This window comes from Conger conger, chromosome 3 (assembly GCF_963514075.1).
Source record: "Conger conger chromosome 3, fConCon1.1, whole genome shotgun sequence".
Classification (NCBI taxonomy): Eukaryota; Metazoa; Chordata; class Actinopteri; order Anguilliformes; family Congridae; genus Conger; species Conger conger.
Window position 1 is genome coordinate 62,270,820 of NC_083762.1, and position 72,089 is coordinate 62,342,908.

A 72,089-nucleotide genomic window follows, 5' to 3' on the forward strand; every position below is an offset into this window, starting at 1 on the left:
TCTTGCAATTTATCTTCAGTGAAACGAGCCCCAGGATCACTGCACAGACAGAACAATAAGCCAGCAATGTATTCACGTTTAATGAAGCAACAGAAAAGCTCAATGAATATTATGACCCCTATCAATGAAAAATAAAGCACAGTTGTCAACCAGCTCACAAATTTCTGAAAGCTGACAATTTTATTTTATTTTTTTAATACCCTAAACATGTCCAGCGTCATCTCACTTGATTCTCTTCTGGGTTTGATCAGTCCTGTCACTCTGCTCTTGTCAAACAGCAAGTCAAGGAAACGCTCAAATGTCTTTGGATCAGTTTTGGTATCCAGCTGAAATATTTCCCAGTCAACCAAACTTGATGTCAGCATTCTGCCAATGAGACAGGAAGGTGTCTTCGTATGAGCAGTTATTCACATGGCATCAATCCATGAAAGATGAAACAATATATCAGAAGACAATGGTTACCATTAATGCGTGGCATGCACAACAGCCCCTTTTCTTATGCATGCGGCCCTCTTGCAAACAGAGCATTTTATTTCTCCACCTGATAATGTCTTTTTTACTTTGTAAAGTAGTTTTGAAGGTACTGTCATTCTTCTCCTGATCCTGATTAATATCATCTCACTTCATTGACCAATTAATCTGTCAATGAACTGATTGACTGTTTGATATGGCTACATTTGAGTCTCTGGTGATAAAGAATGATAATTTTGTCACGTCTGTGCTCTCTTTCCGTTATTTTTTTCCTTTTCTTTCTCTGTATGCTCACTTCTTACTTCTTACCAGTCTTATCATGTTTCTGTTTCTTGCCCTGTGTTTGTGCCTTATGTCCCAGTTCACTTTCGTTATCTGTTCCCCAGCTCCCACACTTGTTGGTTGTTTAGTTCTATTTGTTGAGTATATTTATACCTGCCTGTTTATTCTTTCCTTTGCTAGTTCGTCTGCTCTGTTACCCGCTTTATGACCGTGATCTGTTTTTGTTCTAGCCTCCGTTTCCCCGCTCCGCTTCCTGACCGTTTCTGTTCTGTATGTTTCTTAGATTACCTGATATCGACCTCTGCCTGGCTTTTTTGTATTCTTATTCTTGCATTGTCGTTTTTGTTCTGTTGCCCTGATTCTGGACCGACTACCCGTTCTGGCTTGCGACTATGAACCTGCTCGTCTCTGTTCTATTGTTTGCTGGATTACAACCACTGCCTGTCTTGATCTGCCTGCTGTCTTCACTTCACATTACATTACATTATTGGCATTTGGCAGACGCTCTTATCCAGAGCGACTTACAACAAAGTTTATCCCTGAGTCTGTGCTTGGTCCTTCTGTCCCTGAGAATTTATGTATTTATTTTATTTATTTTCTTACTTCTTTGCCAGTGGCAGCCAGATTTGACCACAAGGCTGCTGATATGTACAGCTTTGGGAAACTTATTTTGGGCTCTTCAGGGCCATTTATGATCCATGATAATAGGATGAATGTGTTCTGTCGTCTATGATACCTAAAGCTCCTGAAGAAAAGAAAATGCAGTGAACCGTAGAGTGGCATGCAGATGACAGCAATTATTTGGAAAGAACAAGGAGTGTCCCATTTCTGTATATGTGCCCTCATTTTCCAGCTGTTTTTAACATAATTGCCACCACTTTCATGCCTGAAGCTACCTACGACATCATCAGTCATATAGGAGCACTAATCTTCCCTTTCATCTAGTAAATGAACACACACGAGACAGAGATGAGTACAACAGAGAATCCAATTTCTCAGATTGCACATATTCATAGCAATGAGTAGACCCTCACCCTAGCCCAGCCCTGCATTCCATAACCTGTAACTCCTGGCCAGGGTCGCGGAGGGCTGGAGCCTATCCCAGAATGCATTGTGAGAGAGGCAGGAATACATTGCAGGTCACCCACACACCGCTCACTCACAGGCTCATACCTACAGGAATTTAGGCTATGTCCGAAACAGGCTACTAACTACTGTATCCTCAATATATGTACTGTCTACTAAAAATACATGCATACTTATATTAGTCCATGATGTGCTCCCAAATGCAGACCATGAATATACTGGATGAGAACATATTGTCTTGAGGTAAGAATAACTACTGGTTTAACCCTTGTATGCTCATTGTGTATACTCCCCTTGTCCTCATGGTAAAAAATTATCCGCCTTCACTAAACCCCTAAAATAAAGCATGCAATTTTGCATGAAGAAACAAACTGTCGCTCATCACAGACTTTTTCATCAAATCTCAAGTTGAAAAAAGATCATTTAGGGGGGTTTTCTCTGCTGTTAAACATAGTGGCGGGTCATTTTTGACCCTTAAGGCAACACGAAGGTTAAGATCAAGGTAGTGGTCTGCAGGCTCTACTGTAGCCTGTCCCATACACTTCCACATCCAAAACTTACAGTACGTTCATCTGTATGCATCCTGTGATTTTGGTTTTTCTGCTGTTTTGTGTCACATTGTGCATGTCTTTGAGCTTGTGACCTCCCGGTCAGGCACACTGAGTTCTCCCCAAAGAATATAACAGTTGCAGCGCACCACTCTGTTCCCTCACTCGCACCACTGTAATGAAAATGGTAGCCCTTGTCACCTGTCTGACATTTCTGCTCTACCTACAGACAGTAGATCAGGGGAGAAACGCGGTTTATGTGGAACCACTGAAGCAGCAACATGTGTCTAATCAGAAAGGCATCAATGCTTACCTTGTCAAGCCTGGAAAAATGTCCTGTCCTTCAGAACTGGACTTTTGGTGCGGCACGCATTGCAAAACGAACAGTTACAGTCTTGCTTTTTTCTTTTTTTGTGCAGAACTCAGAGTTCCCCTTGATGACAGTGTTGATGTGTATGTTTATTCAGCAAGAAATTACGGCCAGTTAGCCGCTATTTTCATTTTATATTTTTACTTTACATAATAAATTAAAAGCAGGTTGTTCGGTAACCTTTTTCTGTTCCGCCAAAAGTTTTGGTGTCCCGGTCCACACCTACAGGTTGCCTATTAAATGGTAAATGGTAAATACCTGTATTTATATAGCGCCTTTATCCAAAGTGCTGCACAATTAATTCATCTCATTCACCCATCCACACTCACACTCACACACCAACGGCGATTGGCTGTCATCCAAGGCACCGACCAGCTCATCAGGAGCAATTGTGGGTTAGGTGTCTTGCTCAGGGACACTTCAACACACCCAGGGTGGGATTGAACTGCCAGATAACTGTGCTTACCTCCTGTGCCAATGTCGCCCCATTTATAAATTAAATCATGACCCTTGAAGTGAGAGATTAATCTTTCACTTTTAATATCGTTTTTAATGGTCCCATATTCACCTTGCCAGTGTTCTATTTTAAGATATCCAAAAGCAGACATTTGTGTGGTTTTAAGTACCAAGAAGAATCTCTATCCAGTTTCAGAAGTCTCCAGTGCCTCTCGTGAGCTTTTACCAAGAACAGGCTGCTTTAGTGACGGTGACTTTAAGGCTCATTGCATCGGCATCGATTTCTCCCAGCTACAAGGTGGGCTGCGCTGAAGACAGACATACAACTGAGCGTATCGTTGTGACCCTGCCTGTCTGCTTTGAAGACATGAGGGCTTCCCAACCCTTCTGTTGAAAAATTCTGGGCTGAACCCTGAGGCAGTTAATGTGGATTCTGTTTTCCTGAGGATGAGGACGCTATCGCTCTGGTAAATGCTATGGCTGTCTTAAGGGTGGGTAACCAGTGCAAGCAAATAACGCGTCCATGTTCTTCCAAGGCTGAATGTAGCACACATTCTCAAAGTCCCAGTACAAGCACATCAGGCAAAGCCCAAAGCCATTTAAAGCCATTTGTATTATTCTCATCGTTCACAACATGTACACACTTGAGACCTTGCAGCACAGTTTGTTGAGCGGCTGACTGTCAATCATCGACACAGTGCCCCAACCCCCCGCCCTCCTAATTCCTACCACAACACTTCATGTAATTTTCTCTATTTTTCCCTGTCTGAATAAAGAAAAAATACAAAAGATGGCAGGCTTTTTGTGTAAATCATAGAAGTAAAATATGAACGCATGCAGCTTGTCTGGTTTCGAAGAAAATATTTCAATGACTGAACGTGACTGGTGCAATGTTACGGCGATTCAGTTTATGTGGGTGGTTTAGATCTTTTTCAGTGCTGGCAGGTCTGACATATGCATTTAATATACCTTGTTACGATGGCCTTGTAAGCTGTTCTGGATGAGTGAAGCCATTCTTCCGTGGTTCCATGCCAATAAGATTACGTAAATCATGTATTCATGTTGGCCTGTAACATGCTCTGAAGCTTCTATTGATCATTTCCTTATGCTAGCTTACTTCTGTGAATGATAACCTAAGGGAAAAGACTGATGGATACCATATAGATATATATACTTTTACAAAAAAGTTACAAGTTAAAGATTCTATGTTAAAAACATTAAGCGGTACAGTATGAAAATAAAACATGATATGCACAGCTGCAAGTAATGTAGACTATGCGAAAATCCCAAATATAATTTATGATGAAGTAGGATTATGAAAAACAGGTACAAATGAGTCATGGCAATATAGGTTGACAGAATCATTTCACATTAATTTCTGAATATAGACTCACTACTTAGAAGTAATGAATAAGAAATTTAGATTTCATTCCAATGGACTATAACACAATTTAAGCGTAAGACACACAGAGAGACACCAGCGAATCAGACCTTTTCAGAGACTACTCAGCTTGCACGGTCAGCACACTTAGAGCCAAAATGGATGAACTATCCCCGAACAGAAAATGCCACCGACCTCCCCCACCGCCCATAGCCCTTACTGTGATTTCTTACTGTGTCAGTAACAGTAGTGCTTACACGTGCCGTGCTATTTACGTAGTGATGTGTGCACATCATATATCTTTTACTGCGCATTATTATGTCACTTGTATGGACGTGTGCATTTTTATTTTTATTTTATGTTTTGTAATTCGGTAGCGTTTACATCTTCAACAAATTTCCCCTGGGAGAAGGAATGTTTATCTCCTCTCGCTGCTGAGCTCAGCACACACGCTGCGTGGCTTCAGCTAGGATGCAGCGGTGACTGGTGACTCCGCTGTCCTAATTCTGAATGAAATTAAACTTTAAAGAAATCAGGGCTCAGCAGCAGGACATTATTAAACATTCTAATGATGTCATAACTAATAACATTTAATTAAACGTTTATCTTTTAAGGCTATTTAAAATGAGAACAATAAAATATGAGGGTGGAAGAAGTATGAAAGTACGTAGATATTGCTTATTACATCATAAAATGTGCAAGTGATTTCAAGTTCTACGTAATTTCATCAGAGAACACTGAAACCTTAGGGAACCAATTTCATCCAATATGTAGGATTATAATTTTAATTTTCATTGTGTACATACACTCAGTGAGCACTTTATTAGGGAGACCTATACACCAGCTTGTTATTGCAAATATTTAATCAGCCAAGCATGTTGCAGTATATTAAAGCAAAGCATGCAGACGTGGTCAAGAGGTTCAGCTGTTGTTCAGACTAAATGTTAGAATGTGGAAGATGGGAACTTTGACTGTGGAATGCTTGTTGGTGCCAAACAGGGCGGTTTGTACATCTCAGTAACTGCTTATCTCCTATGATTTTCATGCACACTCTCTAGAGTTTGCAAAGAGTGGTGCAAAAAACAAAAAACATCCAGTGAGTACCATTTCTGCAGGCAAAAACATGTTGTTAATGAGAGAGGTCAGAGGAGAATGGCCAGACTGGTCGAAGCCGACAGGAAGGTGACAGTAACACAAATTAACATTCATTACAACAGTGGTATGCAGAAGAGCATCTCTGAACACACCACACATCAAACCTCTAAGTGGATAGGCTACAGCAGCAGATGACCAATAATAAAAAATAGGTCTATAAGTACCTAATAAAGTGCACACTAAGTATATACTGTCATTGTAGTGCTTATCTGATTCTGTTCTGTTCATAGAGCAAATGACCATTGCTTTATTTTCCATGTAATGCTTTGAATATCTTCTGAATATCATCATTCAATTTCAGGAAGAGAAAGCTTCTGAATACATCACATTAGCTGTGTATTTCCAAATGTGCTATTTTGGTCCCTACATATGAGCATCTCTGAAAGCTATGGGCTAAGCTCATCAGTGCATAAAATGCCCCCTAGAAATTAATTAATTGTATAGAGATAAAAAATAAAGTCTGAATGCCATGTTGGTTGATATGATGCAGTCCAAGCCCACCTATCACATTTATACATTTATGCAATGACTGAGGAGCTCTGGGTGACCAGGTGATGAACCAGATCATTTGGGTACAGATGGGTCACACAGCAGATGCCAGATCACTGGTTTATGGGAGAATCCAGATGCCGAGGCAGTGGCATCTGGAAGGGCACAGCCACTGAAGGTCACACACACACACACAGGTACTGCTGGGGAGAAGTTCACCTCTGCAACACACACACACAGGTACTACTGGAGAGAAGCTCACCTCTGCAACACACACACACACACACACACACAGGTACTGCTGGGGAGACGCTCACCTCTCCAACACACACACACACACAGGTACTGCTAGGGAGACGCTCACCTCTGCAACACACACACACACACACACAGGTACTGCTGGGGAGAAGCTCACCTCTGCAACGGAGCCAAACAGCTCATCCAAATCGACACTGTGAGGACGTTAAGTCGCCAGATCTCTTCTCTGATGCCGTCGTCTCCGAAGGCCTGAAGGTGAAAGCAGCCAGTACCTGCGCCGGCTCTGTCACAAGGTGACCTCCGGATTTATCACTCAAAGGAGAGAGATGCTGTGGCGCATGACAGGGAATAAATGGTTGCCCCAACTCCGCAAATTAAGTGCGTCTGTAATGAACAACTTAGAACGGAGGCTCACCTCGATTCGATACAAGAAAAGTAAGCCACTGTGCTGCTGTGACAAATAACTTCAGAGTGACACGAAAGGATTAATGACACTGCTTGACAACACACAGCAATAACACACGGAACCTATTACCGAAATAGAAATGTGTAAAAATAGATGCTATGTACACAAGAGATTGGCCGTCATTTGGCAAGATTCAGACAGAATTGCTATGTGTGGTGATAAGACTAAACAAGATATAGTGTAGGGCTTTCATCTGTATACGGGAGTAGCATGAAATGCATTTAATTTACACTTCTCGCATGTCTCAGCAGAATGGAGAGGCAATTCGGGTGTTATAAGGACTCGATATCACAAGCGGCTGACTAAATTCTTGGTATTGTGGAAAAGAGGACATTTTTGCATTAAAATTCATTAAGAGCTTCCTCTTATTTTGGATGCAATTGGACGCATTTACCTCAGGGGTTTCCCCAAGGGGGAGCAATAAACAAAGGCAACAGATTCAATCGTGGCACATCATGTGTTCATGCAGTAAGGTCCCCCTTTTTAATTGTTTCTCTTTTTTGTAGTGTCTCGCCTCAGAGCCTTCCCTCAGAATGAACATATGCCAGATAAAATTAGAGAGACAGTTCATCACTCTTGTAATCTCTAATGACCCCGGGAGAGAGTGCAGAGGGGGGGCATCTGAAAAGGCTTTGGGCCCTCTCAGCTTCATCAAACATGACACCCTCGCCACTGACCCGGGACAGCGTAGGGGTGGACCATTTGTCAAACTGAAAAAGCAGAAAGTGTAGGGGGAAAAAACATCTGCAGCACCGATGACGTTGAAATCAGGAAGGGGAGCAGCTCTGAAATTGTTCAATCAGTTCAGCACTTTGCTTGTTGATGCAGCTAGATACATAGTGACCTAACTAAAAAACTAAAGTTTGTGTGTCTTAGTCTTTACTAAGTCACTAGTTACCACTAGCTAGTTTCAAACTATCGCTTTAGTGAATGTGGTTGCACCACCGATACGTAAGTTATATCTTAGCTAGCGTGAACTCTTCGTTCAGCCTCCACAGGCCGCTTGGCTCTTCGTTCAGCCTCGACAGGCCGCTTGCACCTCCCCCTCTCCGAACTCCCCGTTTTGGTCAGAACTGTAGAATCTCTTCCCACCTTCAAGCGCAAACTGAAGACGGACCTCTTCAAGCAGCACCTCTCCCCGTCCCTCCCTACCTCCCTGTGAACCTTAATTGTTGTCTTTCTATGATTTACTTTTTTGTATATCGGTATTTTTAGTTTGGCTAGGTAAGCAGTGTTTGGCTAGTTAAGTTTGGTCATTTTTGCTTTGTTGTTTGTTTGTTTAAGGCCCTGGTCCTTATCTTTGTTGTACAGGTAGCAGTTGAAATTGTACTTCCCTCTAGGGTCTTTCAACACACTTATCCCTGGTTATGGGTATGCACTTTGTTGTACGTCGCTCTGGATAAGAGCGTCTGCCAAATGCCATTAATGTAATGTAATGTAATGTGAACTAAGTAATGCAGAGTTGAAACATTGTGTCTTTATCATGATGATGAGGAATTCATCACCAATCAATCAACAAGCTACAATGTAAACACGGAAGTCAACTTCCAAATTTTGCATAGACTGAAGCAATATTGAACCAAATATCAGTGTGTGCCTGATTTTTTTTAAATACATTGGAAAATAGCCTTATTTCACATTTTGAACCAATGGACACTGATATTGACATTGCATGCTCACGTAACAGTACACATAGCTAGATGCATTGAGAAAGAAATAGTTTCACTAATGTATTCAGTCGGTAACAACTTGCTCCTACATTGCAGGTGCAACCTAATGTCAAAGAAACTGGATAGAGCTCGCTCAAAAAAATCAACTTAGCTGCATATTATAATACTTACAAACTTGTGGCATGAAGTTACATTGAAAAATACAATACATAGCCACTATAGCTAGTAACCTACAAAATACACTGCTTGGAGGTTTCTCTTTCTCTGGGGGCAAGGCCAAGTGGTACAGTATTATGATATTCAAAATGTTTTCACAACATTATTGAGTTAGTTGCCTACTGCAGCTTTAATAACCCAATTCATTGACATTGTAATTCAGACATGAGATTTTGCCATCTGTTTGTCTAGGGACCCCACGTCTACATAAGAAACTTTTTTGAAAGATTTTGACATCTTCAGATTGATAAAGGGAGTTTCAGACCAGAGATGTGACAGGGAAGTTATTGTCCCCTGGTGTCACAACATGATTAATTATGCGGCTGGCTCTGCGCAAGCTGTAGTCCTTAGATTAATGGACCCAAACACACCCACCTACAGATTCGCCGTTCTTGTGGACCTTCTGAAAGTGCACCTCCATATTTTTGGTTTGTGATAAATTCTGTTCTGAGACGGCTGGCTGTCAAAAGTACTTTCTGGCAAAATAGTATCCCTATAGGACATTAATAAATATTGGGTTGATATTATGGGCTCCGTCTCAGGACCTTGTACCATGCTGACATATGCTGAGGTCAAACTGTTCATGTATTTTCATATGTATACAGTGAGCTCCAAAATGTTTGGGATAAAGTACATTCTTCTTGATTTGGCTCTGTATTCCACAATTTCAGATTTAAAATGAAACAATTCACATCTGGATAAAGTGCACATTCACGTGTTCAATACGCTTTGGTTTCACCATTATACACAGCCTTATTTCAGGGCACCATGGTGTTTGGGACATATTAATATTGCATAAATGAAGTGCATGTTCATTGGATACAGACCAGGTGATTGGCCAGTCAAGTATATTCCAGCATTTGGCTTTGAAAAACTCCTTATTTGAGCTTTAGCAGTATGTTTAGGATAATTGTCTGGCTGTAGGATGAAGCTCTGTCCAATGAGTTTGGAGGCATTTGGCTGAACTTGAGCAGGGTTCCAAATATGGCCTCCATATTTTACTCTTGCTAGCACTCTGATACAAGTGAGTCTTAGTCTGTTACATCATCAATGAAGATGTGATGGTAGCCATAGAGTACATTCCCAAACCACACCACCCCTACAACCATGTTTCATAGATGAAGGTGCTTTGGATCTTTTGCAGGGTTGTGTTACTAGACCATGTGCCCCCTTAATATTTTTCTGTGCCATAGTAAAATGTTCATGAAAAAATGGTTACCACCATTACTGTCAAGCGGTAAGTCATAGCTATAACTTAATGGGGGGAAAGAAATGTCAGCTGTCAGCCACATGCATTGTAAGGCCTGGGCTTTCACAAATTGAGCACTGAATGTGTTGAGGCTAGCTCCACATATTTTGTCCAGCCTAGTAAAAATGTATTTGTTTACCACTCAAAGTCTGATATCACAATGCATTGCTCACACAGATCAGCCCACACCTCTCACCCAGTATGCAGTATGTGTGTGACAACTGTGTGACTGATAAGACCGGCAATTGTTCGCTAATTGCTGATGTTCATAATCAATACTATTATTAATAGGCTACAAATGATAAATCATTTGCTTAGTTTCTTTAGTTTACAAGAAAATGTGGATATATACTGGGTTTATGCTGGAGAAAGCTACAAAGAAGAAAAGCCAGCAAAGTGAGACTCAGACAAGGGAAGATTTACCTCAGAGTGAGAATTGCAGAAGCAGCAGAGCTGGCTGCAGAATTCAGTCAATGCTGAGGGCCTGTTGTGTCCACTAGAGCTTTAAATCTAGCAATGCCCCTGAGAAGTTCCTTTTGGCCTCTAGATTTTGCTCTTGCCATAACTCTGATACTAGTGAATCTTGGCCTCATCTGTACAGCAGACCTTTGAATCAAATCTTCATTATGGTCAGAATTCTTCGGTCATCAACTTTCTTTCTTGGCCTACCAAGCTCTTGGCAATTACTGAGCTCACCAGTGGTCTTTTTCTTCTTAATGATGTTCCAGTTGATTTTGGTAAGCCTTTAATAAAAACTGAGAATTTGATTGATTCTGTTTGATTAACTGATTAGAAATGTAAACTTGTGGAGTACAGAGACAGTGAATTTTATTCAATTTTGACTGGCTGGAATTTGACTGAAAGAAGAGGCACATTGCAGGCACCTTTCACAACTTTTCTTAAAAATGTCACATATACTTTTTCTTATTTTATAATTTCAAATTCTTTAATACTTTCTACAAATTAATATCTAAAATATACCAAGAACAGTTGGGTAAAATTGTATAAGTGAACCTCTTATCCCTTACCCCCTCCCCTTCTGCCTGTGGCATGCAAATTACGAACATTGACACTGTTTTTAGGTAACAACTGCTTTGTCACATTAAGAGGACAAGTATTGAATTAGCAAGCCATTAGTAGAACAATAGACAATTATACACTTTTCATTCATTTCTTTGAGGACTTGCAAAACTCAAAAACATATGCTCAATTTAAAAGTTCTCTGAGGGAAGTTTTCATTTGTTTTTCCCAGAAAATTCTACATTCTGAAAATGATCCATTTGGGGAAAGGCTGTGCGTGCCCAGCTTGCTGGCAGGTCACAGAGCACCAAGTATCATTGGTCTTTTTGTGGAGCCTGTGCTGTCTTATTTCCTGCCCCAATTTACACCTCTAATTGGACATTTGCAAAACAAGAGGAACCGGTGTGGCACAGGGTGGATGAGATCTCCAAATTAAGATAATTTCACTTCTTTAGAGCAAACATTTGAAAACATTTTTGTTATGAGTTCCTATGAGTTCTTATATGACAAATAAACAAGGAATAGGCGCTGACAGGGGACACACAAATCACTTGCAATTTATCTAGAATAAATGTAAAATTAGAAACTATATTTTATCGTTTACTAATTGAAGACATATTTGCTAAATTAAACTAACATTGATGACAGTGCTCAACATCTATCTGACTGTTATTTTCGATGTTTCAAAGTCGGGCCACAACATTCAAAAAATAACCTTGTATAAATGTCAATTTGACTCAAATAGACATCAAAATGCTATGGGAAAAAATAATATCCTGACTTTAAAGCCTGTCACTATAATGTACTGTATTTTCCTTTCTTTTTTCCTGTTGAAATCAAAGCAGCAGTCATTTGTCCACGAGCCACTGTTCAAGGTAGTTTGCAAGTTCAATGGTCAAAGTGTTAATGCACAAGTAGTTCAGGTGATGTTTCAGCATAGGAATCAATCATTCAATTGAATGACTGGGCTACAATAAATGTTGATAATAAATGTTAAGATGATGCCATACGTGGCTATGTAACTGCATAGGCCCAATTACATTATCACTGAGTTTACTAAGTAGTATGGTGCTTATATGTACAATATTTAATCACATTTTCCATTTAAAAATATAATTGGTTTCCACCTTCATTTTTTCATCCTGCTCCCCCAACAGCATAACTCCACGCCTCTAAGTCCAACTCCATCTATGCTTAAGAGGTGTGGTACAGGTTCACCCAGTGCCACTACCCCCTCTTCCACCCTGCCTTTAAAGATTGTGGGAGTATATGTGTCTTTACCTATTATTCACAGTGGCTCCCATTTCTGTAGAGCTACCAAAAACGGCTTTGTTGTCTTTATGAACTTATCGCACTGATGCTTCAAAAGTCACAATTAGCCACAGTGGCCAACCAGTTTAGTCCTAGAGGCAGAAATAAGTTGCTTAATATTCCATGGGCAAATGTTTAATTACCTGAGAGATAATTACTCTGAAAAATATGCATGACAGAAAGTTCATCTCAAACAGTAAATTAGCTCTACTGTAAGCATGTTAACCCCTTAAGTAGCGCCTCCTTTTTTAACACAAGCATGGAAATGACATACCCAAAATACTATTCTTGAACCCTTTTGACTACAGGCATAATTCTGAAAGGTAACCCTTCTGGGTTTATATTTCAAGTAGTGCTGTCAATCGATTAAAAAAATTAATCGAATTAATTACAGGCTTTGTAATTAATTAATCTAATTAATCGAAATTAATCGCACATAATGATATTTGCCGTGAGAAGCAAAAAAATGTTGTAAAAATGTTTGAATGCAAATGGATTGTAGTAGATGAGTGAATAAATGAACATAATAGACATTATTTACTTTAAAAGATCAACATATTTTATTTCACATCTTTTATTTCACAAACGGCCATAATATTGAAACTAAGATATGACCTAATGCCTATGCAATAGACCGTTCCCCTTATCGCAATGCATCCTGGGTCCTGTATCCAGGAAGCAAGAAAACCCATTGGGTTATATGGGAGTTTGACGACAAATTATGGAAAATCAAATTACATCTAGTTTTGAAGTGTTGCAGAGGCAAGAAATCGCTGCAGAAGTTGCAGATAAATGCACGCATCCCCGCCGGCGGCAGGCGGGGCCGGGGGAGGACGCCCTTACCCATGCAGCCGGTCTTATGGGGCTCCACCGGAGCTCGCTACAAGAGGGTCGGCGGCAGAGGAGGACCCCGCGCGTTCCTCCTCTGTGCCGACCCTCTCGTAGCGAGCTCCGATGGAGCTACAAGACCCAGTGCCCGGGGAAGAGCATCCTCCCTTGGCCCCGCCAAATTCAACTTCTGCAGCGATTTCTTACCTCTGCAACACTTCAAAGACGTAAAGATTTTTGCAAGATGTAACTTGATTTTCCATAATTTGTTGTCAAAACTCCCGTTTTTCCACCGGGCTCACTGCTATGTGTTTTGCGTTGAGGTGATATTTTAGGCTCGAGTTACTCCGATGGTACGCGAATTCCTTGCTGCACAAATTGCACAGAACCGTACTCCTGTCAACAGTTCCATCCGGCCGTTTTTTGAATGTATATTTCCCATTCAATACGCCAAGCAACGTGTTCTCATCAGCCTCCATCTTGTTTGCAAAGCTACTGGCCAGTGACGTACGGGGTCAAGGGCATCACAGCGCATAATTAATTGCGTTAATTTTTTTAACGCGTTATTTACTCTATAATTAATTAATCGAAATTAACGCGTTATTTTGACAGCCCTAATTTCAAGAGTCATAATTATTCTAAATATTACTAAAAAGTTACAGAAGCTCAAACAGTGGAAGTGGAAGATTTTTTTCTCACTGAAAATATTTTGAGTGGATACAGATTATTGTGGCTTTTTAGAATTAAAAACTATAATTGTGTTGATTCGTGTTGTGTGCTGATTTCCAAAATGCAGAGAAGGTGAGGTCCCCCCATGCTTGTTTTGCCACCCACATGTTACAAAATAAGGGACTGTTGCCATTAAAGCAATGGCATAGAGATAGAACCACAAGTTTCTCCCCTTTTCTGAAATGGTATATCCTGCTACCATAGTGATTGAAAATTTCACCATGAAAAAAGGAATGAAGGCAGAAACACTTCAGACTTAAGGGGTTAACAAAAAAAGAAAAAATGTAATTTAATTATAAATAACATTTGTTTAAATGAATTAGCCAAGTAAAAACAATTACATGTTACAAAGATCCCTTACATATGTGGAAAAGAGCAGTGTTGAAAGGTGGAATTAATAAACAATTTTCACCCAGCCTGAACACCACAATGAATGGGAATGTCTGCAAATCACCTTCTGTTAGCCTGTGATGTTGAAATATGTGTGGCTGAAAACATTTGCCTTGCTAATTACTCTGAACATGCTGTTTTTGGGTGCGTGACTAAACAATGTGACACCTTAAATATACATTCCCCACCAGTAGCTGTGTTCAGACTCTTTGCATTTCATAAAAAATTTCCAAAATTAAAACAACTTGTTTAAAGCTATCAATAGAATACACATAAATTGGTTTACTATTCTGTATAAATAGGTAATAGGCTACTAAAACACCACATACACTACACTGGGGTAGTAATACAAAAATGACTTTTAATCAAGAAAAAATTTGATATGAATACCTTGAATATCAAATGAGGATATTAATTAATTAAGCATGCATCAAATTCCATAGAAAATTAATGCGGGTCCATTTGGAGCCCTGTTGTGCGTTCTAGGGCTATTCAGTATGTTGTGCAAGCTATGGTTAATGTAATGTAATGTAACCATATTATAAAGTGTGATCACATCTAAACTTTATGTTCTTCTCTATTGAAAAAATAAATTTTGGGCCCAACATGGGACTCAGCATGGTCAATTCCTACCCCAATTTGGAATGGCCAAACTTGTGCAACCACAGCCGGATTCATACGCAAACCCGATTGCCAATTCACGAGAGTGTAGACATCCACAGTTCTCCAACTCACGTGGTGTCACCAGCTGCTTCCTTTCACACCATAGAGCCAAACTCACGTAGGGTACAGCCATAGGAAGACCTTTCACATGCAGCTTTAGCATGCAGTGCAAAGGCACCCGATTGGTTAGCGGGGGTCACTCGGTAGCAATGAGCGCAGGCCCATAACCAACTGAGCTCTCCCTTACCCAGGGTAATGCAATCGAGCAATGCAGCTACTGCCCACAGCTGCTATTGGTCTGGTCTGGATTCCATCCCAGGACATGGGGCTCATTCGTGCTCCACAGCGTGGTGCTTTTACCGAATGAGCCAACCAGCAGCCCCAAAAGCCAGTTTGTTATAATACATACATGACATGTAGTTATTCTTATCAGTATACAAATCATACCATATACTGTAAATGACTAACTTGCAAATATGCTTGGTAATATGAGTGCATATTATGAAGATTAGTTGCAAAATCAAAAATTTACATTCATTCAAGTGCAGTCATTGCTTTCAAGCGGTGTGCGTTGTGCATGTGACTTCTTAATTTATGAGTATTTCACATCTTAAAGCAGTATTTTGTGAATTATTACAATCATCGCAATATTACTTTTCACAAGTCAACCGCATACATAAATCTTGCTAACTCATCTCACAACTAAAGTGTAGAAATTTAGAAGTGGTTGATGAGCCCTGAGAGATTTTTCCATGTCCATAAAAGCTTAAATTGTGTCAGCTCAGCTGTGTCAAATTTCCTGTGTGTGTGTGTGTGTGTGTAACAAAATGACATAGCTGACGCAGGGTATATACAGTAGTCAAACAATGCTGACAAATTGTTGCTGTCGCATTTTATTTGTAATATTTCTTAATGTTTTATACAGCCTATAAAACTTACTGTGTTAACATGTTCCTTGCCATTATTTTTTGTGGTTTATTCTGTTCAAAAATGTATGAGGAAAAGCTGATTGTCATGGTGGAGAAACTATAAAAAGCTATATGACCCACAGAATCTGCTGTATGAAGACAACATTACAAAATATGCTATTTGGAGTGTCATCGCCGTTGCTGAAGTTTAGCCGAACATCTTGCTGCTATTTCATTGTTAGTAGCTATGCTTTTATGTTGTGTTGAGTGGTATCGCTCCAGAGTCTGCTTTTACCTCTTGGCCAATTCATTTCTGACACAGGCAAATACTGTGTGGCTGTGTGTTAGAGGAGAACATTGTGAGTAACCTTCCACTTTGCCTTCAGTCTGTAAGTCTCTATTTGAAGAATGAGCTGTAAAAGACAAAAGGAGCTAGCAAAAACTGTCAGGGGTGGGGTGGGTGGGGGGAGTGCTAACTTCTTCTCACAGTTCTTTTGTGCCACCACTCCATCAGTCATAAAATATTGAGGGAAAGAGAGAGTGAGAGAGAAAGGGAGCGAGAGGGAGAGGACAGAGAGATGGGGGGGGGGGGGGGTGGCAGAGAGTATTCCCCAAACAATTGCACCACTTTGTAGCTTGCTTTCATTTTAAAAGAAAATTAAAGAAGAAAAGATAATATTTTTTGTGAGCCATGGCTGGCCCTCAGTTACACCATAGCCCTTTCTGGGCTGGCACTCGCATTTTCATTTGGGTATAGAATCCCAGTGAGGGTCTTCTCTCATTACATTACATTACATTATTGGCATTCGGCAGACGCTCTTATCCAGAGCGACATACAGTTGATTAGACTAAGCAGGAGACAATCCTCCTCTGGAGCAATGCAGGGTTAAGGGCCTTGCTCAAGTGCCCAACGGCTGTGCAGATCTTATTGTGGCTACACCGGGATTAGAACCACCAACCTTGCATGTCCCAGTCATTTACCTTAACCACTACACTACAGGCCGCCATCTCTCCTTCTTATTTTCCTGAGGACTGCAAGGGTCTCTCTGAAATGCTACACTCTAAAACATAATCTTGATTTAGTCTCCCCACATAGTCTCTACTTCGAAAACTCAATATCAGGGATCAGGGTGTACATGCCAGCAGGGAAGCTTAGCTGGAAATAATCTATATTAATCAAATAATATCAATAATAATGAATAATTCATAATAAGTATTTTCAAATTCTGATAAATGTACAGCATAATCTCATGTATTGCCCAATCATAATGTTTACCACATGTAAGCTAATGCACATGCACACACACACACACACACACACACACACACACACAAAACACACACGCATGCACCACTAACAATGCGTAACTTATAATAAAATAAATGACAGACAGATATTTTGACTCTGCATGTTGGCATACTCTCCTGCATGCGCATTTTACTGAATTCCGTTTCATATGGTTCCATCATCATCCGTATGGGTGAATATGTTGTTGGTTTATGCACCCCATGAATATGAACACGGTTAAACTTGAACAACAAATTATACTGTGCAATATCCTGCCGCATCAGGTGTATCAGATGAAATTACAATGTTCTGTGTATCTGTTGTGCTACTTGCTGAAACAAAACTCATATCAGCAGTGATAAGCCATTAATAAGCTACAGTTTACCAAGGTAGTTTAGAATCTCATTTACATGGGGAAGTGTGTCACTCTCTTCGTTATTACTTTTTCTTTCTGATATGCCCCAGTCATCTTCTATGCTCAAAACAAGTTCCTTCTTTTGTTCAAAGGTTGCTGAAACTGAAATATAATGCCTCCATTCATTAATTTATCAAATAAATTATTCTGTGTTTATCTTGAATATATTCTCTTTCATCTAATAGTTAGCGATAAAGGGTTTGCACATATAATCTGCATGCCTGTGGCATGTTTGTTTAGGGCTACACTCAGATATGTGACTTGAGAAGCTTTGCCGTAGGCAGCAAATAATTGTTAAATATCTCCTCATTATTTTATCTTTGATTTCATATTTTTACTCCAGAATGAGATTTCTGCATAAATAAGAATTTGAATTCTCTCAGACAGTGGCCTTTTGAAATATTCAAGCATCTTTTATTCAAGTGTTGTACGTGAATATTTTGCCTTTAAAAATGTCCTTAATTTGTGAGCACTGCCGTGCATAATAATGTTTGAAAATAGGCTGATGAGATTTCTCAACCGAAATGCGATGAGCAGGATTAGGCTGGGGAAATGAAACCCTGACGAAAACAGACATAAAACACCTTCGGCAGAGACAGAGTTCATTGATTGCCATGTTGATTTTGCCAGAGAGAGGTCAACAAAGGGTGCTTCGCTATTCTTTGTGTACATACCTTATAAAGCGCCTCACAAAAAATCAATTCCAGCATTCCTCTCACTCTTGTTCAATGCATCTCAGGTTGAATGACATTAAGGGCTCTTATCTGACAAATCATCCCCTTTACTAGCATTTAACAGGTCAAGCTGATTGAAGCTCAAATGTCATTTGATATTTCCAGTGAACAACTGACAGATCGATAAGGGATTTGAAGTGCAGTCAGTGTTTTACAAAACACTGACAGAGTGGCTGTTTCAGTTCTTCTTAATCAACTTTTCCTTTGTCCAACCATACACTTTCCATGGGTTTTATCTATTGTATTTCTGTATTATTCATGGTGTATTTTTGGTTCAAATTCAGTTTGTTTAAATGGTAAATGGTTGGCATTTATATAGCGCCTTTATCCAAAGCGCTGTACAATTGATGCTTCTCATTCACCCATTCAGACACACACTCACACACCAACAGCGATTGGCTGCCATGCAAGGCGCCGACCAGCTCATCAGGAGCATTTGGGGGTTAGGTGTCTTGCTCAGGGACACTTCGACACAACCGAGGCAGGGGATCGAACCGGAAACCCCCCGACTACCAGACGACTGCTCTTACTGCCTGAGCCATGTCGCCCCCACATCCATAAGCAGAAATACATTTGATTTACAGAAACGAGCATACATACCGTTTACCATTAATTGACACAAACAGTCATGCATCAGCATTTCTCAAGATATAAACCTTAAAATTATTCCACTTTCAGACAGAACATTTTGATATGTCGAGCTATAAAATTTTCACATCCCAAGTCGATAAAATTTTTTTGATGATGATATTACAATGTAATGTAATGTAATAATGTAATGTTATTTTTGACATGGACAAAGAGCATTCTCTGGATAATTACCCTAAAAGATTTCAGTGTGTTCGTGTTGAATTCCTGAGATCAAATTCACACAACTGATCATCCCTTCCCAGAATGCATTGGTGATTAGCCCTTATTTAATTCATTCATTCATTCATTATCCTAACCTGCTTATCTTGAACAGGGTCGCTGGGGGGCTAGAGTCTATTCCAGCATACATTGGGCGAAAGGCAGGAATAGACCCTGGACAGGTCGCCAGTCCATCGCAGGGCACACACACCATTCACTCACACACTCATACCTATGGGCAATTTTGACTCTCCAATCAGCCTAGCCTGCATGTCTTTGGACTGTGGGAGGAAACCGGAGTACCCAGAGGAAACCCACGCAAACACGGGGAGAACATACAAACTCAGCACAGAGAGGCCCCGGCCGACGGGGATTCGAACCCAGGACCTCCTTGCTGTGAGGCAGCAGTGCTAATCACTGCACCATCCGTGCTGCCTACTTATTTAATTTCCATCTGAAAATAAAAAATTTTCCCCAAGAAGGTGTGAAAGTCATCCATGACTAATCAACAGTAGGACTGAATTCAGTTGTGAAAAATAGATACCCTCCAGAGCTACTGTATACAGAGCTATAAAAGCTAGCACAGACAAAGAGACCCTGCAGGTACACAGCTTGGAAACTGTTCGGAAAACGTCAGGAAAGAATAGGGAAGTTTAGCGCCTTTCATAGTGGTATCCGAGTAGGTTTGTTCCAGTCAGCAGGTAATTGAGCCCAGCCGCAGAGGGACAACATGGGGTTGTCTGTCTTGAATAGACTCCTCTTAAAAGTTTGTGTGCTTTGTTGCACTGCCTTGAAGATGCTGTTCCGCTGGGAGATCGGGGGAGATCAGACTGCTGATGTCCCAGAGACATTGTTCATCCAAACCTGCAGGGTAACACGCATGGCTGAGCGGAGAAGTTATTTGCTCCTCTTTTGAATAGCTGTTACGAAACCCGTTTTTACCCCAGTGAGAAAATGGAAACATACAGTGCCAGGATAAAAGTGGTTCTATATTCCTTATTTCCCCTATTATTGCATAATTATTATGCTGAATGGTTTCAGATCTTTAGACAAAACATAATGTAGACAAAGGGAAACACAAAGCAAATTTTTTATTATTTTTTTATTATTATTTCATTTATTTCATGCAGGGGAGCATGAAACTCCGGTCCTGGAGGGCAGGTCTGTGAGTTGGTTTTTGTTCCAACCAATTACCTTAATTTATTTTTCTGACAGCTCTATAAATTATGTTGGTTCACTCCTGTAGTTGAGCACAGCAAAATCTTTTGGATAAACTTGCAGTCTGCAACTTTAGCTGGTGCAAATACAAATGTTTGATCAAGATATTATTTAGCTAATTAAATAATTAAGAGCAGAAGTTAGCACAAAACCCTGAAGTGGATCGGCCCTTGCTGTGCACCCCTGATTTAATGTAAACACCAATATCATCCATGTGAAAAAGTGATTGCCCTGTCAGTTACTCAATCAACCAATTAACCACATTTAATGGATAATTAGATTCAGCCGATTGAACACGGACAGGCTTGATTGGAGCCAGCCCTGTTGAACCTAAATCTCACTCATATTGAACCTTACCATCAGAGTAAAGTTGCCATCACAAAGGTTTCTACAAGCACACTATGCCAAGATCAGAGGACATTCTGGAAGAAATGAGAAAAAAAGACCACAGTCTGGAAAGGGTTAGAAAGCCTCTGGGACTGCCATTATCTCCAAAAGAAGGAGCAGTGGTGAATCTTCCCAGGAGTGGCTGGCCTGCCAAAATGTATCCAAGGGACAAGTCCATGAAGTCACAAAGATCCCATTAGAACATCCAAAGAACTTCACTCTAGCCTCAGCAAAGGTTGGTGTTCCTGACTCCACAATAAGAAAGAAACTGGGCAAAAATGGGATTAATTTTTGCTAACCAAGAGAAATGTAAATTCTCACCTGCAATGAAGAGTGGGCTAAAATTCCTCCACAGCGACTGATGTCTAATTATAGGAATGGTTTGGTTGCAGTTATTGCTGCTAAAGGATTTGCTGCAATCAATTATTAACATTGCCTGTGACTGTTGCCACTCCCAAGAATTTGGAATAGTCGTACAGTTGTAGAACAATGATCTTTGTATTCATTGAGCCTTACATCAGGGTTTATATGAATTGAAATAGCCTATGGATTAAATTAATGGATATTCTACCTCAGATAATTCTTTATTTATTTAGAATTATAATAAATATTTAGTAGGCTTATTTCCCCAGTAAGCACATATAAATTGCCTCAAAGTTTGCACAATTTAATCAAATTCATAGGGACTACATTGTACATTGTAGAATTACAAGAAGTATTTAGGAGGCTTATTACAATTTCCCATTAAGCACATATACACCCCAAAGTCACATATACAATTGAATAAAATTAATTGTGACTATTTTGTAGTTAGAATGTTTGCTCACTGGTGCAAGGTTGCCGAGACATGACTGTGGAATGCATTGAATACCGACGCCCCAGCGACATAAAGCTAGCGATTAGCCGCAATGAAACAGCACAGCGATGTAGCGCCAGTGTGCGAGCAATGTCAATACTATGTATTCCGCATGAATTTGAATACGTTGTGCAGATGCCGCAGTGACAAAGTGTGGTACTGGGTTAGTACCAAAATATCACTTTAGTGTCAAAGGTTCACTTAGATGGCAATACATCTAACATAATTAGGCCTGTTAATGGTTTATTGTTGCTAATTGCTAATAAACAGCTATATATGTGTATGTGGATTGCAGGCTATAGGCCAACGCATTTTAACAATAGCTAATTGCAAAATGCCAGGAGGCAATGTAAGTGCGATAATACAGATTCTGGAAAGTGCTGTGATCAAGATTCTCGTCCTTGTAAGTTGTCAGTTGCAATTTGAACCTGTTCTATTTCTAACAACATGGTGTTAAATTAAAGGTAAACAAGCATGCTCTTTCTATCCATGATGAAACTAATTAAGCGATTAGTGCACAAATATATTTCATTCGTGGCTGTTCCTATAGCAGCTGGCAACTTCCTGTTGATTTTATTTATTCACATTTGACCATTATTTAACCAGGAAAACCCCTTTGAGATTTTTTGCAAGGGGGACCTCAAAACTGATTTATTTTTGACTTCCTGAACTGTTGCTACCGCAGTGCATGTTATTTCAATCATTACATTACATGACATTAATGGCATTTGGCAGAAACTCTTATGTAGAGCGATGTACAGTTGATTAGACTAAGCAGGAGACAATCCTCCCCTGGAGCAATGCAGGTTTAAGGGCCTTGCTCAAGGGCCCAACGGCTGTGCGGATCTTATTGTGGCTACACCGGGGATCAAACCACTGACCTTGCGGGTCCCAGTCATGTACCTTAACCACTACACTACAGGCCAGCCACCCGTCAGTCCCACAAACATCCAGCATTACTGATCAGTAATCATTTGTATCCCCAGACCCTGGGGATTTCCGTTCTCAGCCTCCATTGAACCCCCCCTAATATTCCAAATAAAGTTTCTCCCTTGATTGCATGTTATTATTAGTGTTTAATTCAAAGTTGAAGGTACAATAGGTAATTCCGGACAGTAGGTAAAGTCGCATCAATGTTGACCCTTGTCTTGCACTGAGATTTGTGGCTATGCACATGACACATCTCTCATTTTCTTTGGTTTAACCACAGGAGATGCACGATCTAAGGATCGCTTGCTGGTCCACCATTTTGGATGTTGCTGCTGCAAGGTGTATGCTTGTGCATGTTTCAGAATAAGCCCCTCCCCCACGCACCATTGGCTGTGGCAATTAGAAACAATTTTCGACCAATGAGCTTGAATTATTGTACAGCTGTACAATGTTATGAGTGTCGGTGCATCAACTGTATATTTTGAAACCCGAATTTAAGGACTGTAAACACAGGCAGATGTTGAGTGAACATGTCAGTCAGCCTTTCAATGGTAGGAAGGGTTTTACAATGGTCTTGTAACAATGTTTTAACACAAAAACCTTACCTATCATAGCTTTAATACGGGAGGGGCCTTGTGTCTCGACCTTGCAGGGAAAGCCCGCAGACTTGTGCTACACCACTGATCTGCAGACTGGTGTATTTCAGGATGGAACGGGAGCAGAGCATCTTCAGAAAATGTCCGCCCTTTCCTCCTCCCCTCCTTGATGCATTATTTATTTGCACCATCTGTATACCTCGTACACAAATATACACACCAACATTCCCAGTGTTTAATCAACAAACAGAATTAACTTTTTTCCACAATAGAGACTGCCAGTACACTATTAGAAAAACACAGTTAAAAGTATTCACACAACATATGCTTTGTAAAACAAAGCGTTACAGTAGTCTGAAGCACCTTTCTGTGGTTTCTTTGTTGGCAGTCTTCAAGGAATATGCTGCATACCCGATAATCCCTAACAACCTGCATATCAAGCAGATAGTGGCAGCAAACATTATTTTCTCTGCTCAAAACTTTTTAATGAGATGTGTAACCGTAAGTGCATATCGATCACCCCCATCATTCTTCGCCCACTTTGTATAACATTTTTTATCATCCAGTTTCCCTGTTGCCTGTCATTCATTATGGAAAGTTATTTTTTTACTTTAAGGATTTGCGGATTGCAACTCATCAATATAAAAAACATAAGAGTGCAAGCATCAAAAAAGGGACCCTTGCAAATCTAGCGGTAAACAGTTTTCGTGTTACAATATTTATTTTTATTCTGCTGTATTGTGTTTTTCTTATACATCTGGCAGTGAAAAATCTCCTTTTTTCATCCCTAGGGAACAAATGTTGGTAATGTATGTTTTTTTCTCTTCAGATGGTCTTGTTTGCCTTCAACCCTTCCACAATAAAGGCCTGATTTAGAAATAAAAGGCTTTGATTTGCCATGTTATATCTGCCTATGAAACCACATGAGTTTTATCCATGAGAACCGTCGTGACAAAATGTCTCTCTTAGAGCCACCTGTTTTACTTTGATGTCTCAGCTATAGTGCAGGAACTGCGTAACAGAAGTAAACGTGTGATAAAGCTCCACTTCATTGCCATGCAAAGGATATGTCAGAGATGCAGTTTGAAGAGCTAAAGAAACACACCTGGAATTAAAATGACTTCGCCACCTGTCCTCTGATTCAAAAAGGTGAGATAAAAGGTGCTTGGGTGAAGTCTCACCCATCTCCGGCTTCTGGGAAAAGACGCAATGAAATGGAATGATAAAAAATAAAAGGCATCCTTCTTAACAGAACAACATACTGGGCCTCTCTGCCCCAAACATACTGATAATACTTCAGACTGGACTGCTACACTGGGTCCATTTTATGTCTATTTGTCTATTGTCAAGCACAGTACCTCCTCCTCCTCATCAGTACTTCCCATAATGCACTTCCAAGGCTCCCTTCCAATTTCAACCCTCGTCTCTGTCATGCTATTATTGTAGGATTGTTATTGTATGCATTATGGTTTAATGTGGACGTTATTATGGTTTTAAATTAGCAAAAGGTAAGTGACATTTAGGCCTCTACTTAATAAACATTTGGCCTTAACTTTCACTTATAAACAAATGGAAGCATCACACTTCTTTCTTAATAAATTGTTGGGATTTTTTTGTGCGTGATTTCTGAGCATTTCTGAAGAAAAAAGAAATGTTGCTGTTGACTGTTTATTGAACGCAGGCCTTACTGTTTTGGATAATGTTGCGCTTACAATTCCCAAACTGGCATGTGTATTAGCCAGGGGCTCATTTCACGAAATCAATTTGTGAGCATTTTCACACGCAGATCGTATTATCTTATCCATATCCATATGCGTCTCATGAAATCGCTTGTGAATCACGAATAAAAGTTAAATGACCACAGACCTCTTTCAGGATTAATTTTGTTCTCCAGAAACTTTTGTCATCTACTTTTGTCATCTACTGTGCCCATGCCCAATCCTGTGTCATGGAGGGTCGATCACCACACCAGCTAATTCACTAATTAGTTCCCTTCTCTCTAGGTGTGTTAATTAGTTCCAGGGTCTAGTTCCTACAATTGTGAGAAACTGTGATTTGTGCACAAATTAAGTAAGACCTGATGGATTTTAAAAGGAAGAAAGCTAAATAAAAGCAAGCAAGAAAGCTTGGATCTCATTTTGCACCAGTCCCATAAGTGTATTATTTCAGGGTCCTGGGTGATTCCAGTCGAGAACAGAATAAAGTTTCCCACTTCCATTGGCAGACTAAATTGGAGGGGTTTTGGCTAAAAGTAGCACTTTTCTTGACGACAATCATCTGAATATGGGGAGAAAATGAAGACAGACGATGGATGGAAGCAGCACAGCTAGGAAGCCTTACTTACTGACTCGCTGACGTGCGCTAGAATTGCTGTCAGAAAATTATGGGCATTTCTATAGATGATTTGGTCCACAATCATTACTATTATTCTTATATTATGTCATAATAATAATTACATCCTTCATTACAATCATCTGGCATGCTGGGAGAGGGTCCTTTAAACTGCAATTAATACTGTACCATATCCTATATGCAGTATTCTGATAGATGAACTGACTGATTCCTGTTGCAATCAAAATGGTATTGATTTAAATGTATTCATTCATTTCACACCTGTCAAAAGCTTGAGGAATTATTCCAGTGGTTATCTAAGGACACCTGAATGACACAGCTGCCCATGTTTGTATTTCATTCCTCTGGACCTTCAGTCTTAGCTGGGTAATGGTGCAGCTAAGTCTTGAACCTGCCTGCATTAATACTAACTGCCTTTACCTGAGTCACTTAAGAGCTCATGGCAAATATCTTTTTCAAATATAACTGCATTTCTTTTCCAAAGTTTTAATTAGTGTCCTCTGATTTGTGAGCCTCCAAAAAGGCTCTTTTCCCTAGATTAACAGAACTATGTAAATATACATGTAGTTTACCTCATTACTATATGTACATAACAACTGACTGAGTATGTCCTCAGAAATCATTGCAGCATATGAAGATTGTGTGTGTGTGTGTGTCTGAAGGCAAGTGTGAACCTGAAGCTAAACATTTTCTTCTGTCTGTGGAGGAGAATGACAGTCAACTCTCGAGCTGGTGTATGGGGCGCAGTGTGCTAAAACACCCACGTACAGATCTGTAGGTGGGAGAAACTGAGATGGCTCCAACAGCTCACAATTTTGGGGAGCATCTGTTGGTCTCTGAGACATGGATATTAATGGATCAGCCAGAACTGCACATGGCTTCCAAGAAAAATGGAATCTAGGGTTGTTTGCTCCCTGTTAAACCCTTTATTGCCCTCAATAATAAAGAAACTATGGATGTATGTTTTAGTTCCTTGTGGCAAACATAACAGCAACCTTTTTAATTGACTGCAGTTTTTTTTCATGTTGACCTGAGACATATTTTTCAACAAGATATGACTCAAAATTCCAAATGGTCGAGCAGAGCATTAAAGGGTTAAGAAACAGAACAGGCAATTTGTGTGAACACAGCCATGAATCTCGCAGTATCACTACTGAGAAACGATCGTGATGACCACTGATGGGATCATTTTTCTCAATAACAGGATGGGATTGCTGAGTTCGCTGATCAAGAAAACAAAACAGTGTTTGGTCTCTCTCTCTCCTGTGGTTTGGACATACAGTGCTGGACACTGCAGCTGCACAAACCTGTAATGATCTGTGATGTCAGAGCAGTGCTGGCATTCTTAATCACATCATTGTTACGTTAAATATTTCAGAATCTTCAGTTTTGCCCTTCAATGAACAGAAGGATTTTTTTTCCATCTTCTCCTCAGCTGAGAAGACATGTAATGTGTTTAAAATGACACTTTAGTCTCTTTCATAATAAAAATGTGAAATATCATGTATTTACAAGATTGTCTCATTAATCGAATACATCTTCCATTACTCATTGGGATTGATGGAATCTCCTGATTCCACCTTCAAGCATACGGTTTATTTTTTTGTTTTTGGTCATCACTCTGTTCTGTTTGTTGCTGGGAGGTAATATCAAGATCACGGGAGCTGTCTGCCGGCATCAGTAATACAGACCCCGGCATCACATTAACCTTTCCGTTTAGTACGGTGGGGCCAGGCACCTCTGACTTGTTTGAGCCCACTCATTAGAGAAGCTTACTGTTTTAGTGCATTCTGTGCACGCATCCCATCAGGCTGACATGGGTCTGTGGGAAGGCTAAATGTGAATCAGAAAAAGCATTACCTCAGGTTATTGCCTCCTCCTTGTCGGTGTATAAGTAGAGAACATTTGACTCTGCTGTCTCGCTGTGTGAATCCTCCTCTTCGACCAGAGACAAGCTGTAAGTCTGTGAAATGTGGGATGACACCAGGCCCTTCCACCTCTGCTTTGGGGGGTGCAGTTTGAAAATGGCAATTCCAAGCAATCGTGACAAACTAGCAAAGGTAAAGATGACAAGGCAATCAAAATATACACTTTTTTTGTTGTTTTGCTGTGAAAATACTGGCACTGATGAATGCGCCTTGCTGTAAGATCAGATACTTTGGTGAAAAATCCCAGGCCGAAACAAATAGAAACGTGTAAACAGGCCACGGAGAGAAGGTTCAGCAGGGAAGACAACATGGCTGACGTTATTACTAGCTGTCATAGTGAGTCCAAAGGGCACGTGGTCTGAAGGCATTCTGCTGGAGATATGCTGGTCCACTTCACACAGCTCTGTCCTTCCCCTGCCCGGGAACACTGACCCTGGCCTCGAAAAGTAAAGTTCTGGAGATAAAATAAATTACCTCTGAAATGTGAAAGGACGGTTCACAGTGTAAGGTGATATAAAGGAGGATAAGATTGTGGATTCCGTTTTGAGACTGAATCTTACCCGTTCGACAGCTGGGCCACCCTGCAGCTATACCCCACTGGTTGGGAGACTGTTGTGTGCTTTGTCCTGTTGCCTCTCACAGCGAGCTGTCGATCTGACACGGATGTCTGAAGGCAGAGCCGCCCTTTCCCTTTCTTTCTCTCCAGCAGTACCCCTTGCAGGATGTCAGACCACAGCGCATAGATGCAATGCTTTTTGTAGAAGAATGCTTTGGCAAACTTTGAAGATTCTAGGAAGTGAGGTATCACCCAACCCTGATGTGTACTAAGTGTATCAAGTGTCGGCAAAGTACTGTATAAGCACTGTGGATATGAGCATCCTTTACAGATAAATAATGCTGTAGCAGATTATGTGGCACAGGTACAGTGGTTAGAACTGTCACCCCACCGAAAGAAGGTCCCAAGTTTGTATCCCGTGTCCAGCATATTCTTCCCCTTCCCCTGTTAGTTTCCTCCGAGTCGGGGGGGCATTAACAGTATCTTGCTGTAAAGACTATGCATGCTCAGTCAACCTACTCTGTATATATAAAGGTTCATCAAATGTCCAGTACCATCGACTTAAATCTGCTGTAAGTAGTGTTGGGAGACAGACAGATTTGTGTATTACAAAAACTTCACATATGCATGTTAATGTCCGCAGGAAGCTTCCATTGTTTTATAGACAACCAATAAAACACCGGTAGAAATTGCAGCCTATAGGGCAACCCTGTATAACAAATGACCAATCAGAGGTCACACTGTATTTAGCACCCAAATTTGAATACATGCAAATGTACCTGTATAAAGTCCCCGAACTCCAATGGTTCGATGGATACTTTTGTGTGAATCCTTCATGCTGGCTTCCTGCAATAAATACTTTCCTGACTCAAGACACAAACATCGGATTTGCTGCTTCCTGAGAAAACGGTCACTTTAATTATTTGGTAAAACTTTGTGTTACCAACAAATTGGCGCTGCGAGCAGGGTGGATCCGTTTTCCAGACCTTCGTTGTTTTCCTGACCAACAAGTGAGTAAACGTGTTTACTGCCATTGGCTTGGTGATTGGACGGCAAAACTGCGGAAATCTGGAACGCTCCACTCAGTGGTACGTTAACCTATATATTGACCGGTGTAGAAGCGATCATTTGTTTGTGCTGAGAAAAAACTGTCCTTTTTGTGTAACGTTTGTGGTAACGTTACGTTACTGTTTGTGATAAACCCACCAGTGCTGACGACGTGGTACCAGTGCTGCTGAGTGTGAGAGGCTTGTGTATTAAAAGCCTATTGTGACTGGGTGTTTGTGAGTCACCCCTGCCTGTGGAGTGTGAATCCACGCCAAAAAGGCTAAAATCTGTAAGTGGTTGCGTGGCCGTGGTACGCGAGTGTGTCGCCCACAGCACAGAAGTGACTAATTATTATCACTACTGGGTATTAGGTCGAAGATACCTACGAAGCGCATACCGTGTCTTTGTTTGTTCGTCTACGGGAGAGTCAGTGTGTGACGCCCCGGGCCCAGGGTTGAGAGACAAAGGTGTGTCTTTTACGTGGGTAGCTGTTGTCTTTGTTTCAGGTTGTGAGAGAGCGTGTGTGTCGCACCTCCGACCAGTCTTGTGTGTTGTTGAATTTTACGTTGTCATTGTCCTAAAGTTTTGTTTCGTGTTGGTTGTATTCAGCCTATTGGCCAGTAACGTTTATACATAGAAGCGTAGCTAGTACCTACAGAAAGTATAAATCGCGAGCAAAAATGGTCCCAAACAAGCAAAATACCAACGGGAGTATTACTACATATCTGCAGAAAAAATATGTAAAGCAAGCAAAGGCGATGACTAAAAACGGCTGGGATCCCGAAGGATCCACTCCGGATTCCTTAGAATGGTGGGCAACGCAAAAAAAGAATAGGACGGCTTACGGTACCATTGTACTAATCACGGAGCATATGAGGCTCATAGAGAAGTGTGACGAAATGCATGATCGACTGCAAATGCAAGATACAGAATTGGCTGGTCTGCGTAAAAAGATAGAAGATCTTGAGAACAAAGCCAACAGCTCTGTTCAGACCACCGCGCTTGCGTCTATTCCGGCTGAATTAAAATGTGTTCCGTCTTTGTACCCCAATTTAAATTGTCACACTATAACTGATGCATTGCATTTTGAAAAAAAGGAGAATAACACGGTGCCTATGGCACCAATGGTTACTAAATTTCGTGGTAGGGGATCTGAACAGCGACTGCATGTTGATCACCTTCCTTTAAGTCTGATCGAAATGAGGGCGCTACTAAAGGATTTGCCGAATCTTCATGCGCAAGACGACAATTTACCATTTTGGCGCCAACTAAATGAGCTACAACGTAGCATGTCCCTACACCCGCTAGACATGTTTTCAGTCGTGCGTGCAAAATGTCCCATTTCAAGCTGGAACAAAATTGAACCAGCTGACCTCCGGCAGGAACCATGGGCGTCTGGCCCTTGGGCGAATCATAATGAACTGCAAAACGCAATTACCAATTTCTGCGACGCTGTAAAAACTGCTTTGGGTAAAGGTGCACCTAACTGGCATCGTTTCACGGCAATAGTACAAAGTAGTTTGCCATTTGCTGAATACGCTGATCGAAAGTATGAAGCATTTGAAACGCATTGTGGCTTCCCTAGTCCAAATAAAGACATGGCTGTTTTTACACAACAATTATTGGCAGATGCTGCCCCGCATATTCAGAAGGTCCTAACAATCGGCATACACCCGGGTAATACGTTTAGAGACATTGTTTCGTGGGCCTCACGTTTGGAGGAGCAGATACGAAAGAGAATGTCAACTTCGCATCCCATTGCTGCTGTGCGTGACAACTTTCCAAAGTGCGATAATTGTGGGAAAATGGGTCATACCGCGGATCGATGCAGAGGGAGGGACCACAGGAAAAATAGGCGTTACACTCCCCAAAACAAGGACGGAGATAAATGCTTTCGATGTGGAGAACTGGGACATCGAGCACCACAATGTTTAGCTGCCCTACCTAAGGCACACGCCTCCAGTGGTGAATACGCAGCCTCAAACAAAGAACCTGTGCCTACAGCGCACGGTTCCAATGATGATTATGCGCATTTGAACCGAGAACAACTTGTCGTCATGTTAAACTGTTTGAAAGCATAGGAATTACCTATCCTACCTTTCTATCACTGACCTGCCGCTCCCTTGTACAAGGCATTCCATTGATCTTGCCGGCATTGGGGGTAATTCCGTCCGCGCATATAAATCCTTACCGGTACTTGTCGAATCCAGTAATGCTTATTGGACACAATCATTTTTTGTTTGTAAGACTGCAGAAGGTACTATCCTCGGTTCAGACGGCATGAAACTATTGAAAGCTATTGTTGCATACTCACCTATGGCTTTTTCAGTTTGTGATGCTTCTCATAAACGCAAGACATTGCCATTAACTGCTCATAGTCTTTCTCATACTGCTATAGCCTCTGTTGCAACACCTATTGTCCATTCCTGGGATTTGACCAACAAGTTCCAAGCTTTATGTGCAATGTTCCCTGCATGCTGGTCTGTGCACAAACTGGATTGTGGAGCTGCTCCATTACCACCACTTGAGGTAACAGGGACAATGCCCTCACCTGTGAAACAATACCCAATTAAGCCAGAAGCTGCTCAAGCAGTTGGCTCAATCATTCAGTCCTTGCTTTCACAGGGAGTCATTGAACCATGTGTCTCACCCTGTAATTCTCCTATGTGGCCTGTCCAAAAACCAGATGGCTCATGGCGCCTGACAATCGATTACCGAACAATTAATGCTGCTGCAGAAAAACTTGCCCCAATTGTTTCTGACCCAAACACGCTGCTTGCTGATGTCAAACCTACTCACTGTATATTTTCTGTGATAGACATTGCCAATGGATTCTGGGCACTGCCTGTTGCTGAGAACTCAAGAGCTTGGTTTGCCTTCACACACCAGAACACGCAGTACACATGGAAATGTATGCCTCAGGGCTTTCATAACAGCCCTACACTTTTCCATCGCGCAATGGCCAAAATTCTAGCAACAGTTTCATGGTCTCAGTATGGAGGAACACAGTGCCTCCAATACGTTGATGATATTCTCTTGGCTTCCTCTGACCCTGTCTCACATTTCCAGGCTCTGGAAGCTTTACTCAAAGCATTGGAAATATACAATATGAAAGCAAGTCCAAAGAAGGCCCAAATCGCGCAAGACATTGTCCAGTATGTGGGCTTTACCATATCCCAGGGCTCAAAGCAACTCACTGTTGACAGGAGAACTGCTATCGCCACTGCTCCGCGACCCCGCACTGTCCGTGATGTTCGTAAGATTCTGGGACTGTTTAACTTCTGCAGGAACCACATACCTGACTTTTCTGTTATTGCAACACCAATCAATACTCTTTTGAAGGGCTCCCATCGCCCACTGGAGACAGTTGATTGGACAAGTGAGTGTGAAGATGCGTTTACTACTCTTAAATCTGCTCTTACTTCTGCCCCTGCTTTAGGCTTCCCTTGCTCTGACCTACCATTCTTTCTATGGTCAGCCGTTAAACAAGGTCACATGACAGCCGTTCTTACTCAGCCTCATGGAGGCATGCAACGCCCCGTTGCATATTATTCTTCTCACCTAGATTCGGTGGCTTCTGGTCTTTCCCCTTGCTTACAGGAAGTACAGGCTGCCGCCACAGCAGTGTCAGTCTCCGCCGCACTAGTCTCAGGAGCTCCACTCTCTGTCAATGTCTCTCACGCTGTGCATAACATCCTAACCCAAGGCCGTTTCTCCCGTGTTTCAGCAGCCAGGTGGACTAGATGGGAAGCCATCTTGTTAGCTCCACTTATCACACTTATCCACTCCCCAGCTGTAAACCCAGCCAATCTTTTACCTGTGGAGGGTGACGGGGAACCACATGAGTGCCAACTGGATCCTGATTTCTTAACAAATGCAGAAGTCTCTGAAACACCCCTTCCTGACAATGACTTGTCACTTTTCGTTGATGGATCTCGTTACTACAATGGAGCCCACCCTGTTACAGGGTATGCAGTTGTTGACATTTCTGGCCAAATTATGGCATCGGGCCGCCTTCCAAGTTCGGATTCAGCACAGGTGGCTGAGCTTGTAGCCCTCACGCAAGCTTGCGAGTTAGGTTCTGGAAAACGCCTTACTGTATACACTGATTCCAGGTATGCTTTTGGTGTTGTCCACGATTTCATGGTTAACTGGTCATCTCGGGGTTTCCTGTCTTCATCAGGTACCCCGATAAAAAATGGGGGAGTTGTTCAGAACCTCATAACTGCCTCTAAATTACCAGACAAACTAGCGGTTGTGAAAGTCAAAGCACACACAAAAGGACAAGATGCAATCAGCTTGGGCAATCACTGGGCGGATGAAGCTGCCAAAGCAGCAGCTTTAAATGAGTCACTATCCACCTATAAGATTGCAACTATTGAGATGTCGGGCCCAACTGAATTGGACATTGCTACACTACAGAATGACTGTACAAGAGCAGAAAAATGGACTTGGATCGAAAATGCATGCACCCTGCATGATGATGACATTTGGCGCACACAGGATGGGAAAGTTGTCGCTCCTCTGTGCATCCTTTCACTGCTATGTGAAGTCTACCATGGTGTCGCACACAATGGTGAAAGAACAATGCGGCACAATATAACTCTCTATTGGTGGGCTCCCAAAATGACAAAGGTCATGAAAGATTTCATCAGACGGTGTATCATCTGTGCACAATGGCCCAAAAGGCCCAAAAGGCCCAAAAATAAAAGTCATGATGAAACACCAACCACGGCCCACTGGCCCCTTTCAGCAAATCCAGATGGATTTCATCGGCCCTCTTCCAAAGAGCTTTGGAAAACAATACTGCCTCATCCTCATAGACCACTTCACGCGCTGGGTAGAAGCTTACCCTGTAGCCAGTGCAAATGCCGCAACCACGGCAAAAATAATAGCTTCTGAATTCTGCCCACGCTGGGGCCTTCCCTGCTACATAGACTCAGACCAAGGGACCCACTTCACCGGTAAGGTAATGAAACAGGTATGTTCGTACTTGGGAATCAAACAAAAATTCCACTGCCCTTACCATCCTCAAAGTTCAGGCCTGGTCGAAAGGACAAATCGAACACTAAAAGAAAAGCTGACGAAGGTGTTGTTGTCAAAAGGGGGAAGCTGGGTCCAAGGCCTCCCAGCTGCACTCATGGCAATGAGAGCAACCCCTAATGCGGTAACTGAACTGTCTCCCTACGAACTAGTGACTGGCAGAGCCATGTCACTAGCCCCTGGCCTTTGTAAGGGGTCAGAGGACTCTCTTATAGTGGGAGATGCATTGCTGAAGTACTGCCAAAACTTGAACGAAACAGTGAAAAACCTAACCACCCAGGCTTTGTCATTACAGACTCTGAAAGATAAACAAAAGGAGGGGGGGCAAGAAACACAGATATATGAACCTGGACAATGGGTTATGATAAGAGTCCCTCATCCTAAATCTTTCCAACCTCGATGGCAAGGACCCCATCAGGTCTTACTAACCTCTGAGACTGCTCTTCGAGTTACAGGCATCCCGGTCTGGATCCACCACTCCCGGACCAAACCATGCCCATCACCTGAAGACATCAAAAAGCCTGAAGACCACACTACCACGGACGGCTGCAGCCTCCACGAATCAGGTGCAAACGTTCCTATTTTTTAAACCACACAAGTTGTGCACTATAAGAGGACTCCAACAGCATACATGATATAGAACCAAGTTGTAATAACTTGATAATACCCTCACATGGTTTTCTGTTCTCTTCCTCATATGCCGGAGAGGACACCTCTACGACACCATACCGGCACCAAGGACACCACTCTCCAAGCTGCTACAAACCAGGAGTGATTGCAAGAAACCCCACCAAACCAATGTCACTATTCATCTAGCCAGCCACAGAAGGACTTTCTTTCGTCCAAGTCATGTTCTTGGAGTATATCTTGTTCGCCCGTAAGGGGGACGTGAGGGAATTTCGCCTGAAGTATTCTTAACACAAGTTGTGACAGGTTTTGCCCTCACCTTGAACAATGACTAAAATAAAATGTAACTGTAAAATTGACTTAACCATGAGATTCATGTTGTGTCAAAAAGGAGGGACTGTTGGGAGACAGACAGATTTGTGTATTACAAAAACTTCACATATGCATGTTAATGTCCGCAGGAAGCTTCCATTGTTTTATAGACAACCAATAAAACACCGGTAGAAATTGCAGCCTATAGGGCAACCCTGTATAACAAATGACCAATCAGAGGTCACACTGTATTTAGCACCCAAATTTGAATACATGCAAATGTACCTGTATAAAGTCCCCGAACTCCAATGGTTCGATGGATACTTTTGTGTGAATCCTTCATGCTGGCTTTCTGCAATAAATACTTTCCTGACTCAAGACACAAACATCGGATTTGCTGCTTCCTGAGAAAACGGTCACTTTAATTATTTGGTAAAACTTTGTGTTACCAACAGTAGGGTTCCATAAAAATACTAGAGTCCCTGCAAAAGTTTGACTGCATGGAGTACTCCTATTGTGGAATAAGCAAGAACAGTGAAGATTGATTTCGGTGAAACCTAGAGAAAATATGACATTGTGATATGATTTTATTCTTTGAGCACAATGGGGTGTGTTAGTTCCCTGTGATCAACAGTGCATTGAATAAGGCATGGGAAGATTTAAGAAAACATGAAAAATTAAAAAGAGACTTGTAGCGATAAGCATTTAGCATGCAAATCAGTGTCGAGATCTCAATCTCACAACCTATTTGCCAGATTAGCATTCGCAAATAAGGCACAGAGCAAAGGCGCCATGAAATTAGATTTCAGTGGACTAGGCCCCGTGTAATTGGTTGGTTATTAGCAGGTCTTAGGCATATTTAAGATAGGAACTGTCATCTTCATTTTTGCTTACAGACAAAACCCAACAGTGCAAGCTCTTTGATTTCACATTCCTTTTTGCTGCTCTTCCCCATGGTCCTGAGTGAGAGAGCTGGCACTGCTCAGAAGCCAAGCTGGAACACAAGACACACAACTCAATCGTGAGTGACATTACTAAGTCTATTTTAATTTAGAATGGGGAAGAAATCAACAAGCCATTCACAAAGGACAACACATTACCCTTGGCATTTGAATCTGTAGCAGCATTAATGTTGCCTAGTGAACACAAAGCTCCTGTGTGTTCTCAATACAATAGTGAGTTTAGAATCTCTTTAGCGGATCTTGAAGTTCCACTTTTTTCATTGTTCTTGTTAATCGTCTTTCCATATTGCGATGCTGCTAAGAAGAGAAGGCTGTTAGAGAAGTCATCTGCGTTCAAATCCCAGGCTTTCAGAGAGATTCCGAGATGTTCTGTGAATGATTCAGCAGCTAGGCTCCTTTTGGAACGAATTATAGGATTCTCACCAGCCCCCAGAAATAGCACAGTGATTATAGTTCGTAATAAGGAAATCTTTGGGGAAGTAAAGGAGAATTGTGGAACTGTGTTCTGTTCTGCCTTTGCGGTCCTTTGAGGCCTTGTTTGCCTTTCTACGCACACACAGGGGCGTAGCTAGGAAATCCTGGGCCCCCTGAAAGAAAATTGCTGTGGGCCCCCATTTCCTTTTTTTGTTGCTATATACAATGGGCTCCAGAATCACTGGCATCCTTGATAAATATGCATACAATGTGCTATAAACTGAAAAAAGAATACAGTTATTGACATACGCTTTATTTTCCAACATGCGTAAAGTAGTGTGCTTTGTTAATGATTCAATGGAATCAACCAAACTAATTTATTATTGCCAGATGACAGCCATGAGTCTTTTTAAGAATCTAGCATCACCGTTTTGTGGTTTTATTTCATCACAGTTTTTTGTATTCTATAAATATGAATGCAACTATAGCTTGGAACGTCGTCCACTACTGCCAGCAAAACATCTCCAAAATATGAATGACCCTCTGGCATATTTGACAGTAGGTATGAGGTGCTTCTCCTTGTATGTGTTAAATTTATGTTAATTTTTTTTACTTGGTAACCCCAAGATACAACCAATCTCTGCAATTCTTAAACTGTGATCCTTGGGTTACTAATGGCCTTCCTCACCATCTTCCTCTCCATCTATGGGGATAATATAATAATATGCACTTACATCCTCTTCCTTGCAGCAATTCAATATGTTTTACACCTTTTTATTATTGCCCTTACAGTACTAAGTGGTATTTTTAAAAGTTTTTCTTCGTACCCATTACCCAAATTGTGCTGGTCAATAGCCATCTGTCTCTTCGGAATTGACAGTTCTTTGGCTTTTCCCATGCTGAGAGTTGACAGAGGGATTTTGTCTTTTTGTTACCCTCATTTTTTATACTTGAGTAAATAAGGAAGTGATGGAACTACACAATATAGTTCCTTTAGACTGAGTACAAACTATCCTGGCTGCACAGATTGCCTTCAATCTAAACAACATAAAACATTCTTAAACAGCTTTAGCAAGTTCTGCACACCTTTCTTCTGAAAGAAATTAGTTAATGACTGCCTTCCTTCATGTTCCTTTCTTTTTCTAATCTCCTTTTCTTTTCTTTTTTTAGCTCCCCAATTTTGCCTTCTTAGGAAAAGGCATCGTTGCATTTAGCATCGGCTGTCATTACCCGTGTTCAGAACAGATCCTGCATGTACCAGAGCGTTTATGTGATTTTGAGAGGGGAGGGGCCTCAATTAGAGCCTCCATTTTTTATTTCTTTTTGCTTTTTTGGACTCTCAACCTATTTATTCAGCCATATTAATTTAGTTTGTCTAATTACTGAGACATGTAAAATTGCAGGCAAAAACAGACATTCCATTTCCATTCTTCTTCACTTTCCCCCAATATGCTGCCCACTGAAACATGTACGCACACACGCATACACACACACACACACACACACACACACACACACACAGAATAAGGGTTCTCTGAATCCATGAATAAATATTAAGCTTTTTTCATGTTGTAAATATATTAACGTTTAAGTTCGAAAAACAAATGGCTGAGTTTGCACAGAAATATGAAACTTGCTGAGATTTACACAAGAAATGTGATGTAATGCCGAATTATTACATTTTAAATTGAATCTATATGATGAAATATATTCATTCTAATGACAAAATAATATTCAGCTCTTGGGAAATGGGGTGGGGGATGGCAGGAAGAGGATAATATTTGTCAATAAATGGAATGTGGGATGTGTGGGAGTATAAACTGGAAGTTGTGCTGCAGAAGACATGAATATAAAGGGAGACTATTGGCCTTAAGTCAGATGTTTTTATAATAAGCAGTGGCCTTCCATTTTCCCACAATTCCTCAGTTTGAAATACCCAGGGAGGATCAGAGTGATCTATGGTGGCCATTTTAAGAGGAAGAGCAATGCTGGAAATAAATACAGCATAAATAATGCGTCCTCGCATGTGAACACGCAGAGATCACTGGCTCTAAATAACCGACGTGTGAGTACGGAGTTGTTCTTGTAAACTCTGTAACGAAAGGCTGTCAAACTCACCTTGCAGGGTTTGCAAGTCTTTGTGGTTTCCGTTCAATCAACAACCAATTGAGGGCTTGATAACTTGGTCTCTGAATTCTCTATCTAATCAACAACTTAAATGAGTCACAGGCATGTAACACCCTGAAAATCAGTTCACAGGACTGGATTCTGACACCCTTTTTTTGGGAGAAATGCCTTTCCTTACATCTTACCTGATGCGAGCCAAGGTTTCCAGCATCTGGGGTGGAATTGTGAACTCTGTAAACATGCAATTAGCAGTGGCGCTGTGGAGGAGGAAGGAATAATTTCTGTGGAAGAACAGCCATAGTAAGCCTTGAGGGAGGGTCTTTCAAGAGTCTAACAGCAATTATGGGAGCAGCATTACTTTAGAGATCGCAAAATGGCACCTCAAGTGACAAGCAAGTCTAATAAGGATCCATATAATCTCTTATAAATACAGCTCCGCAAGGTTCTCATCCTGCAATGTACGTCACGAGAACGCACTGTTATTCAGAGATCCATACTGCTCAATAAAATCTTTTGTTTCTTTCCCTTAATCAGTCCAGCTCTCTCGAGTCATCCAGGACACCGTTTCTTCATGGCAAAGCCTCCATGTCACTTCCAGCTCGAGGGAAGATCCTTCCACTTGAACTAGTGGGAGTGGATGTGAGGCGGCCCAGCCATTATCTCTAGACGTGAATACAAAAGCGATTGCTTGAACCAGTGTTGCACATCATGTCTGTGTGGTCATGTGGGAAGCTGCCGGGGGCCGGGGGGGGTGACAGCTGTGCAGTTTACTCCCTGGGTCAGTATTGATGGCTGCTCTAGCTAAGAAGCCGAGCTCTGTCATAAAAGAAAATTGATCAGTACCCGGAGCCAACAATCGGACACTGCCCACTCACTCTATGTAAGCAAATAGCTAATGCCGGGTCCCCCTCTTTTAAAGTTAATAACATTCTGCTCCATTTTTCACGTCCTCCATGCAGCAAATTGCTTGTCACGGCCCGTTTGAACTTCCGTGGTAGAAACAAGAGGAAAAGTGTGACGAAACACGGGAAAGAATTTTGTGATGGATGAGGAACGTATTCAGTTGGCGAATGAAAGCTAGGCTTTTCCTTTACGTCCCTTCCCGTACGGCAAAGAATCTTGGGGTGACTCTTGATAACTGCCTCACCCTGGCTCCACAAGTATCCTCCACTGCCAGAACCTGCAGGTTCTTTCTCTATAATATACGCCGTATCCGTCATCTCCTGACTGAGAAAGCCACCCAGCTCCTAGTCCAGGTGCTCGTCATTTCCCGCCTGGATTACTGCAACTCCCTCCTAGCCGGTCTCCCAGTGTGTGCCATCAAGCCCCTCCAGCTGGTCCAGAATGCTGCAGCCCACCTGATCACCAGTCAGCCCAGGTCACCCCGCTTCTCATTGGCCTCCACTGGCTTCCTATTGCCGCACGCATCCGTTTCAAGGCCCTAGTGTTGGCATTTCAGGCTGCTAAGGGGACTGCCCCACCTTACATACAATCCCTGATCACTCCCTACTCCCCAGCTAGACCACTCCGGTCTGCCAGCTCTGGTCGCCTTATGGTTCCCTATCTGCGTGCACCTGGCGGTCGAGCTGCACGTTCACGCCTGTTTTCCGTTCTGGTTCCTCAGTGGTGGAATGACTTGCCTACCACTGTCAGAACAGCAGAATCCCTCCCCCTATTTCGACGCAGACTCAAAACCCACCTTTTCAAACTCTACCTTAGTCCTCCCTCCTGATTTCCCCTGCCCCTCCTTTCTGATATCCCTATCCTTGTCTAACCCCCCCCCCCCCCCAAAAAAATTGCACTTATGATGACAACTATGTTTAGAACAGCATTTCATGTGTATTTTGCTAGTTTCTGGATGTGATGCTTTGACTTATGGTAGAACCTATGCACTTGTAAGTCGCTTTGGATTAAAAGCGTCTGCCAAATGACTAAAATGTAAATGTAAAGTACCCAAAGCCCCTCTCAAACACTGAGAAGACTCTAGCCACAGCAAGTTTACTAGACTACTAATTGCGTCTCGTGAATTAACTGATGCCCACAGATTTATCAACCTATGATAGACAATCTGCTGTGTAATGGAGGACCTGAGAAGTAAAGAAATTGCATTTATAAATAAGTCCTGGTACGTATGCACTGTGTGTCCATGCCTCAGTGTCATGTCCAATATATGGTTTCTGAGTATATTTTCTGGATATTGTTTTTATTTATTCTGATTTTTTATTATTGTTAAAAAGCGGGCTGTTTGATGTGATGCTGTCTGATTATCGTAATTGTAGTAGTCTAGGTTTGTCTCCTGCTTAGTCTAATCAACTGTACGTCGCTCTGGATAAGAGCGTCTGCAAAATGCCAATAATGTAATGTAATGTAATGTAGTCTCTGGTATGGCTCAACTGAATTGTGTTTGCTAGTCTGGAAATAACGCCTGGAAATAAATCAGTTTGATGGGCTGCATTGATATTATCAGCAGTAGATAGAGTCATTTCCTGCAGTGAAAGATACCTATCTCTGGCTTCACCTGTACTCTGATGGGTTCTTGCGGAAAAAAAATGGACTGGTGTTAACAGTCACAGGATGTCATTTGTGGCAATGACAAAGCTGCTGCCAGAAAAGACCTGTTAGACTGTTGTCACGCTGTCTGTCGACTGCCGGGGTGAGAGAGGGGAAGTGTGTGTGAACACAGCAATTATGACAAAACCACCAGACAGGACTGTCCCAGGTTTTGGAAGGTCAGGACTGATAGGTGGATTACAGCTGTTTGGTCTTTATTTATTACTTTTCCAGTTTCCAAAGTCTGATCTTTCGTGTCAGTCCTGTCCTGCCAGAGAGAGCATTCTGCAAGTTCAAAAGCCTGGACAAATTTTTTTCACAACAAATTTGGTCCAAATCATAGAATGACAAAACTCAGATTTCCAATTTTTTATGTTTCCTAGCTACTTTAAGTTTGTTTTCTGCACCCTGTCACCAAACCGGAAATGTGACTTGCTGACAATTCCTTTCACCTCTCAGTTTCTGTTTTTTCCCACTTCTAATTTCTTCCTGTTGTACTGTACATCTTCCAGAACCAACAAGTTCCTCATAAACAGTAATGAGGGAGAGCAAACTGTGAACAGCAACACACATTTAAATGGTCTTCTGTAAGTAACCATACATAACACTTACTGGAAAAAACTGCTTGAAACTGCTTGAAATTTTCTAATTTAAGCTCCTATTGCTGAGGAAATTATTCCATGGGAAGATGAGTAACCAATAAATGTAGTCTAAACATTTGTTGAAGTCCTTTGAATGGCATATATAAAATGCCAAAATGCTATTAAAAAATAAACAGCGTTCTTCAGCATTCTACAAGGTTCACTTTCATGGCAGTCGAGAATTTCTGTTTATCTTGTTGGTACACGCAGCATATATGCATTAATTATCACTGTAACCTGTATGGTCCCAGCAGTACAATTGAACCTTTCAAAACTACAAGTAACACCCTCTGACAATTCGCTCACACTCATGACTCAATAAATATGATATCAGTGTGCATCATGCATCTATGCTCAAACTGAACTGTGTACTGTAATTGCCACACACAGGCAATTGGAAATAAAAACACAAACAAGCAGCAGCTCACTGGCTCATCCTGTTAATTTCGTAAAAATTCCTGAAAATAGCCAGGAAGTCTTTCTGTCCAATCAGCAACCAATTTACGCCTTGGATGCAAGGCTTGCAAACCCTTTGGGCAATCAATGACTTAAATTAAGCACAAAAGTGCAGGTCCACATCAAAAACTAGCAGACATATCAGATGTCCAGGATTTGAGTTTGAGATCCCTGTTCTCGCAATCAAATTTGGGCAATCCTGACTTCATCTGGCAGCCCCACATGGTGATGTACAATTGGCTCTAGCATCGCCTGGGGATGGAAGGGTTTCAGTCACCAGTGATGACAACATCCCTTCATGTAGTAGTGCCCAATAGGGTGCCTGCAAGTTCATTAGTAGAACATTAGTGTCTTCCTTCAACTGTTTTTTGAATTTGACTTATGGAATGCGCTTTGATTGGAAGCAGTGCCTGACAATTTGTACTTTTAAGGAAGCTTCTCTGTGCTCAATAGTGGGGGTAACTCCACTGAGTGCTGCTGAATATGACTTGGCTTTCCAAGTTGGGGAGAAAAAGTGGGAAAGCATCAAACATGAAAACGGCATGCTTTCACAGAAGAAACTTACATCAAACAATTTCATGCACTTCAACATTAAGATTGAATTTCATCTGGCAATCAGTGAAATGCACTGCCAGACTACTACTAATCTGCAATCCGATCAGTATGTTGTATTTCCCTCATGCTTGAGCCTGAGAAGTAGTCTGAAGGATCATCATTTGTGGGGGGGCTAAGCTTGAATTATGCACAGGAAGTGCCTGTCATTTGAATTATGCACAGGAAGTTCTGACATTTTCTGTCAGTGGAATACTTTTCAATTTTATTTCCATGCCTAATTATGTCTATCGTCAGTCCATTTTCTGCAGAGCTCATCGCTTTCTTTGTCTGGGTGTGTCTGAAATAGCATGACGGTCACTGTTCACCCACGCACAAAACACGCACACACGCACAGACACGCACACACGTCTGTGCACACACACAAAATCCCTTGGGGATGTCAGCTGATTGATCCATGAGAGACAGTCTGTTCAGGGGGCAGAAGGAGAGATGGGGGTATGGCAGGAACTCCGTGTTGGAAGAGCGAGCCGTGTAAATCAATAACGCACAATCACCTCTACACGTGTTCACCCCTGCTCTGATTACACAGTGTCCATGGTGTGCTCACGTCAGAACCGTCCGAAGACCGCATGCTATCTGCTTAATGAATAAATCAAGTTGAAATATTTTATTGAGAAAATGTGACATGTTTTCCTCTGTCTGCACTGATCAGCTTCTTCAATGATTGTGGAAACCTGGTTGCAGTTTGTACTGTGCTGCAATGTAAAACGGGGAAGTATCAGCCAACATGACCAAACAAGCATTGGTTATTGATATCATTACATTACATTACATTAATGGCATTTTGGCAGTTATCTTATCCAGAGTGACATACAGTTGATTAGACTAAGCAGGAGACAATCCTCCCCTGGAGCAATGCAGGGTTAAGGGCCCTTGCTCAAGGGCCCAATGGCTGTGCGGATCTTATTGGGGATCAAACCACCGACCTTGCGGGTCCCAGTCATGTACCTTATCCACTACGCTGCAGGCCGCCCAATATCATCCTCTGAGTTTCGATGCAGTTCTATAGTATTGAAATATTTAAGTATTATGTATTGCAAAATGTGAACTATTCAGCTAAAAGCACATGGTATGATCTGGATTTGCTGCTATATTTTGGATAGGCTATTGTTTCGCGGTGCATAATGTTAATTTTGCTAACGCAAGCTGAAACTATGAGGCCATTACATGAAAAGATCATATTAAAATATAGGGGTGCTGCAAGGGATTTTGGACTCATCACCTTGGGCCCATCATCCCAGACCACCCCATCTCTGCACAATTACAGCACAGTTTCTTTGAGGGCCCCCCATCAGTCATGGCCCTTGGAATCGTCCTAACTCCCCCACATCTCCCCATTATGGTTCCGCCATTCAAATTTTTATCATTTTTATACATAAACGTGAACGCCTAGCCTACAGCCCTCATTCTTTTCACTTGAAGCTTTCAGTCTATTTTTCAAGAAGAAAGTAAAAGGAAAGTCAATTTTCAGCTATCTCTTGTCCTATAATGGAGACTGGGTATAACAGTTATCATGTTTTAATGTGATAGTTTCATCAAGAAGTAATGTAATGACTGTCACATTACAATGTAAAGAGTATAAAGTTTAAGGTATCACAAGTTAATGTGATATTTTCTCTTACTAATATTTTTTAAAGTTTTACTTTTCCAATGACAACTTTGCACTTCAGTAGTTTTTAGAATAAAAAAGTCCCATGTGTAAAAAGTCATGTTAAGCTTCATGATAAAACATTGTAAAATTATATTTCATATAATTTCATGTTTCCATCTTCCCGGACTGAAAATTTATTAAAAGGTTCTATAGAATTCTCAAATTATTAATGACTAAATTATCCTTTCACAAGCTTTATAATGTGCTCAAGCAATATATTTTCCATGTTCCTGGAGTATTTAAGTGGTCAAAGTTTCTTTCCTTCTCATAGTCTCCTAGTCCCGCACATCTTAGTACACTGGCTGTGAGCTTGAGTTGGGACAGCACTAAATGGTTTTATAAACACATTAACTTTATACATATCCATAAATATAATCAGACATACAGTCCATGTGCAAACACTGCTGGCAAAATGACAGCCTTGAGTCCTTTCTTATAATTTTGGACATTTGGAGGGATTTTTTCATTCTTCCTTACATAACTTTTCTGAATCATTAATATCCTTGGGACATCCCCCTCTTTAGGTCAGGCCAGATGGTTTTCATGGGATTTAAGCCTGGAGACTGTGATGATCATTGCAGAACATGGTTGTTGTTTTTACTTAACAATTTCTGTGTGGATTTTGATGTACGGTATGCTTGGAGTCATTGTCCTGCTGGACAATCTACCTATGACCAAGACTCAATTTCCTGGAAGAGGCAATCAGATTTTCTGCCAAGATTTCCTGGTACTTTGATGAGTTAATAGTTCCATTGATCTTAAATAGTGCCTCTGGACCACTGGCAGTAAAACATCTCCAAAATATCAATAACCCACCGCCGCCATATTTGACCGTATGTACAGTATGACGTACTTCTCCTTGCATGCATTCCATTTTGCCGCCAAACATGTTGATGGTGTGTATGGCCAAAACATTCAATCTTGGTTTCATCTGACCATAGCACTCTCTTTCAGTCATAATTCCAATGAGGTTTGGAAAACGCAAGATGCTTTTGTTTATTGTGCTTAGTAAGGGCTGTCTTTGTGCCACCCTTCCAAAGGGTTTGCTGGAGATTTTCTTGTTTTTTTTTTTGACTTGGTGAACCCAAGACACGACTAATCTCTGCAATTCTTAAACTGCAATCCTTGGGTTACTTCTGGCCTCCCTCGCCATCTTCCTTACCATCCATGGGGATAATGTTCACTTGCATCCTCTTCCTGGCAAGTTTTCAACCTTTCTATATATATATATTTTTTATTATTAATGCCATTGCAGTGCTAAGTGGTATGTTTAACCGTTTAACCGTTTTTTTTATTTACAATGATTGTTTGTGGTCTAATAATTTGAGCAAAACATGAGTTTCTTTGATCTTTGATTATGTTATGCATTGATATTATTGATTATCTTGACTGGATTCTCCTACCTAACAATCATCGTCCCTAACAATGATTCAGTAGAGCATGTCTGCGAACTGAACTGAGCATTACATTGCATAATAACATTGTGCAGATGCACTTATCCAGAATAATTCATACTGTTTTTTTGGTGCCTATTTTACTGAAGCAATGAAGGGCTTTCCTCAGCAAAAAGGGCAGTGCTATCAGCTGAAAAGGAGGCAAGAAGAGGGTGGCTCTGGGTATCGAAACACCTACCCCCTTTTCTCCAAGTGCCCAGTGCCTCTCTTTGATTCAACAGAAATCAATATATATTTGTATTGTTATTGTTCTTTTCACTTTGAGCACCTGTCCCTCAAAAGGTCTTGGCATGGCCCTGCTGAAAATTGAACTTGTGACGCAGTCCCTATTCTGCACTGATTTTTCCATTTAGTTTATGACATAGGAGCTTTGGGGGTCTTTAATTGTATGTACTGAGTTGTAGTCTTCCTGCCAGCTATCTGTTTGTACTGTCATTCCAAGTGACTGTTCAGGGTTAATGTATCTTACCATGAAAATAATCACTGCTTCGTCAGCCATATATATATATATATATATATATTATATATATATATATATATAGTATAGGACCACTATACTTACACATCACCCTGATGTTCCACAGCCTGCAGGTTACCATTCACCATTCAGATGTAAGTCTTTTCTGCCAGGCAGCCAAACAGCTTATATTACTCTGCAGCTGAAAAAAAAAATCCATTGATATTCATAAGGGGTAATAATCAGGAATGTGTAAAGCAATCTGGTCAAGGTGCGCAGCCACTTGAAAATACTACAACGGAAAAATGCATTTTTTAATCATATGGATAATCGCATAGGCTATGTGACAAGATAATGGCGATAGCAATTTATTTTCACTGAAGAGGCCTGATATTGCTTCAGAGGGTGCAGGGATCGTGCTAAACCCTTTTGATTAAAATTATGAAAAATTTCCATTAAAAATATTACTGTTCTACGTGGTTTGGTGCAAGCAGAAATTTTACCTTCTTGACTAGGTCAGAGGGGTTTGGCCAAAACAGCCCAATAATTGATTTAGCGCTTCTCAGTGCAGCCTTGTGACTGAGCCTTAATCACACTTATATCGAGATTTATGGCCATATTCTTACCATTACTTATCTGTTTGTTCATTTAAATGCAATCTGAGATATTCACAGGGGGGTGCTGAAATGACAGATGCTCAGTGAGGCTTTAATACTAGCCAGCAGTGGCTGCTTCTCACGTAAAGTGCCATCTGTTTGCATTAGGACTCGAGAGAGAAGCAGGTGTGTCTCTGGTTCAGGCCTCTCACACTCGCCGTGCGATAAAAAGCCCCTAAAGAGGGATCAGAGACTGGCAATCCCCGTGGCAGAGAGCGGAGTGTCCCCCCTGCTGCACACTCACACATACACACACAATCCTGAGCCCACTCATGTATGCACACACACGCGCACACACAAACGCACACACGCACACAAAGATGAACACACATATAACTACACTTACTCACTAAGTTCTCTCTATCCACATATGGACACACAACGTGAAGTGGGGCCAGAGTTTATTTATAATCTAAAAGATTCACACACTAGCTGATTGTTTCTGGATCACACCTCGCGATGTTCCTGTGCCAGACCTGCTTTGTTCTCTTTTCTCTGCGTTAGTCTGCTTTCTTGGCCGTTTCTGAGAAGCACGTTGGCATTCTCGCCGTTGCAGTTCCCCACCCCCGAGGGGGACAGGGGGAGAGTGATCGATTTCCAGGGGTGCGGTATTAGCCTCTGACTCCCACCCCGGCTTCTCCTGAACCTCCATCACCCCTCCGCCACACCTTCTTCGCACCTTCCTGGGCAACAGGTGAGAAAGAGAGTCATACAGACAGGGGACGAAGAGAGGATATCATTCTGACACTACGGTGGAGGGAGAGAGAGTGGGAATCAGCGAAAGAGTTGGGGAGACTCAGAGAGTGAGGGGGGAGGGAGAGATTTTAGAAGGATGGAGAGATTAAAGGAGGGGGAGGGAGGGTTGGGGGCATGAAGGCTGTGTTGGGTTTGGGAGGGAGGCTCAGTCCAAAACTGTCAGAGCAGGTGGAATACGATTTTGGACTTGGCGGTGCTTCATCTTATCCTCTCCTCTCCTCTTCTCTCCAGCAACCATTCTCTTCAGCAGCTCCTCTTCTTTCCTGCCCCTGTTCTCTCCCGCTCCTCTTCCTCCTCACCAGCATCCACCCGCCGCCCTCACGCCGTCTGCTGGTTCCGAAAATAGTGCTGGGGGGGCTGGGGGGGCCGTGGAGGCGATGCTACATGCTGCTAACCAGTCAGCCGCGTGTGGAGGGGCTGGCGAGCCGATCCAGGAACAAACGGAGACGGTGAAACTATTCCCTCAGGAGCCCTAAAGAGAGTGAGCGTGGGTCCTGTAGCGTGTTCCTCAGCATGTTTCTTTCCACAGCGATGGCAGAAGCACCCCTCTGGGCGCCCCCGTGTTCCAGACACTTTAAATGTAATTCCTGACAGAATTACAGTGCGGTCCTTAAGTTTCTGTTGTTTTGGCTCTGTATTCCAGCACTTACAGTTCAGACTTTTAGCTTTTGAGGGTTTTTACATTCATATTGGGTGAATGGTGTAGGAGTAGCAGCTGTCCGTAGTCTATACATATAAATAGTCCCCCCAATTTTAAGGGAGCACAGAACGAAAGTAGCAAAAATGTTTCACTGCCCAAATACTTTAAGGACTACACTCTACCTCACGGCCTCTGGGAAGTTTTTTAAATCAGATATCTGATATGCTCAGTGACCACTTTATGAGGTAGACCTGTACACCAGCTCATTGATTCAAATATCTAAAAAGCCAAATCATGTGTGTCATAAAAGCATCCGGACATGGTCAAGAGCTTCACTAAACATTGGAATGGGGAAGAAATGTGATCTAAGTGACTTTGCACTCATGCACAGCTGTATCTAGAGTTTACAGAGAATGGAGCGAAAAACAAAAAGCATCCAGTGAGCAGCAGTCCTGCGAGCAGAAACACATTTTTAATGAGAGAGGTCAGAGGAGAATGGCCAGACTGGTTGAAGCTGATGGACTGATGACAGTAACGCAAATAATTATTCATTACAACAATGGTATGCAGAAGAGCATCTTTGAACACACAAACATGTCAAAACGTAGATAGGCTACAGCAGCAGAAGTCAATAAATAAGTCAATAAATGCCTAATAAAGTGCTCACTCAGTGTATTTTATAGTTTTTTTCTCAATACAGTTACAATAAATTTGCATTTGTGCCAAAGGGTTCAAAAATTGTTTGCGGGGAAACTCAATAAGTTAACAAATGTGTGGGATGAAATACCAGAATTGTAAGAAACAATATATTTTCTCCTTCCAATCAATAATGAATTTTCCTATTTTCCATTCCAGAGGGTCGGTTATATAATAAGACTTTATAAAGTTGATATCCTTTTTCCTTGGAAACTTTTTCATTGTCAGACATGATCCAGTGACCAGAAGGGTCAAAGGTCATTGAAGGCATGTTCCTGTCAATGTAAAAAAAAATTCAGTGGCCTTGTATAAGGTTACACTGTCTCAATATTATTTGATTGGGCTATACCTAAATAAATGGCTATAAATTCCAGCACAATAAGTTATTTTGTCAGAAAAGTGCTAAAATGATTTAAGTTTATTTAATGAAAAGAAATGTAGATTTGTCACTCCAAATCAATATTTTTCCTCCTGAAGAACAACTTAGAAAATTAAGGAGATGTCCTCCGCCCGCTGTTCTAGAGTTTGTGCCACCCATTTTGGCACAGCTAGATTCTGACTGATATTGCAAAAATGTTTCAGTTGCTGAAAATGTCTTGTCTGATTTGGCCTAATTAGCAGGTATTAGATTAGTAAAGCATGCATAGCAGTAGCAGTGTAGGTAGTTATTGATTTAAGGGTGAATTCACATGAGAGTTTGCTATGTGTGGGAAGGACCCCTGTGCTTTGTCCGTAGAAAAAGAAATACTTCTCCTGCTGCTAAAAGAGTGCATGTTTTCGGGAAACTTAGAAAAGAAAATAGAAAAGAGCAGTGCCAAACTGTTATAATGTGAGCATTCAGAGTTTGAAGAGATTAATTAATTAATTGAGCTCATTCAGAAGAAAACATCCTTCTCATTTAAATGTACTTATGGTTCTCTATAGTATCTACTCAGGATTTCAGTGATATCTTCTCAATTTTCTTTTTCACTGTAGTAACTTTAATCAGAACCAAATCAAATTATCAGTTTAATTGACACATTTTGTTATGTATATGTAACATGATTTCAAAGCTTTAAAATCAACTCGATATGCTTTTGTGTAAGAATATTACAACCATAAAATGGAGTAAGCCTGGGTTTGAGTTTTTAGTGTATGCTGGAGGACTGCAGAGCCATAGGTGCCACACGGAAGAAGCAAACTAAGCAACCCCCAGGAGATCCCGGCTTACGAAATGCCAATTTGTAAGGGTGTCAAATTCTTAATGGAAGCCTTCACACCTTCTTGTTTTCATACAGTAAATGAGCCCCTTTCATTCGGAGCTCTAAGCTGTAAGCACGGCTCAAATCACTTAGTATGCAACTCGATCTGAGAAACTGAACAACTAATGAAAACATGTCCACTTCCAGGCTGCTTTCAGGCATTCCAAACAAGGTAGCAGGCAAGACAACTCACAATAAAGGTGTTAGGATAAGGTGTTAGCTGGCAATAAAACGCCAGCAGGAAATACATAACTGGTTATTAAGATGAACACAAATTGCTCCGCTTCCTTAAGGCAGTAAGCAATGATGATAAATATGGTGTAATATTAAAATAGAGCACAACATATATCTCATTTATAAAAGAAAAGGAGGAAACTGATACTAAAGGGACTATTGGCTTCGTAAATAAACGTTTATAGTCAATAGTGATTGCTTGCTAACCAAATGTTAGCCACAACAGTCGATCATATATACTAGCTAGCACAGTCCATTAAACAACAAACAGAACATCGGTGTCTCTGTTCAGTTGGTTACTGCTTGCTTATATGAAATCACTCTTGCATGTTTTGAGCAGCTGGGGAATAGTGAAAACCGTGGAAACTGCAAATCGGTGGAGCAACTCACAGCATCGCTGAGCCACTCAGTTACTGAACAAACCCATTGCCTTACACCCCATTGTCTTACACCCTTGCTTTCTCCAGCATAAGCAAGATGCTGAGTTAAGTTTTCTGTACATAGCATGAAATGTCCAGCTTCTGTGAAATTATACACTAGGTACAGATGGTTTCTGCATTTTAAATGCCGACAGAAAATGTTCCAGTGTCTCTGACTGAGAGAGTAAACTTGGACTTAATCTTTGATCTATATGCTGTCACTGTTCTCAGCTCAATGTTCGACTTTAATTGTACTTTCATGGTGCTGCTTGCAATGCATTGTGGGAGCATGTAGCACCCATGAAAACTATTCTTTGGGATAAAAGACCCTTTGCAGAGGTGGAGGAGGAGAGTGGCAGCCGTTAACAGCCCATCTCATTCCTCCCGCCTCCCTCTTTTAGTGTAAGCCTGATGAAAGGACCACAGCTCCACCTATTGATTAAATGTTAGCAATGCCATATTCATCAGTCTCTAAGGAACAAAAACTGTACGGCAACACTGTCAACACTGTCCAGAGGCTTTGCAGTGTGATTCAGTACTTAGAAATCCAACACCAATATTCTTCAATGATATCACTAGGTGTGGAGAAAGACATCGGTCACATTGAGTGGGAGCATTTTTAACCTGAAAACATTTCTGTTTTGGGGACACATTTGCTGAATGTGTCAGACCCTTCTACTCCGTGCCTTACCCAGCAGCCTCGGTTAATAGGATAGCTTCACTCCCTTTCCCCTTAGGAAGTGGGACTCAATATGGGTGCCCCTATTCGCTTTGGTCGAAGCCATTAGATTTGGCATATCATAAAACAGAGAACACAAAATTGTTCTTTATGCAGATGATTGCTCATCAACGATCCTACTTCTATCCCAACGGCCTTTGACAATGATAATCTTTCTTTGCTCAGATTATTTAATTTGAATAAATCTGTATCACATCATATAATTGAATATGATCAGTCCCAAATCATCATTGGTATTCAAATTGGCTGTAAAAGGTGTCATGGTGGTGCACGGCTAAGGCATCAAACTTTTGTTCGATTCAGTTGCACAACTAAGACCGGGGTCCGCACCCAGGTCCTGCAAGATTCAAGTATGGCCGACGCTCGTGGGAGTGGCATAATTGGGCCGCCACTCCGAGGGTGGGGGGAGGGACTCAGTGGGGAGGTTCGCTGCTTACAAGCGCCCCTGACTGCCCCAGGTCCAGGACTCGAGATGATGCGGTTTCAAGAAGGCACGCCAATCTCTTTCCGGCTGCAGGTTGCATGGTTGTAGCGGTGTTTCCTCAATATCCATGGGCAATTAAAAAAGACAGGGTATAATTGGCCACCAGAATTGGGGGAAAATGGGAAAAAATATGAACCAAATGTTTAAGCATCTTAAATTACTGATACCTGATTCCCTTCATCTATCAAGAGTGAACCTTTTGTAGTGAGGCAGTGTCATGCAGTCCATAGGGCAGCTAAGTTTCAACTAAACATTAATCTCCACCACTCATTAATTACCCAAACTTCCTCTTCTATCTGGATGCAGCATTTAAAGTAGAGGGAGCATTTTGGTATATTAAATGTTCCATTAGTGGTCTTGTAACAATGATTACATTAACCATTGTTACAGGCCTTTTCATGTGAGTATCTTTAAGCTACAGGCTGAATTTAGTTTACCCCAACCTCTTTTATCGACTTTTCAAATGAAGAGTTTCGTAAACTTAATTCCATTTTACTGGCAGTTGTCCGGCCTTAATTCACTTCAATTATTACATATCGGAGCATGCAATTGCTGTGGGGAAATGCTGAAGTGTATCTATAACTCTCTTTTGACCCATTTGAAAGGAAAAATTAACTCTGAGTGTGGAGGTAGTTGCAACATTTGGACCATTCATTTAATAAAGATCCAGCCACCCAGAGCCTAGACCTTCCAAGTCCATAAGGCAACATGGAGGCAATATGCTGCTCTATTCCAGGTCTGGTTGGGAGCATCCCCACCTTTCCATCAGCCTTATTTATTTCATTCTCACATAACGTTTAATATTTTTATTTTTACAGAGGCTCAGTCATCACGGTAGTGGCAATGGCACCACTAAAATATTATTTCTAATCAGCATGCATTACCCTTTTCACTACACACTCAAGGATGATCCTCTGCACAGTAATCTACCGTAATTAATTCTTCAAACAATTACAATTATCATATCAATAGAGCAACCACCAATGTCAAAGTAATTAATGTACATGTATTCGCATTGCCGTTGAATGACATGAATAGTCTCCTTTAATGAAATAGTTTTCCTCTGTAAATGTTCTTTCTCTTCCTTTACCTCATTATAAATAGGCTGTGTGGGGAAACATCACTGTAAGGTCATTCATAAGTTATTGAAAGGCTGAGCTAGTGAAGCGGCCTTTTGTCTCTAATACCGGCGTATAACGGATAAGCAGAATCGTGGTCGCCCATCTGTCCCTGGAGGTCAGCAGGTAGCAGCTCCGTATCGATGGGTAAAGGGAGTCATCACTTGCGATTGACCGCATGTCTACTGGTTCACTGCGGAGGTAAGCGCAGGTTGGCTATTTCCAACAGTGCAAGCCTTACACCCTTGTTACACCCAGTGATCATGTTCTGTGAAAATGACACATACACACACTCAGTGGCCACTTTATTAGGCATTTATTACACTTATTTAGTAGACTTATTGTTCTTCTGCTGCTGTAGCCCATCCACCTCAAGTTTTGATGTATTGTATGTTCACAGATGCACTTCTGCATACCGCCATTGTAATGCATGGTTATTTGAGTTACTGTCACCTTCCTGTCAGTTTGAACCAGTCTGGCCATTCTCTTCTGAATTCTTTCATTAACAAGGCATTTTTTGCCACAGAACTGCTGCTCACTTGATGTTTTTGTTCATTCTCTGAAAAATCTAAACGTTAGACAGTATAAATAGCATTACCATTACTACTATTAATACTTCTATAAATAGTATGAATAATAATACTATTGAACTGAATTATTAACCCCAGCAATTAGTGTACAAGTGCCTGTCTTATCTGATCTGCACGAGTAATGCGTTATACATTTTACTGAGGCTGGACCAAATATTTGGAGCTAGAAAACATTTGGTGCTTAAGCCCTGAAAGTCCAGACACCCATGGCGGACAGCTGACAAGTTTTGATACTTGGTTAGCAAGTAAAAGTAAAAGTGGTGACCATTTTTTCATGGTCATTAAATTATTACTGGAGTACCTGTGGTGTTTATCCAGTTTCCCATTGTCTAATATTACATTTCTAAAGATCTGAAACCAGTGTGATACATATGCAATAATACAGGAAATCATGAGGGGGCCATATACTTTTTCACTGTAGTTCTTTTGATATTGGCTTTACCTGTGACCTGCTATAGTTTTATTTATTCTTCTATAAGATTAAAATCTATCTTATTGTGAGTCCATTTTATGGTTCATCAAGCTAGCCTTTGTAGTTACTATACCTGACAATTAAATTGAATGAAAGTGCTCCATTATTCTTTGTACAGTGTTCTGTTACTGAAGGCAGTCAGGTGCACAATTCCATTCTAATCTCCCACAGATGTAAACCTGATCTATGAACATCCTTAGATCAGTAAGACAGTATATGTAATATCTTCACCCTTAAGTCTCACCTTTTTTGCAATTTTCAGTCACTATGGTAACAGGATGTACTGTTTGACAGCGTTAAAACTCACGGTTCCATAAGTATAACCTATTTTTACATGCCGTTGCTTTAGCGACAACAGTTCCTTATTTTGTAACATGCAGGTCGTAAAAAAAGTGTGGGGGGACCTCACCTTCTCTGCATTTTAGAAATCCACTTACTACAAGAAATTGTCCTCAAATTTGAAAGGGGATTTGTCCAGTGTTGTGACTAGGCTCCATTGTGTTTCTAAAAGCACAAGCCACACCTACAATAATCTGTATTCAGTCAAAAAAGGAAATATTTTCAGTGAGAAAGAAATGCCCACTTTCACTGTGTTTGAGCTTCTGTAACTTTGTTTCAGTAATATTTGGAGTAATTCTGACTCTTGGAGAAAGAAAATTCAGCAAAAGATAGGAATGCCAGGAGGTGGAGATGGGACATTGTGTATGGATTCACAGATCTGTATATTTACAGATACACAATCTAGATGGGCTATTCCCTGCTCTATACAATGGGCATCCATAGCAGAACATTATAACATATTCCATGTTCCATTTTTTTCATTTTCAGCATTATATTCCAGTTATTTGGGGTGGACATTTGGCTGTAATATCAAGACACAGCACCCAATTTGGCTGTAATATCTGTTCTAAAAGAAATCCATTAACAACAACAGTACATAACTACAAGCGAACTAACAGACAAGCAAAAGATGTGACATTTTAATGCTTAGCTGTTCTACTAATTTGATAATGTCCTGTTATGTATATGGAAGTAAAGTTTCTTACTGGATATTTTTTAATTCTTTAAAATGCTCAAAATAAAATGTGATGTTATGAAAGGGCTATATTAACTTTAAGTTTCTCATATTTTTAAAGTCAGATGGCAGTACAAAATATTCTCCAAGCTGTGATATAATTTCCAAATTTTTTATTATTATATATTTTTTTACCTGCTTCAAAGTCTATATTTATCTTTGTTCTCTGAGCTATATTAGTATTTTCATATTTCAGGTTTTTTGCCGCAAGTTTCTTCTTCATTAAATTTTTTTCATTTCTCATAGCCCAAAATGACAGCAGCTACAGTGTTGAATGACTCAGGTCATTTTGGTTTTAAATAAAACAATGAATAGGAGGCTAAGTCTAGATTGTCACCTTTAATTTGAGGGTACAGTGCATCTGGAAAGTATTCACAGCGCTTTACTTGTTCTCACTTTTTGTTATGTTACAGCCTTATTCCAAAATGGAATAAATTCATTTTTTTCCTCAAAATTCTACACACAACACCCCATAATGACAACATGAACATGCAAATTTATTAAAAAATAAAAAACTAAGAAATCACATGTACATACTGTAAGTATTCACAGCCTTTGCCATGAAGCTCAAAATTGAGTTCAGGTGCATCCTGTTTCCACTGATCAACCTTGAGATGTTTCTACAGCTTAATTGGAGTCCACCTGTGGTAAATTCAGTTGATTGGACATGATTTGGAAAGGCACACACCTGTCTATATAAGGTCCCACAGTTGACAGTGCGTGTCGGAGCACAAACCAAGCATGAAGTCAAAGGAATTGTCTGTAGACCTCCGAGACAGGATTGTCTCGAGGCACAAATCTGGGGAAGGGTACAGAAAAATTTCTGCTGTTTTGAAGGTCCCAATGAGCACAGTGGCCTCAATCATCCGTAAATGGAAGAAGTTCGGAACCACCAGGACTCTTCCTAGAGCTGGCCGCACGTCTAAACTGAGCAATCGGGGGAGAAGGGCCTTAGTCAGGGAGGTGACCAAGAACCCGATGGTTACTCTGTCAGAGCTCCAGCATTCCTCTGTGGAGAGAGGAGAACCTTCCAGAAGGACAACCATCTCTGCAGCAATCCACCAATCAGGCCTGTATGGTAGAGTGGCCAGACGGAAGCCACTCCTTAGTAAAAGGCACATGGCAGCCCACCTGGAGTTTGCCAAAAGGCACCTGAAGGACTCTCGGACCATGAGAAACAAAATTCTCTGGTCTGATGAGACAAAGAACTCTTTGGTGTGAATGCCAGGCGTCATGTTTGGAGGAAACCAGGCACCGCTCATCACCTGGCCAATACCATCCCTACAGTGAAGCATGGTGGTGGCAGCATCAGGCAGGAACTGGGAGACTAGTCAGGATTGAGGGAAAGATGAATGCAGCAATGTACAGAGACATCCTGGATGAAAACCTGCTCCAGAGCGCTCTTGACCTCAGACTGGGGAGACGGTTCATCTTTCAGCAGGACAATGACCCGAAGCACATAGCCAAGATATCAAAGGAGTGGCTTCAGGACAACTCTGTGAATGTCCTTGAGTGGCCCAGCCAGAGCCCAGACTTGAATCCGATTGAACATCTCTGGAGAGATATGAAAATGGCTGTGCACCGACGCTCCCCATCCAACCTGATGGAGCTTGAGAGGTGCTGCAAAGAGGAATGGGCGAAACTGCCCAAAGATAGGTGTGCCAAGCTTGTGGCATCATATTCAAAAAGACTTGAGGCTGTAATTGCTGCAAAAGGTGCATCAACAAAGTATTGAGCAAAGGCTGTGAATACTTATGTACATGTGATTTCTTAGTTTTTTTATTTATAAATTTGCAAAAATTTCAAAAAAACTTCTTTCATGTTGTCATTATGGGGTGCTGTGTGGAGAATTTTGAGGAAAAAAATGAATTTATTCCATTTTGGAATAAGGCTGTAACATAACAAAATGTGGGAAAAGTGAAGTGCTGTGAATACTTTCCGGATGCACTGTATTTACAGACATATTGGGACTTATTGTAGTAATTACAGCCACTTTTATACATAGTCCCCATTTTTAGGAGACCAAATATGATTTGACATTTGGCTGTTCAGCTGTTTCATGGCCAGCTGTATGTCTTTGCATTATTAGAACGCAAAAACACAAACAAGAGTTCTAGAGTTGGTTCTTTTGGCATATGCCAAAATATGCACTGTTGAGCCCAGCAATAGTAAATGGCTTGTTAGGCCACGGGCGGCCACTGTAGTGGACCAAAGAATACTTCCAATTGTAAAGAAAACCACATTTTTACTGTCGGCCAGATCAAGAACATTCTCCAGGATGTAGGCATATACTGTATGTATCAAAGACTACCATAAAAGAAGACTACAGCAGCATAACCACAGAGGGTTCACCACAAGATGTAAACCACCGGTAAACCTCATGATAAGAATGGGCAAGTTAGAGTTTCCTAAAAAGTACATTATAAAGCCATAGAGTTAACTTAAGTATTAACATGTACCAAAGTGATGGAAATAGGAAAGAGCAGAGAAAGAAAGAACTGCTCAGGATCCAAAGGTACCTCTCTTATCTGTGAAACATGGTGGAGGTATGTACGGTTTTGTAATCCATGGCAGTCACTGGAACTGGCAACATTGATGATGTAAATACCGTCAAATTAAAGCTGACATCCTGCACTCTAACTCTTATATTCAACTCTGCTGTAGTATAGAGCTAAAATAACTTACATAATTCAAATTACAGCTAGCAGCCATACCGTCATGCACCCCGCTCCTGCCAAATGGCTGAAGCTAAGCAGTTGTAGGCTTGGTTAATGCTTGGATGGGAAGCCTGGGAAAACTAAGCAGGAGTTGGTGGGCCAGTAGGGTGCGACCTTTCCTCTGATCAAATTACCTCAAATGCATTAGCGCATTGATGGGGGCACTGTGCTATAGGAGACATCATCTTTCAGAGGAGATGTTAAACCAAGGCCCTGACTGTGGTCATTAAATATCCCATCACAGTCTTCGCAAAGATTAAGGGGTTCATTCCCCCGTGTCCTGGCTAAATTCCTGGCTCTTTCAACCTGCCACCAAATCATCTCCTGATTGAATTGGCAAAACATTCTTCTCTCCCTCTCCATCTGGCATCTCCACCAAAATGGCTGCCGTGAATCATTGTGGTAATGTGGGTGCTACACATTGGAGTTGTGTGTCACTGTTCAAATACTTACACACTGCACTGTATAAATGCATTTGAGAAAGGTGAAAAAATTGTTTCATAGATGTAACTGTGTGTCAGGTGTCTTAGCATTTTGATACTTTTTTGGGTAGCAATTTTCAAAATGAAATTAAAAAAAAATAATCAGGAAGATGATAGAGAATAAGAGAATAAGTTAAACATGGCCAGCACATTTGCAATATGTCAGAACTTTTCCCCTCTCGCACAGCCAGTTCACTGAAAGGACTTAAAATGCATTGGTCTCAATGCATTCAAGACACACCTAATAACTCTGGTTAAACATAGGGCACCTGCTAATGGTGTGTCTGTAATCTATGAATTGTAATGTAATTAATGGTGCATTGTGCATTTTGTTTGAAAGCACACATTATGCATTATGACCACTGTGGTGTCGCCTCGGCATGAAAATGGACTTCCAAATTGCCTGAAGGTTCCAAGAAAATTAATTTCACCACCTCACGGCTGGTGTCAGCTGAAATCATCAACCCTCTGCATTAGGTCTCCACATTGTTGACTGTTAGTAATGAGGTGCCACCCCTCCAATAACAATAACAATTGAATGTATTGAATGTAACAATTCAAATGAAAATATGAGCGTCGGAGAACATTTGAGACCCCGAGGAGTGAAGAAACTAATGGATTCATTTGTGCTGTATAGTTCCCCGATTGATTTTCAGGATGTGCGCTTGTGAGCGATCTCTGCCAAATGTCAGGTCAAGGCCAGTGCATCTTGTTCTGTGGGCGTTGCACTGGTGTGATGATAACAAAAAACACCAGTCTCACTCATGCACCCCAACAGCTTTATAACAATCCTCTTAATATCTGAGCTGGAGGGATAAACTGAACTCACTGAGTTGTGTGTCTGGGGCAGCCTGTAGTGTAGTGGTTAAGGTACCTGACTGGGACCCGCAAGGTCAGTACCTTAGGTCTAACTATATATACTCCCTCTGTTATTTAAGTTCTTCCCTTCTGTTCAGCCCTTGCCAGATCGTGCCTGTATGTTTGGTGAGAGATTCTACCCGTTTTTGCTCTGTTCCCATGTGCGCTTGATAAATCTTTGATTTTCTGTTTATGGTAGTTTTCTGTATGGGTTTTTTGATAACATTTTTGTACCTGCTCTGAGTTTTGGGTTTTTGAGAAATTTTGTTCTGTGACTTTTCTGAGTTTGGATTTTTGATTTTCATTTTTAAATTCTGGAGTGACTCTGAGTTTGGATTGTTGATCTTTGGTTTTGGATTCTGAGTGACTGCCTTGTCTAATCCTGTTGGAAATAAATATTCTCTTTTTGCCTGCTACATCCGGTCTGCATCTGGGTCCTTGTCTGCGAGTTCTGACACAAACATACCACCTTTCCGTTAGAAGTCCAGACCATAATCATAATACATCAATGTTGCCCCAGAATCCCCACACGTAATTGCAAACTGGTGACTCCTCTGGTCGATCTGGGAACTGCAGCCTTCCTGCCATGTATTATTTTCCATCCTTCTCCACAACTGCTGTGCCGCTCAACTGGCAAAGCTCTGGTCCACATGTTGACAAATACCAATTAGGTCCCTAATACCTGTACTAAAGAAGCAATTGAACACTTGTGACTAACACCTGTGAACCTATTTGGCCATAGGGGGCCATGTATAAAAAGTGCTGTCATTTATACATGGTGAAATCAAAATACAATAAAGAATGAAAGCTGAAAATCTTAACTTTAACCACGTGCAAATTGCTTGATTACTAATCTAAAATTGTGGAGTACAGAGCCAAATCAAGGAAAAATGAATTTGCCCCAAGACATATGAAGCTCACTCTATGTTTATATGTATGATTTGCACTCAAAACAGATTAAATGAATTGCTATGCCAGCCTGAATACACAAATAGCACACCTTGAAATTTGAAATATTCATGAATTTCACTGTGGGTTTCTCTACATTGTTCAGTGGGACAATATGCTTTCCAAGTAATTAATGTGATAGCCTAGACAACTGAAAAACATCTGGTGCCTTCAGCGTGCATTTTGCCCCCAAACCATTCGCGTAGCATCTGCAAGCCTGACAACAAACATCAGTTCCATTTTTATAGGAAATGGTGGCAATTAAAAAGCCATTGTGTTTACAGATAGCTCTCCCGCATTCACATTGCAGACGGTCGATGCAGAGTGACAGCTCACAGGTCCCAGTTTCGACACGAGGAGCGCATAAAATAAAGCTTAATTGACTCTCTTCATCACATAGTACACTTTTCTTTTTTTACTTTGTTTTGTTATCGACTTCCTCCTTCGGAAAAATGACAAATGGACACTATCCTTAATGAAGAACCAGTGTGGAATCGGTAAATGGCTACTTTTTGTTCCTTTAACAGCAAAACCAACAGACATATTCTTAGAGGCTTGCTTTCTCCCATTAGGGGGGTCAGAGAGGGCCAGTTACTTTTGAAATGGTGGGTAGCTACCCCCGAATTTCCCAGTCTCATTAAAATTGGTGTCATTAAAGCCTCAGAAAATTGCTATGGGATTCATCGATTTTGCCTGCTGCCAGAAATGTGTTTGTTAAGTCAGATGTGCAAGTTTACAGTATAAAATAAGCATAGAATCAAAACTGGATACTGAAAGACATCTTATACCTGCACTAAGGAAGTTATTGGACACACCTGACTAATCAGAAACACCGGTGAAGCCAGTTAGCCTCATTATTGTGATGCCCTAACATGGGAGGGACTATGTATAACAAGTGCAAACAATTCTACATGGTGAAACCGAAATGTATCGAAATCCTCTTTAAAAGCTGAAAATCTGCACTTTTAGTACAGACAAAAATCTAAAATATGTCTTATGGAGCTAACTGTATACCTGTACAAGGCTTTAGTGGATAATATTTCCCTACCTCAGGAGTTTTCACCCCTCTTGGTTTACTTCTGTGGAGCCCCTGTGGTCTGAAGCTGGAGTCATCACATGCTCTGATATGACATTGGTACAGTCCCTATGCCAGGAAGTCATGTGACCTTAAATTGAGTTGCAAGGAGCACTGAGGCATGTTCTGGGGGTTGTCTGTCTTTGCTTAGATAAATACATTTCGCTGTGCTGTTTGTTTGTTTTGCTGAATATATGCTCTATGACTTCTTCACATTTGTTGGTATGTTATTTATGTAACAGTGTTCTCCTGAGATGGCTATCTAATCAGTAGACAACGTGTGAAAATAAGATATGCAATATGCAAAATATGTAAACTGACATTCAACTTTAATGTTAAGTGTGTGTGCAAATATGCCATAAAACAGTTATTATTCTTGTTGTGTATCTACATGTTTGTACACTGCCACCGTATACTGTATTAATGTAAAACAGTAACACACACACACGCACGCACTTGTTGAGATAATTCTCCATCAGGGTGAGGATGAAGGCCAGGTTTCATCTGGACTTTGTGGATAGAAGGGACATGGCCAGAGAGAAACACCACTCACTGCTTCACAGGAAAATTCTGCTGATAAAAAAATCTGGGGTTCCGCTGAAGACAATCTGAGCACAAAGCAGAACTCCATTAAAGGATGAAATTACTTTTTTTTCTAATAGTGTCAGGCCAAAGGCAACAGGCTCCAATTTAATTAAGCAACTCCAGTAGCTTGAAATTGGTCTGGGGTTTATTGTGGCATCTGATTACTATCCTGAAATTAGGCAGACATGTGGAGAGAGGACAAACTTTGCATTGAGCAACAGGACCGGCACCTCAAGCTGCTAAGTGTGCCCACCCCACCTGTCCTTGTTAAAATCTCATATCCTCCTAACGAGCTTTGGGGGTATGTGTACCTGCAGAACAGCTCTGTGCTCACAGACAGAGGAATATCACAGTGAACTGAGATGGGTAACACTTTATTTGAAGGGTCCTACATAAGAACCATATAACTCCTTCATAAGCGCTATACACCACATTCACATTCATAAGCACTACATAATCATAATCAATGCTAATGTCAACAACCGATATCTAAGTATCTTGTGTCAGTTCACTTGGTATGTCATGGTAATGCCACTTGCTGCATCCGTGTTGACATAACACACCACAAGGCTATTTGTGGTTATTGAAACAAGTGCTTATGTATACTTATACAGTGCTTATGAATATAATATGTAGAGTTTATTAAGGAGTTATATAGCACTTATGTAGGACCCTTCAAATAAAGTGTAGCCCTGAGATGTGCTGTCGGGGACTTGGGCAGTTGCTGGTTCAGTTCTCGTGTTGGACACGGCCATTGTACAATGTACAGAGGATAGTACTTATGCTGAACTTCTTGTGTAGATAGCTGGCTGTATGTGCTAATAAAGATAGTGAAAATTCAAGCCCGTGAAGTTTACTTTGGATGAGAGTGCCTACTATACTAAAGAATGACCATGATAAGCGATACAGGTCAATGAAAAAAGTAATATGCTCAACGCACTACAAACCAGCTAAATAAAAGAGGACCAAATAGGCGCTCAACAGGCAGGCCAAATAAGCCTATGAGACTTGTTTACAGGGACTAACCTGAAATTTGAAGCAAATAGCCTACAAAACTCAGATACATACACACACTTAAACAGATAAGGGAGATGTTTTGACGTTTTCCTTGTCTCTTCTTCAACGGCCCTCCATATGCCTCCCTTCTTCAGATCTATGTGTGACTGGGCAAAGCTCCAAGATTTCCAAGATTTTGGATCACTTTTGTTGTGTTGTAAATGAGGGCCAGTACCAGAACATACTCACCCCCCACCCCCTGCTCCACCCCCCCCCCCTCCTCTTCCTGTTCTCTCTCTCCCACCCCTGTACTCACTCTTCCTCCTGGCAGATCTCTCACACAACAGCTGTAGGTCATTTGCATGGCAGGGGAGGGGCCTGCTGAGCCACTGGCCCAAAGGGAGGAGACGATCAGCAAGGGAACATGCAGATAAGTTTGCAGGCAACAGATCACTTGTAAACCTCTCCTAAAGAGGAGGGAAAAAACACACACACACACACACACACAGAGCACGCGGCACACAGAACAGTTACTCAACAGAGAAGCCTGGACTGTCATATCAACTCAGAAAGTGGACCTATTACCCACAGTACGAATCTCCCTCACTTTTATTTTCCTGGAGACGACAGACTTGGGTTGAGAGGAAACGTGTTGCTCCACGGCGTGTTAAAAAAAAACATTGGTGAGTGCTCCTATTTCTAAGTGCTTCAGGTCTCTCTCTCTCTCTCTCTCTCTCTCTCTCTCTCTCTATCACACTTTCTCTATCTCTCACTCTCTCTCTCTCTTTCTCTCCCTCGTGTTTGCTGTCTGACCTCCTAAGACACGTTCTGCAACCAAGTTTCTCTGAAGTGCATAGCCTGAGCTTGGAGATAATGTTGGAGGCAGTTCCACACCAACAGACTAATAGGTAGGCTTGGTGTACTGCTGCAGCAATGATGAAGTTGAAAAACCACATGTGCTTGTGGTCATCATGTCATTTGCTTCTATTTCTGTTCTTGTCAAATTTGGGAATTAATGAGGAAAATATTCATTATCATCTCTCTTTTCCAGTTCTAAAATGGCATACCAGAGACACAAAATGTTTCATCACTGACCTCAGCATGATTATTGAATTTCTGTCTCTCTCTCTCTATCTATCTCTCTCTCGCTTGCAAATTATCTGAAAAGTTATAATTAGTCTATAGTTTAATGAACTGAGAGAACAGCAATGATGAGACTACAAAGGCTACATGGATCAACTTTCCTTGTGAATATATTACTTATGTTACAGAGAGGGCCAGCATGCTTGAACTCCATTGGTACAGTAATAAAATATGCAAAATCATTATCTTTACGTTTGACTGACATGTGCCCACCCATAACCGAAACCTCCCTCAGCATCTCCTCTTCTTGATACCATGCAAATAGCTACTGCTGTAAACATGCAGGATGTGCCCAAATCTAAAACAACACTGCTAGACACTGTTCATGTATACTATCATTTGGCATAACTAAGGGGATTTTAGTATATGAGCAGAAAGTAAAATGGATTTTCAGACATACTATGTGGTCATAGAACTGTGACTTAAAACACAGTGCACATTGATGGCGGCAGCTATTTGATGTGACTTTGTGTAATGAAAACAGAAAAAATATTTGAAATGTCAAAATATCAATTGATTTTAACAACATTCCGCAAAGCAAAGTTAAAGGTAATACTTGCATTTAAATCGTTCAACTCTTTCACCGCTTTGGTTTGAACACCGCCCTTCTGTTTGCTTGGTTTGTGACCTAGGGCAATGCACTGTGGGATACTCGTGCCAGAATAGTGTCCAGTGTTCACAAACTTTGATATTTCATGTAGTTTGTCATCCGTGTAGCTTAAGCACAATCTTTTATACAGCTACGGTTCCAGACATACTATTCATGATATCAAAATAGTATTAGTGAGATAGTTTGCGATTTTGGACAAAGCTAAAGTCTTGTCTTTCAAGTAAATGGTCTGGGGTTTATTGTGGCATCGCGGGGCGATTGGATGATTTTGATTAAGGTCGGGCCTCACTGTGTATGTATTATTATATAGCAGTGTTTTTACACTCCTGACTCCATGCAATGAGACACAGTTGCAGATAACCTCCTTCTGTCCAGGGAGGAGAAGAAGCAAAGGAGCCATAAATGTGAAATAAATGTGGGGAGTACTGGTGGTGGTGGAGCTGTGGGTCTGGGAACTCTGGACTGGGAGGTTTGTGTCTGACGGGCTAAAGTATGACTCCAGTTCTCAGCACAGCTGTTCTGAGAAACTTTCTCTGTTTGTTGGAGGGTCACTGCTGAGGAAAAACAACACTACCACTTAGTGTTTTTACCAAAAGGCTTTGAAACCAGGCCTACTTTTCTTCTGGTTCTGGCTGGGCAGAAGTATGGAATCTCGGTATGGCAAAGTATGTCTTTCATGTGTAATATAGTTATTTGTTTTGTTCACCATGCAGCCAGCTTCAAAATAACAAATATCAAAAATATCAAAAGTCATGATGCATTCTTAGATTAGTTTCAGCTTTTGAAAACTTTTGAAGGGAATGTAGGTTGGTGTGTGTGTAATCGCAACGGAGAGAGAGAGAGAGAGATGACTGAAGGAATAACACATGGTGTTTCCCTTTATCTCTCCCGCCTCTCTACAGCAATCTGACACCGGAGCAAAGTATCCCCACACCCCAGTCCTGCCCTCTCTGGCCTCTACCAGAAGATCTCTCTGCCCATTCCCCGCCCCTCCCATTCAGCTGTCCTTCTTAGTCCCTCCACAGGACGAACAGCCAATAACCATGGACATGGTCTCCACCTCATACTTCCCAACGAGGTATCAAGAATCTGCAACGCAAGCTGTCGTCCCCAGTGAGTACACACCGTCATGCCCTTGCTCATAACGCTACTCTCTCACCGCCCTGCGCTACACTGCACAGAACCTCATAGCTTTGCGATTTAAAAGTGCTAACTCTGCCTGCATTACTCTCTTCATAGGCTAGGCAGGATGAGAACAGGGCTTAAATGGTGAAGGCCATGGTCGGTCAGATGAGGCCCCACCGATCTCGAACCAAACTCTACAGAATATGGATTTTTATGTGATAACTCCCTCTCAGAAAAAAAAGCACATTAGTGCTTATGTAGGGCTTTGCATGAAAATTGTTTCTTCTTTTCTTTTTTTTGCTGGCCCTGAGGGTTTTAAGAGAAACCATAACACATCTAAAAAATGCTTGCAATTAAGTTCTACTCCCTTCACAGAGTTTATCACAGAAATCATTAAACTGCTCTTGAAGTATTGCTCTGCCGCAGTTTGTATTCTCTAGTCACCTGTGGAAACCATTATTCATTTTCCTGTGAATAAGTGACGCCCATGATAATATACTGATACAGAAAAGATGATCTTCGTAATTTGTTTTACACTTGAAGCTTGAAATCAGGTCCTTGAGGCCCTCGTAAGAGATTTATTCATTCCTTCTTGAACTACTACTACATAAAAACATGAGTTTGCAAACAGGAATAAGAGGGCCTCTTTCTTGACACAGCCACGCTCTTTCCTTTTGAAAATGTTCTGGAAGGGTGCACTGATCCAGTGCACTGAATGAACTTGTTCCTCTGTGAAGTTAGAATAACTGAAAAAACTAGGCGACTGGAATTGTATGTTCTATGCAGTTCTTCACTTTTCTCAACATAGTGTATCCTGCCTTTGTTTTCTCAGTCACTGGGCTGTGAATGTCATTGTTTGATTATTTCAAACATCTGCCACATGCTGCACCGTATGTCAAAATTCACTTCCCGGCTATACCCAATGTAGCTGGGTATAAGCTGGTCAACCAGCTAGTGCTGGTAGCTTTTCTGAGCTGTTTCAAAACATAACTTGAGCTGCTCAAACCATATCAAGCCAGGAGTTGGTCTGAACTGGTCGACCAGCTAAACTGCGTTGAGCTGGAAGTTGGTCTGAACTGATCAACCAGCTACCAGCTGTTTCAAAATTAAGCTTGAGTTATTTTTTCAGCAGGGTGGCCATGTAGCATTAGATAGCTGGAGCAATGGAACTGTGCAGCAGCTTTCCTACTGATTGCTATGCCTTTAAGAAAAAATGGGAAAAATATGCAACAGAATGTTAACTTTTATCTGTTACTGTTTTCATGAGCAAAGCTTTTGGCCTCCCACTAGTTGAGCTGCTGTTTCTTTTATTTGTCTGAATGTGGGTGATTAAAGAAGCACAGATTAATCCCACGCTCAACAGCCAATGTTTTCCCAAAGTGCGATGAGGGTAATTTGTTTCTGATGTTAATTGTGTACTTGTGTTGACTGTTACTCCTCATTATACCTGAAGGGGAAATATTTTTTGATATTACTTTTAAGCAAAAGCCCCAGGAAATTCTGATAGGTGCATTAATTACTGTGCATACAGCGCTCAAGCACAAAGGCACTTTAATGATTTCACCACTGAATTCTGCCCATAGAACTGCTAGGATATCTTAATGATGTACATTTCGTTAGTGTTGTCTGTGTCTGTGTATTTGCATGTGTGTGTGTGGAAGGCGTACATTGGGGATGATCTGAAAGGGTCATTATTGACCCTCTGCTGGGTTTTGAAAGATAAACCTGGATACCAGTGAATATGTTTACATTCCATATCAAGCTACATTACTACACTCATAAATAAAACATATTGCTTTTACATCCATCTCACAGTAAAAGGAGCCACCATTTTGAGGGATTCAGCCATGTGTAATTAGCTGCACATGCCAATCTTAAAGCCTAATTGCATTGCCGTACTGCTGCGCAGTTTGTGGCACGGTCTCACTGCATCATTAATACGAAATGCGGAATGACATATCGGCAAGCGTCTACAGAGTTTCCCACTGCTTAGAGAAGGGACTGCCTTGTTCGCTGTTTGTAAACCTGTGTTTACAGGAGTGTTTGGAGACCTGAGGTGTCCAAGAAGTAATTTCCTTGCCCTGCATGAGCAAAACCTTCCTTCATGCAGTGTGTTTATAAATACACATGAATTCATCATAAGAAATCCCAGCATCAACCCAAGCTCACCAGAGAGTAATGTTCATGTTTCTTGTTTCAAGAGGAGATGAGCGGGATTCAATGTCAGGGGAGTTCCCTGTTTTCTATTAGCAGACTGGCCAATAGAATATGTCTTCTCTCTGGGCTGAGTAAAATAACAATTTATCAGGCACATTGGCAAAGACACGCAAAGATATGTATTCTTTTGGAAAAATACCTGACTCACAGTTGTAAGGTTACAATTAATTGCGTACTGCAGTTTAAATAAGGTCCCAATGCTTAAAATTGGCTTTACATTACCCAGTTGGGTGCTCCCCATTGGTGTGTGTCTCTTCCTGTGACAGTGAAGCATTTGAAATGGATCACTGGCACTATTTACAGTACATTAACCTCATTCAGTTCACATTTAACAAATTAACTTATGTACTTACAGCACCAACTTCTGCGTCAAAACCTAAAACAGAGCCTGTTTAGAAATTGACAAAATTGGTTCCAAAAGATTGGGAAGGGGAGGAATTGGCAACACAAGATACAGTGAAGTCAGGCCTGCTGTGCCCAGAGCAGGTAATACGATTTTACTCCAGTTAACAAAGTGGAATCCAATCAATAGTGAGACAAGGCACCCTTATATCAGCATGGGAGGAAAATCTCAGGCAGAAGAGCTTCTGTTTAAGGAGATATGAACTGTTCCTACTAAACTTCTCAAAACCCCAGCCAGATATGACCCGAGGCATTGTAAGACAGATAGAGTGACGTAGTTATTTGCACTTTGATAATTATTGCTCTATCTTAATGTATCTTAATAGTCATTTAAATTATTAATATACATTTATTATATACACTATCAGACATATGGCATTATTATATATCTCAATATATTTCCTGAGGGTAGCATACTGGTCAGTAACTTAACATTTGCAATGGTATACCTGCTATTATATCCAGCTTTGGCAACTTGACCAGCTTGACCAACTTAATTTTCAAGCTTGCCTACCCGGGTATGAGCTAACTATCAGCTAGTGCTGATAGCTAGTCTGAGCTGGTAGCTGGTAAATCCACGTCATGCTGGGAGCTGGTCTGAACTGGTCAACCAGATGAAGCATGTTCAGCTGGGAGCTGATCTGAACTGTTGAACCTGCTACCAGCTGTTTCAAAACCTAGCTTGAACAGGGAATGCTTACAACTCCATGGTCGTAGGTTTGATTCTCAGGTGGGGCTCTTGGGCAAGGTACTTGATCTGAACTTCTTCAGTAAGTATCCAGCTGTTTAAATGGATGGTAGGCACAGAATGTAAGCTGTGTAAGACGCTCTGGATAATAGTGTCTGCTAACTGCCTGAACAGTAAAATGAACTGACGGTGGTATTGAAAGAGAGAGAAGGAAGGAAAAAGAGAAGGGGAGACCGAGATAGAGAACACTAGAGCAAAGGGAAGATAAAGGGAGAGCCAGAGGGAGAGAGGAAGAGAAAGGTTTAATTTTCTGCTGTAGCCCAGGAAGTGTAGGGGAGGAGGGAGCGTGCAGCATTCCTACTATTGTGCTCGAAGCCCATCTCCCAGTCTGGAGGAAATCTGCTCTACGCTGATAAAGCACCCGGCAAGTTAGAGGCATTCGCCAAATGTGCTGGAGCCATCTCTGGAGGCCCAGTCCCGCCTGTGTCAGCCGTGTTTCTGATACACGAGTGCCAGTCAAAGAGACGCGGCGGCGTGGCGCTGAGAGCTTGCTGATGTTTCTGACATGTCCTGACTATCGGCGAATGATCAAGAGAAGTGCGGGAAAGGGGGCGGTGCAGCAGGCATCCTTGGTGCTGTAGATTTGTCGCTTTGCTCTGCCATTCCAAAGTCTGCCTCTCAGCAGTGCGTGTGCAGCCTACACATTTTTAAGGCTTTTCTAAGAAGTGTATTCTTTCAGTTTCAAACAGTGTCGGTCTTTCTCGGCAGTTAAAAGGTCCTTCTGTTCCTGTGTTTCCCTCCTGTCTCAGTATTCCTCTATTTTTACCTGAAAGGTACCTGCCTCACAGCTGTAGAGACCATGCTATGAAGTCGTATCTGACTGTCTGTGTGTGTGTGTGTGTGTGTGTGTGTGCACCTGTGAGGTAGAGGTGGAGTTTAACACACTTATGAAGTGTTCACTAAATTAGGGGAAGAATTAAACAGTTCCTGTCATTTTGTGAGAGAATTACAGCGTGCGAAACCACTTTAGCATTGCATTGATAAGCTCTCTGACAAAATGATGCAGAATCACAATGAGTGACTGCAAATTATGCATTCATCCCATGTGGAGATACTGTCTTAGTCTAATTTCACTGCATATACCAGCAGGAATGGGCATCTGCCATGTCTGAAAATCCTATTTTTACTTTCTCTCTCTCCTTCTTCAGATACTGCACTATTAAGCTCCCCAGATAGAAAGAGATGGTTGTTCTCTCATTGCAAATGACCTTTTGCCTCCAATTATATTCCAGCTCTTTTTTTTAATATGGGTCATGATTGCTTGCCTTTGAACCAGCTTGGAGGAGTAGGAATAATTGACTAGATGAGTGAGGAAACAATTTCGTATTTCAAATAACAATCGTGCCATTAATTTACGGTAGACGTATACCCGCTTCCAATTTTAACATTTGATCATTCATTGTGTCCATACCTACACATTCCTCTCAAGTTCTTACTGGATAAGACATAGTGGACATGTGACAGAATATTTCTAATGCCAAAAATCATGACCTGGGAAGTGACCCAATTTGTCAGGTGAATACCATCCCAGCCCTAATTTATCATTCAATGTTGTATACAGAGGGTCTTAGATTTTAATTTCCAATGCAGTGATCAACCCTGTGTGTGTATGCGTGTGTGTGCCTGTTCACTGTGTGTGAGAAATTGAGGAATTGACCAGTCAAAACAGCAGGGGTCTTTAATAATGTGGTGGAGGCCATCAATTAATTGGTCTGAAAAGTGCAAGTGACTGAAAAACAAATGGTCTGGTTGCCCAGTAAAGGTTTTTCTTGATGAGTGATGCCGTAAGGGTGATAACAGTGATGCACAGTGGCTGTGACGTCATAGGTCAAGGGTTATTGTAACCGGACATAGAATATGTATTGTACATGTTTAGCAGTTATTAAAGCAGTCAAAACCTATGGAAAGTTCTGGAACCTGATTCATTTAAAATGTCTAACGTGACAGTTATAAGGGATGCGCACCCAGCGCGACCCAGCCCTTACCTCCTTCCCTCCTCCTCCCCGTGCAGAGATGGGAAACAGGTTTGTCCACAACAAAGGCCCCGCTGCCTGTATGCAGATGCGTAGGATCTGATTGGACAGATTCAGGCAGGGATGGAGTTATGTGTGCAGCGTGCTGACAGGATGCCGAAGAGAGGCATCACGAGAGGCTGACGGCGCCGTCGGCAGGGAGGGTTAGCTGAACGGAAAGAGTCCGGGGAGACACATCTACCCCGGTAACTGAGGAGCTGTCAGACAGCCGGAAGCTTCCACTGCAAATGTTTGGGGGCAAAGACACATCTCTCCAGCTGAGCTGTGATGGAAGAAATCCACAAATTATTCCGAAGTACCAGTGTCTAGCATTTTTGCTAGTGGTCTCACTGCCATAGTCTGCGATTCTGAGCAAGAATACCATTGCAGTTTTTCAATAAAAGGTCTTTCACTTCTTAAAATCCCAGAGAATGTGATCATTATTTGAAGCATTGGACTGTATGAAGATAACAACACAATATTCACAAGTGAATCTCTAAATGCCTTTAAAATGGAGATAAAAGTTAATTGTTCAAAGAAAGAGGGGAAAACAACATCCAATATTTTCTTTCAAAGCTGAGCCACAATTAGAGGTACAAAATGGTACACAATATAATGCACTACTTAGGGAACAGCTATA